Source organism: Microtus oregoni, unplaced genomic scaffold (genome assembly GCF_018167655.1).
Source record: "Microtus oregoni isolate MIOR12 unplaced genomic scaffold, Mior012 000064F_ref0000363, whole genome shotgun sequence".
Lineage (NCBI taxonomy): Eukaryota > Metazoa > Chordata > Mammalia > Rodentia > Cricetidae > Microtus > Microtus oregoni.
In genome coordinates this window covers 6,234,592-6,306,680 of record NW_024543874.1, presented here as the reverse complement: position 1 = coordinate 6,306,680, position 72,089 = coordinate 6,234,592, and positions in this window count along the sequence as shown.

Here is a 72,089-nt window from a genome sequence, read left to right as displayed (position 1 = left end):
TTAGATCCAAATTTCAAAGTCAAGGCATTTTCAAAATATCTATGTTGGATTAGTTCAGAAGCATTTATAAACAAATATCTTTTAGCAGTGTTGCTCCTTCCTCAGCATTCAAACAATTCAAAGAGAGCATAATAGCATACAGTATCAAAATTCTCTGTGTATTTTCCATCTTTGTACGGCTTTATTTTAACTCTATTTTGTTTATTTTTACTTTTATTTTGGTTTTTGAGACAGATTTTTTTGTATATCGTTGACCTGGAATAACTCTGTAGACCAGGCTGTCCTTGAACTCTCAAAGATCCACCTGTCTCTGCCTCCCAGGCATTGGGATTAAAGGTGTATGCTACTACACCTTGAAGTCACAGAGATCTGTTTGTCTCTGCCTTCTAGACACTGGGATTAAAGGCATGTGCTACCACACCTTGAAGTCACAGAAGTCAGTCTCCCTCTGCCTCCCAAGTGTTGGGATTAAAGGTGTGTACTACCACACCCAACTACTCTCTTCTTTTTTTTAAAAGAATTTTAACTTTTACCTTGCATATATTTTTAACACACTGTAAACCATTTAGACATTTTCTTTGTCTTTGAATCTCTCTTTACTATGTATCTCTCTTTTTCTGACTACATGAGCCTTTAAATTACTGAGCAATATGCGTGGGATTAAAGTCGTGGCTTTAGCAGCTAGATCCAGCCCATTCCTTAGCTTTCCAGCCTCATGGCTGAGGTACTGGCTGTAGCCATGTTTACTGCTACAACTCTATGGCATTTCAAGGTCCCTGCCAGCAAGCGAGCTTCAGCAGCCTGTGCTTGCAAACCGCACGAACCGCCTGCGTAAAAGAGTCAGAGTTTGCCCTGACAGGACAGCCCAGAAAGCAGGCATTTTTAAATTGCGCAGCTTTTTTCCTGCTACAGCTGAAAACCGAAAAACATGCGTTCAGCTTTTCGTTTAAGTGTTTCGTAGCAGGACCTCTTAATGAGCTGCAGGGTTTTGCAGCTAAAGCTGAGTCAGGAAGCCTCTCTTAGATGAGAGCATTTGCTTGCCTCTAGCAAGCAGAGCAGACCCAAGAAATTGCTGCTATCAAGAAAACATGCTTTACTCTTTCCCAAGCTTTCTCAGGCTTTCAGTGGATTCAGCTGTCCACAAGTCTGGGCACCAAATTTATAGGTAAACATTAACCTGAGGCAAACACGTCCCCTAAGGGGCGGGACTTATCCCTACATGCCAGAGGTACTTTGCCCATGGGTACTGCATTTGCAACCCTTGGGCACTAGCAAGTTTTGTTATTCCAGCATCCAGGCCCTGAGTCCTGAAGCACCACAGAATGACCATGTCTTGAGAGAAGAGAGAAAAATCACATGATTATCATGACTCAAACGACAACAACTCCATCTTGAGCAATTGTTCAATATACCCTAATTATACACTTATCTGGCCCTCACTCAAGTTAGAGATGAGAAACCATTGTCCCTGCAGAGTTGGGTAAACTAGAGCAGAAAGGCAAAACCATAGCAAGAATCACTAGTGTTCAGAAAATCAGAACAACACACAGCTCCATGGGCATCACTGCCTGCCCAGGTCCCTCTGCAGCTCTGGGCACAGCAGCCAAGGGCCTCTGTGGGTCAACTTTCCTGCACCGTAGTACCCTTCTCCAGAGCAAGGGCACAGCCTTGTCCATCTTTGTACCCCATAACTGCTCATGCAAAGACATCAGCAGCTTCTGAAATGAACTGGATGAGCCCATCAAACACTGGAACTCTGCAACCTTTTCCCAGGCACCAGAACTCGCAAATGCTGGATGGCCACTTTCACTGCCTGGAAGAATTGATTGTATTTTCACATCATCTTAGCTTCCTTTCAGGATCCTGCCATGCCTCTTTCTCTGATCAGCACATTTTTACATTTTATGTAAAGAGGTAAATAAAGATGAAAAATGTCTGTTTTTTAAAAATGTCAAGTGAGGGCTGAAGAGATGCCTCAGTAGTTGAAAGCATAAAACACTCTTGCAGATGATGCAAGGTGCAGCTTACACCTCCTGTCGCTCCAGCTCTAGGACATCCAACTCCCTCTCCTGGCCTCCAAGGGCACCAATACACATGTGCACATAATATTACACAAATACATAATTTTAAAAATTAATACCAAATGAATGGATTTTTTAAAAACAGGCATATTTGGTGCTGGTCTCAATAGCACAGTAGGGTAATAATAGGTTAAAAATAATTTATTGTGTGTTTAAAAATAGCAAAAAGAGAGGATTTTGAATATTCTCAAGAGTATGAAATATCATTCGAGGTGAGCCACATGCTAATTAGTCTGACTTGATCTTTGTCCAATGTTTATATACATTAAAACATCCCTTTTACCCCCTCAAAAAGATCTATAATTATCATGTGTCCACTAATAGTTATAAAACTATTCAAAAATAAACAGATATAATATTTTTATGATGACAGTACAGTCTGCTAGTAACTTAGAAAGCTCAAAGATAACCAGATAAAACTCACTCACCAACTCTGGAGGTAAGGGGTAGGTGAGGTGGTCCAATGGGCATCAGAGAGCAGGGGGCTTTAAGAAAGTCCCTAAGGGACTGCACTATGCTTCCAGGGGTCAGACACCCTTTGGAGACAGCACCATTGCCTCCTTCCCCCAGGTCATGCCATCTTAGCATTGTCTTCCCTGATCACTCCTAAAAAGGAGCAGTACCCCTGCCATTCTGAGCTCTCTCACTTCTCCTTCATCCTCCTCCTTTCTTTTCTGCCTCTCCTCTCACTGAACATAAGTAACATGCGGGTAAAGACTAATTTTGCTCATCCCTAGGTTCCCAGCATGTGAATACGTACCTGTTGCATAGCAGAGGGTTAGTAGGGACTGTAGAAGAATAAGAGTTGTGTAAATAGGCAAATAAACTACCTATGCCTTAAGCAAAAGTTCGGCATCAACAACACTTCAGCTCATCAAGATATCAATTTAAATTAATAGTATTCCTGAAATAAGTGTTCTTTAACATTGAAGTATTACATAAAACAACTTGAGAAAGTAAGTCATTTATTTTCAGAGAAGATAGTATTTGTATCAGAAGCAAGCCTTATGTTCAGCATAATTTCCCCCTCTTTCCTCCTTTAAGAAAGAGAGAGAGAGAGAGAGAGAGAGAGAGAGAGAATGTAGGATAGTTAGATGACTGACCAAATGAGCCAGAAATCAAGACATAGGCTGCTTCTAGAGCCGCAGAATAGAATTGTCTAGTAGTTCCCCCAAAAGCCCTGGCCAAGCTTCCAAGGTCATTGCTCCCTCTCCCTGAAGGACACTCATCAGACACCGGCAAGCATCCACTTGAGATACATCTGCCCTTTCTCTACATAGCCACACACACACACACACACACACACACACACACACACCATGTGGTAACCCACCCTAGTTGCTCACCCACAGTTGCTGTTGCTGTACTAGACATGCCCAGGTACCCAGTTGGACTGAAGCAGACTGTGGTTGGAGAGCAGTCTCTGGGAGACGTGATCACTAACTAACTTCTGCAAATTCAACCCCCTGGGTTCAAACAAGGGGGCAGGCTCAGATGTCACCACCAACCCTTTGCCTGGTAACCAAAGTCTAACGAGCAAGGTGGAGAATCTTAGCAGTGTGCTCACCCTGCACCCTAGAGACTGTACTTCCTCCGACATAAGTGAAAAGTTTTCCACTATTCGAGCTAACCTGAGTTGGAGATTCCTGGAAACTTACAGTGACAGAGGTCAAAATGGTAAGAGTTTTCTCTGTCTTCTCAGACATTTTTGTTGAAGGACCACCCCTGAGGAGAGTGGCTTAAAATGATGCTTCTCTAGACAGAAGCAGCTTACCATAATCATAGACTTTCATGGAAGCCTCATGTTTTAATGAAAAAATTAACAATTTATAGTCTGTGGCAATTAGTATTAAAGACTGGATTTTGTGAAACCTTGAAGGAAACTTGATCCTCCAATAAAGTGTGGCTCTGAGAAGCCCCCCCCCCCCAGCATGCTATCATGTAGCACCCAGCCAGAGAGCAGGTGCCTCCGATGGGGAAGCACAAAGTCAATGGTAGAATGGAGTGGACCTTAGAGCTCTGGCAGGGCTCTTGGGCACCAACCACAGGATGATGGCCCACTGCCAAGAAAGAACGGCAACCCAACTGTGTATCCTAAGCCTAGAACTCTGACACTGGGTTGCCACGTATGTGATATTGCTTTCTTCATTTTGTTCACAAGACCTGTGAAAGACAAACTCATTGTCCCTCATTTTATAGCAAGAACCCAAAGAACTATAGGGGTCTTGATTACGATGATGGCACTACACTCGAGATATGAACCCAGGTCTCAGTCTTCTTACTTCAGAGTTCACACCCTTTACCCCAGAACATGCTGCCTGTCACCGTTTGAGGGCAGGGTAAGGACATCATTGATAAATGGTGAAGCTGAACCTCTGAATCCTGTAAGAATAATTTACCTAAGAGCTTAAAGCGGAGGGTTAGGGTAGATATGATCAAGATGTACAGTATAAAATTCTCAAAGAATTAATAAAAATATTCTATTTTTTGAAGAGCTCAAAACTGGTAAACAGGGAAAGCAGAATTCAAAATCAGGTCTATCTCATTCAGAATCCAACCCTGGATCTGCTACATTTGCAGACCCAAGATCTCATCATAGTGTGGCAAGCAGGTGTTGGGGACCAGGCACCATCAAAACAATTTTCACATCAGTAATTCTGTGAGTTATTGGCATCTTCATCCCTACTTTACAGAAGTGGAAGGCACAAAATAACAAAAGGTTTAGTAGGGAAAAGACTGGTGAGTGTAAGTGCTGAGATCTATATCTGGTGATTCTTCTCTGAAGTCAGAGTTCTCGGCTACTGCCTGCCCCTGTGCAGGAAACAGTCAGAGTTCTCGGCTACTGCATGCCTGTCCCTGTGCAGGAAACAGTCAGAGTTCTCAGCTACTGCATGCCTGCCCCCTGTGCAGGAGTCAGAGTTCTTGGCTACTGCATGGCCTGCCCCTGTGCACGAGACAGAGTTCTTGGCTACTGCGTGGCCTGCCCCTGTGCACGAGACAGAGTTCTTGGATACTGCATGGCCTGCCCCTGTGCAGGAGATAGTCAGAGTTCTCAGCTACAGCATGCCTGCCCCCTGTGCAGGAGTCAGAGTTCTTGGCTACTGCATGGCCAGCCCCTGTGCACGAGACAGAGTTCTTGGCTACTGCATGGCCTGCCCCTGTGCAGGGCAGGCAGAGTGTATGTATACTGATTGACAGCTCAAGACAGGCATTTTGTTTCAGCAGTCCAATCTCTACTGTACTTAAGAAAGGCAGATGAATACATATATGGTAAGTGAATTGTGGATAGGTGATGAGTGAGTGGGTAAGTGGGTGGGTGGGTGGGTGGATGGACGGATGGATGGATGGATGGATGGACAGACGGTGGATAGATGGAATAGTAGGTGGTGGGTATATTAATGGGTAGGTGGAGGATATATAGATGGGTGGATGGATAGATGAATAGTTGGTGGATAGATGGATTAGTAGATGGTGGGTATAGGGATAAGTGGGTAGAAGAATGGGTAGGTCGAGGATATAGATAGGTAGATAGATAGATAGATAGATAGATAGATAGATAGATAGATAGATATGTGATGGATAGGGTAAGAGGTTGGTAGATAAACGAGTGGATAAATGGTGGATAGAGGGATAAATAAGTGGTGGATAGATGGGGAATAGATGGATGGGTGGATAGATGGATGGATGGGTGGATGGATAGATGGATGGATGGATGGATGGATGGATAATAGATGGATGGGTAGATGGATGGATGGAGAATAGATGGATGGGTAGATGGTGGATGGATGGATGGATGGATGGATGGATGGATAATGGATGGGTAGATGGATGGGTAGGTGGTGGATGGATGGATGGAGAATAGATGGATGGAGAATAGATGGATGGGTAGGTGGTGGATAGATAGATGGGTGGATGGAAGGCAGATAGATGGATAAATGGTGAATGGATGAATAAGTGAGCAGTGGAAAGATGACAGCTGGGTAAACAATATACAAATGGGTTACTGAATGGAAAGATGCCTAAAAGCTAGGTAAGTAGCAGAGAGAGTGAGGAAGTAAGAGCAAGATGAGAGAGAAAATAAGTTCATAGGACCTTAAATTCTGCTCTATTGCTGTTTTTCTTTTTTATATTTTAGTTCAGATGACAACTTTGTTGAGGACATGTCTTACTTTCCAGTTGCTGTGACAAAACACCGTGACTAAGGTAACTTACGTAAGAAAGCTCTTAATGGGCCTTACAGTGTCAGAGGTGAGTCTATGACTATCATGGACTAGTATGGCAGGAGGGCAAGCATGTAGGCACCAGGTAGGCAAGCATGTAGGCACCAGGTAGGCAAGCATGCAGGCACCAGGTAGGCGAGCCTGTAGGCACCAGGTAGGTGAGCATGGTGCTGGACCAGTAGCTGAGAGCTTACACTCTTATCCAAAAATAGGAGGCAGAGAGAGAGAGAGAGCTAACTGGTGTGAGTTTTTAAAGCCTCAAAGCCTGCTCCTAGTGACACCTCCTCCAACAAGATGCCCCAAAACAGTTCCACCAACTGGGGACCAAGCTTTCAAATATATGGGCCTCTGGGGGCTGTTCTCAGCCACACTTCTATATGCAGAGTCACCCACTGTTTTTTCCAAGCTGTGCAACCAAGCTAGCTGGCCCATGAACTGGCTGACCCTCCTGTCTCTACCTCCTAACCGCAGGAGTGCTAGATTGCAGACATGAACCACCACACCCAGCTTTATCCCACGTGGGTTCTGAGAACTAAACTCATCCAGCTGTGTGTGTTCAAAATGCTTAGCTCAGATGACAAGGAAACCCTAAGAGAGACATACATGAATCCCCTTGGGAGGGGAAAACAGACAAGACCTCCTGAGAAAATTAAGAGGGGGAAGAAAGGAGGGTGAAAGGAGAGGGGGAAAAGAGAAAGGGAGGGAGGAGGAGAACAAGAGGGAATAGGATGCTCAAGAAAGGGGAAGGATAGTGAGAGAGAGAAAGAAAAGAGATATTTTCATTGAGGGAGCCATTACAGGGTTATCAAGAACCATGGCACTAGGGAAATACCCAGGAGTCCATAAGGATGACCCCAGCTAAGACTCTAAGGAACAGTAGAGAGGACACCTAAACTGGCCTTTCCTGTAATCAAACTGAGGACTACCTTAATCGTCATCATAGAACCTTCATCCAGCAACTGATGGAAGCAGATCCAGAGATCCACAGCAAAGCACTGGGCCGAGCTACCTGAAATCAGCCCAAGAAAGAGAGTAACAATAATATAAATAAAAAGGTCAAGACCACGGTGGTGATGCCCACAGAAACAGCTATCTTCCCATGAAAAGAACATTGTCCTCCCCCCTTTCTAGGCAAAGATACCCTCCCAGTGGCAGGCCTGTCCAGAATCTTAGCTAATGAATACGGGAGCCTGAGTTCTTATCTGAATCTGTCTGGTAAAACTTCACACTGGGCCCTCATCTTCCACTGTCAGACAATGGCAGATGGTGATGCTTTTCCACTGGGCTCAGTGGAAAGTATATCCCACAGAGTGTCCAGCCCCTATTGGTACATCCTCAACACAACTCCTAACCAAAGATTCAGGGAGCACCTCAGAAGAGGGATCAGAGAGAGTGTACCAGTCAGAGGATTGGGATGTCAACTGCCAGACAGTGTCTTTGACATATGACAGGAAGGCTGAACCCAGGAATTCTCAATGACATGGATGCTTAAAAGAAGACTTGAACAACACAAGTTGACATGTCACTGTGGATGGGGGAATTCTCACAGTTAGATGAAGAACTAATTAACCAATGGCTGCTGAGAGTAAGAATCAGTCTGCTTCAGGGATGAGCGTCCTACTATCCAATCCCCAATGATCAGCCCCAAACATAAACGGGCAGCATTAGGTGGATCCAGCAGGTGGTGTTCTAAAAACTATATAGGTCATGAATATCAAAGGAGTGAAGGGGACATGGGATAAGTTGGAGGAGAAAGGGAGAATGATGTAAATATAATATTCACATATGAAATTCTCAAGACCAAATTAAAAACAAAACAAATTAAGTGAACCTCCATATTTGTGAGCATGGGGGTGGTAGGTGTGGCCCCCGTCCCTGCTAGAAAAATAACCATGTACCTTGAGGATTCCCTCTCTCTTGTCCCACTAAATTTTGGCAAAAAAAAAAAAAGCTTTTTTGTGCATTTTTAAACTCTTATCCCCAGAGTTACTAAGGAGATAAAATCCCCTGACTGGGCCGCATGCAACCGCGTCTTCCATCACAGTGCTGTGATTGGGGAGCCACTAGATCCCACCCACCCTTCCCACACAACGCAAGCTGCTCCAGCAGATTTAAAGTTATCCCAATGGGAGGCTACCTGCTTCCTTCAGAGTGTTCCAAACATTATCCTTCCCTGTGTTTCTTACCAAGGTATGCTCTTCCATCAGGGAGGGGGGGTCCCATACATCAGAGCTTCAGTTTGTGGCTTCAGGGGAGTCATAGAATTGTGAAAGCTGAAAAATAAGTCTTTGATTCCAACACACACACACACACACACACACACACACACACGTACACACGCACACGCACAATATTTCTCTAAGTCAGGGCAGTTTAGTGAGGACTCTGAACAGATCCTTAGCAATGACTTCAGCTATCATGGGTCATCAGGAGACAGGCACAGAGAAGGATGGCCTAGGGTTTGACCCTTCCCACTCTCTTTCCAACATAGAGCTGCCTCAGTGGTTCCCACAGCCACCAAAGGCCTCTAAAGGTCCTGGCCTAGTGTTGCAGTGAACTTCCTGCTTCACTCCATGACACAGAACTGAGAATGGCGGCAGCTCAGCTGGCCCACTGAACTCCCCGAGCTCCTGCCCCTCCGATAATTAGAGAAATGAGAACCCAGCTATGAGGCATGAGTCACGGGTGGGTCGCAGGTGGTATTTTGGTGTGTTAGTTACATTTGCCTTGCTGTGTTCATACTTGACAGACACACTTCAGGGACCACACAACTGACCCTTCCCCTTACTCATTGACCTAGGGGTGATAGCTGCTGCCTGCTGCTGCTATGGACCCAAGGCACTACATGGCCCATTTGCTGGTGTGTCTAAACCATATCTTTACTCTGCAATGGTCTCTCCATTAAATTCTACTCAGTTACCCACTATGCACATTATGATGGGTCCCGGGAAGAAAGATTCTCAAAAGAGGATTCTAGGATCACACTAACCACACATTTAGAGAATATGTAGGTCACCTAGGGGAATGTGAGATGCTGGTGTACTATAGATGCTGAAGCCTCAAGACAGGTAGAAAGCAAGGCTCAGTAGGTTGAGTAGACGTAGCAACCAGTCAGTAGATAACTGTGAGCTTAGAGCTGGGATGCGAGGTGGGATGCATGGCTACTGCCATTTCTCCTCTGCCTTCCTACACGTTCACTGCAGCTAGAGACCCACAATGCCACCATCCACATCTGACCCTCAAGTTCTGCACATGTCCCTTACCCCAGGGTACAGTTCTGAGAAACACATCCTTGTTCCTAGAGGAGTAAGTCAGGAAAATACTATCTTAGTTAGAAGTATCCTAGCAAAACTACAGCCTCCTTCTTCAAAGAAATTCAGCTTCCCATTCAGTCTGTTTGGTCTGTCTATAAGATGTGGCACAGACACATCACTTAGGTGAGGAGAGTAGTGACAGACTCCTCATCTCTAACTCTGGGATCTTCCGATCTTTACCCGGTCCCGAAGCCCCGCACACATTCCCCACAGACAGTCCTTTGTCCCATCCCTCTTCACATCCCAGTTTCACTGTGTCACCTCTTTCCCATCAGGATCTGCCCACATGGGACTCACTTTCAGTCTTTACTCTCATTACAAAGTATTTGCTGTCTTTCTCACGAGATATCTATGAGGGGGAGGAAAGGAGGAGAGGATGGAGGGAGAGGGAAGGAGAGAGAATGAATAAATTTGTTTAGAAACCATCCTGATATCTAATGAAGTTAGGAACCAAACCAGAACCTGGACTCAGTCTTAGAAATCTAGAGTGAACTAAGAAGTCACATGTTCAGAAGAGGAACATGTGGTTGGGTGGAGATAGTCACACCGAAGCTGGCCTGGGCAGAGTACAGTTCGTGAAAATGGCTACCGGGCTCTGGCAGCAGGGGAAAGGAGCCTGTGTCTCTACTGGAGGGTTGACAGAGCAGGTGAAATGTGAATAGCTATAATGAAGGGGGGACACTCAGGGAATGCACAGAGAATCTGAGAAAGGGAGACCAGCCGGGCAGAAAAGAGACTGAGGAGAAAGTGGAAGTTTGTGGGAGCAGAAGTCCCTCCACAAATACCACTCTTATCTGGAGCTGCTGAGCCCTGCCAAGTTAAATGTTCCTCCATTGCTGGTGGGAGTGCAAACTTGTACAGCTTCTTTGGAACTCAGTATGACGATTTCTCAGAAAATTAGGAAATAATCTACCTCAATACCCAGCAATACTGCTGTTGGGTATATACCCAAAGGATGCTCAATCATACAACAAGGACATGTGCTCAACTATGTTCATAGCAGCATTGTTTGTCATAGCCAGAACCTGGGAACAGCCTAGATGCTCCTCAACCAAAGAATGGATAAAGAAAATGTGGTACATTACACAATGGAGTACTACACAGCAGTAAAAAAAAATAATGACACCTTAAAATATGCAGGGAAATGGATGGATCTAGAAAATATCATATTGAGTGATGTAACCCAGACCCATAAAGACAAATACAATATATACTCACTCATAAGTGACTTTTAGACATAAAACAAAGAAAACCAAACTACAATTCACAATCCCAGAGAACCTAGATAATGAAGAGGACCCTTCGAGAGACATAAATGAATCCACATAGAAAGGAGAAAAAGACAAGATCTGAGTAAATTGGGAGGGTAGGAGTCATGGGAGAGGGTAGAAGGGGAGAGGTAAGATGGGAGGGGAGCAGAGAAAAATGTATAGCACAATAAAAAAAAGTGCACACATCAAGTATGAGCACAGAGTGTCTTCAAATGCACCTTTTAAAGTGTGCTGGGGGCCAGTATGTATGTGTGAGAGTGTAGTGTGTGTGCATGTGTGTGTGTGCTTGTGTGTGTGTGCGCACGCATGCATGTGTGCATGCATGCAGAGGCCACAGCAAGACATCAGGCATCTTTCCCCATTACTCTCCACATTATTGCTATGATATGGGATCTCTTGCTGGACCAGAAGTCCTTCATCTACAATAGTCTGACTGGCCAGTGAGCTCTTAGAATCCACCCATTTTCATCCCTTAGTGTTGGGACTGTAGACGTACTCAACCAAGCTAATCTTTCTATACGGGCATAGCAAATATTCTTACCCACCGAGTCATCTTCTCAGACCCCCTTCTACTTTTGATGTCCAACCTCTTATATCTTTCAAAGCTTTTCTGAAAACTTTCATTCATGTGGTTTCTCAAGTGAGCTAACGATATGAGGAATTGGTCACTGATGCCCTAGGTGTTCTGAGTTGTTTTTCTATGAAGATGCAATTCATCACAAGGCCTGGAAAGTGGCCCAGGAACACCTATGTGAGTACCACAGTCATCCTCAGTGCAGCTTCACCAAGTCACCTCAGTGACCACAGAGGGAGCGTGGAGACCAGTGGTAATTTCTCTAGCTGTCACAGCTCATGGAAGGAGAGTGGTTGACAAAGCCAGGTGTGTGAAACATGCCAACGGGACAGGAAAACTGACCTTGAGGATGTGAGGCGGGGTCAGGAGGGTCTCAGAGCCTTGATGGACAGCTCTCTGCTAAAAGGCCTGCCCAACTTCCCATTAGCCCACTGTCTTTTAAGCAGTTTCAATCTGCCTTCAACGCTATGGTTCAATCTACTGACAGTCATGGAAGGCATTAATTCACGTGACAGCTCATGGCCAGCATTGGGCATGTCCATGGTTTATTGAAGAGTACAGAAGTGGTTCAAAGGACACATTCTCTCTGCCATAAAGTTCTGACTAAAGTGCACAGAGTCAAGCGACCATAGACTGAACCCTCTGGAACCGTGAGACTCTTACAGTTCCTGCAGTGATCCACTCTCCCGCAAGATGCCTTCCTGTCTCCTGTTCATTCATTGTGTCATTTTGGCCAGAGGAATTCTGCCCAGGTCTTAGAAGTGTCCACTTTTCTTCTTCAGGAACTGGAGTCAGTGGGTACATCACCCTCCAAGAGGTGGTTCCACTTCCAGGCCATCAGAGCAGTGGGGTTGGGGACTGTTCTGATGAAGACACCATTGATGCTTGGGCTTCAGATTTCCCAGCCTAAAGTTAGAACTGTGCTCAAACAATGAAAAACATCTAACACTGTCAGCAACTGAGGCAGCTCCTTGCTCTCCCTTCATCAGGAAAGGTAAGTTTCACACCTGAAGTTCCCAACACCTAGAGAGGCTTGCTGAGTTTCAGCGTCACCCTGGAAAAAGAATCCGGGCCATGACTTGGGACAATGCAGTGAATGACAGACAGGCAGATGGGACACAACAGATGCCTTGCTTCTGTTCCAAGACCTCGAAGGCACTGCAAAGATGCAAGAGGCCTACGATACAGGACCTCCCTGTGGGAATTCTTTTCGGATAGCTGAGAGACACCTCCATTAAGGTTTCAGAGAAAGTCCTAAACAATGGTGGAATAAATCTTGAAACAAAAAAATCATCACCTGACCCTATTCTGGAAAATCCATAAAACATCAAAAACAATACAGAAGCAGGCAGAGCACCTAGGAGGGGGGCGCATTCATTGTTGCATTGCTGAAGCTGGTCTTGGTCACTGCTATTTCATTTGTTCAATTGTCCATGCCCCCAGTGGCATCATTAGCTCTACCAGCCTCGCTCCTGGCCCCATCTTGCAGATGCTTCTTCCCCAGCACCAGCTATTCCCTCCCCCCACTCTCCTGCACTCTCTTTCACGGCTGCTTCACCAGGAGACGATGACGCGGATCTTTCGACATGCCGCTCATGGCTGCGGGATGGCGGCAATGCACATTTATGGGATGTCTTTTATGAGATCACCCCACAGGGCCCTGCTAATGGCTGTTTAATTGTGCAGCAGGCCATGGAGCAGATTTAACTTTTAAAGCAGCTGAAAATATCTATTAATGATTGACCATCATTATTCTTCATCTGAGGTCTCTGGGAATGCCAATAAACCCATCCTACCTATGCCCGTTTCCACCCACGTGTTTCCTCGTGGAATTCAGTCTGATCTTATAGCGTGTAATTAGGCAATCAAAATAATGTTCCGGGGGAAAGAGAACCTACGAAATTACTTCACTAGGAGTCACCGAGCTCAGCCACTTGTCTCCTTACCATCCCTCCTCTATCTCCCTCGTTCAGCTTTGACCCGGAGCAGCCTTTCTCTGCCTACACCACCACAAGGTGACACAGTCTAGGATGTGTGCTCTTGGTAGACAAGGCAGTCAGACAGAGGGCCACTATGTTCATATCTGTCTGTTCATTACGGTCTTTCTGAGTCAAGTCCCCATTCCTGTCTGGTTGAAGTGATGGCTGTCTCCCAGCATGCAATGCCACTGTCCCCACCGTGTCATTGTCACTCAGTTTGGGACTTTATGCTCAGTAGGGGAGGCACCTTGAATAGCCTCCAAACAAGCATCTTCCTTAACAGAGAGCCAGTGCCTATTCTACAGGCCTGGCCTCTCCCTGCCACCGTCATGAGTTCCATGGTGAGCCAGAAACATGACTTGGCAGCTTTGACAGCTACACCCTCTCCTTCCAAATAAGCACAAGAAAGCAGCTGCCTAAGTGCCACCAGCGGCCATCTGTATCCATGAAGCAGACAGATTGAAACATGGACTGGAACTTAGGGCAAAGCTAAGACAGTCCCAGAGAAAGAGACACCAGACTCTCATTAAACCATTCCTAGGTCCCAGCCCAAGTCTATATCTTTTCCTCAGTTACATGGCTCAATAAATCAATTAAATCACTTCAATGAATTTGACTTGGGTGTTCTATTATTTATAACTGAAGATTTATTTGCATCTTTGGTCCCCATGCACAGTGTAACTCCAAGCCTGTGGACGAATATGAGGCATGAGTCATGGAAGGGTGGGGATGACCGTATCGCTGTAGGGAAGAGTTCTCCCCAGAAGTCACTCAGAGTGGTACTAAAGGACTCCGGACAATTCAGGCCCAGCATTGAACCCACGGCTTCAAGCTCAAACACAAAAACAGGCTCGGGCTAATTTAACTGCAGGAACATTTTTGAGGCTTCATAGATGAACTGTCAGACTCTCTGCATGGAGTGCAGGTGCCAAAGCCATCACATCTTGGAGGAGAGGGGGTAAGAAAAGTGCTAGTATCTCAGCCCTGGGGAGGACACAGTCCCATGCAAAAGCTGTGGCCTGCCTTAGTCAGCATTTGCTCAGAATAAAGGAGGCATTGCACCCCCTGCTGGCCAGTACTGGAGATGGCACTAAGCATAATTAGGAAGTGTTCTCTGTAGGGGCACTCAGAGGGCCCCACAGTGTGTGAAGACATAGAAAGCAGCAGAAAGCAAAGTCTGTCCTTGTTGGCGGAGGCCACTCATTCATTTCCCAGCTTCCCAGACAAAATAATCACAAAGAAACTGTTTTAATTGTAATACCATTTGGCCAATAGCTTAAGTGTATTACTACCTAACTCTTTTTTTATTGATTTTTATAGAGCTCTACATTTTTCTCTGCTCCCCTCCCTGCCTCTCCCCTCCACCTTCAACCCTCCCGCAAGGTCCCCATGCTCCCAATTTACTCAGGAGATCTTGTCTTTTTCTACTTTCTACTTCCCATGTAGATTATATCTATATAAGTCTCTCTTAGTGTCCTCATTGTTGTCTAAGTTCTCTGAGATTGTGGTTTGTAGGCTGGGTTCTTTTTTTTTTTTTTTTTTTTTTTTTTGCTTTATGTTTAAAAACCACCTCCGAGTGAGTACATGTGATCATTGTCTTTCTGTGTCTGGGTTACCTCACTCAAAATAATGTTTTCTAGATCCATCCATTTTCCTGCAAAATTCAAGATGTTGTTATTTTTTTCTGCTGTGTAGTACTCCATTGTGTAAATGTACCACATTTTCCTTATCTATTCTTCAGTCGAGGGGCATTTAGGTTGTTTCCAGGTTCTTGCTATGACAAACAAAGCTGCTATGAACATGGTTGAGCACATGTCCTTGTGGCATGATTGAGCATTCCTTGGATATATACCCAAAAGTGGTATTGCTGGGTCTTGAGAAAGGTTGTTTCCTAATTTTCTGAGAAATCACCACACTGACATCCAAAGGGGTTATACCAGCTTGCATTCCCACCAGCAATGCAGAAGTGTTCCCCACAACCTCTCCAGCATAAGTTGTCATGAGTGTTTTTGATTTTGGCTGTTCTTACAGGTGTAAGATGGAATCTCAGAGTTGTTTTGACTTGAATTTCTCTGATAACTAAGGATGTTGAACATTTCCTTAAGTGTCTTTCAGCCATTTTAGATTAGTCTGTTGAGAGTTCTCTGTTAGGTCTGTACTCCATTTTTTATTGGATTATGTGTTCTTTTGGTGTCCACTTTCTTGTTCTTTGTATATTTTGGAGATTAGACCTCTGTCTGATGTGAGTATAGTGAAGATCTTTTCCCATTCTGTAGGCTGTCGTTTTGTCTTGTTGACTATGTCCTTTGCTTTACAGAAGCTTTTCAGTTTCAGGAGGTCCCATTATTAATTGTTTCTCTCAGTATCTGTGCTACTGGGGTTATATTTAGGAAGTGGTCCCCTATGCCGATGTATTTAAGTGTACTTCCCACTTTCTCTTCTATAAGGTTCAGTGTAGCTGGCTTTATGTTGAGGCCTTTGATCCATTTGGACTTGAGTTGCATGGTGATAGATATGGATCTATTTTCATTCTTCTACATGTTGATATCCAGTTATGCCAGCACCACTTGTTAAATATGCTTTCTTCTTTCCATTTGATATTTTTTGCTTCTTTGTCAAAAATCAGGTGTTCGAAGATGTGTGGATTGATAGCCAGGTCTTCTATTTGGTTCCATTGGTTCTCCTGTCTGTTCTTACGCCAATACCAGGCTGTTTTCAGTACTGTACTAGCTAACTCTTACATCTTAAATTAACCCATCTCTAGTACTCTGTGCATCACCACAAGGTCGTGGCCTACTGGCAAGGTTCCTGTTCCCATCTTTCTCCTCCCATGGCTACATGGCGTCTCTTTGACTCTGCCTATTTTCTCCCAGCATTCAGTTTAGTTTTCCCTGTCTAGCTCTACTCTGCCCTATGATAGGCCAAAGCAGCTTCTTTTTTCATTAACCAATAAAAGTAACACATATACAAAAGGACTTCCCACATCATGTCTTTGAGAAACTTATCTTTATATTTTAGTCAAAAGAAAAAATAAAGGGAGCCAGACTGCATAATGCCTTCCTGTAGTACATAACAAAATTAATAAGCAAAGAAAAAATCATAGGTGTGTAATAAAAACCAATTGGAGTGGAGTAGAGTCATATTAGCATATACAAACCCTATTTGATGAAAGGCAAAAACTCAAAGGTAATAAATGGGCACCTACAGTCACATGTGCTCATTCTTACATTGCACACATGCACAGGGTCTGGATATGCCAGTCACATCTGGCAGACCAATAGACTGGGGGAGGGTCCATACTTCATGCCATATGCCTTGAGAAATCATATCTTACAGAGAGAAGAAAGGCGGTGTCCTAAAACACAAAAGAAGATAATCACGCCCTGCTCTGGTAGTCACAGGACTTCACAGTAATGCTAGGTGAACATTGCTCATAAGCAACGCATCAAGAATACAGAAGTCAGCTCACTTGCAACTCTGGGGACCCACAAGGTAGTCCAAGAAGCCGTCACTTCCACAGTTGCTATTGGGTCTCAAGTCAACTCACCAGACTACAAGAGGCCAGAGGAGCCTCTGCCCCATGCCTCCTCTCGCTGTGACATCCTTTCAGGCTGCTAGACCACAACAGATGCGAGTTCCAGCAACACCTACCCTGGATGACCATGCCTGCACCTCCAACCTTCCAAACGCAGAGTTCCCTTCCAGCCATTCCTAACAAAGAGGAAGGAAGCCACAGAAGTGAGGCTCCCCAGTATTTTTCAATGTTTTCTGAATCGCAAGAGTCAAAGTGGCAACATGCCTGAGTAGAACAGCAGACAGAATAAAACAGACTTTGAGTCATATTGCAGACATGGGCAGGAGGTGCCTGAGACAGAAAGGACAGCACAGCAAGCCCTGAGTATCCCTATTGGTGTTAATGATGAGCCTTTCGGACATTTCTGATGTGGGCTGGAGAGATGGCTCGGTGGCTAAGAACACAGACTGCTCTTGTTCATAGAGAGGACCAGAGTTTCCAGCACCAAGCCGAAAAGCTTACAAATCACTGCCTGTAACTCCAGCTCCAGGGGGTCTGATGCCCTCTTCTGACCTCCATAGGCACCTTCACTCACATGTGCACACACACACACACACACACACACACACACATTTCCTTTTTAAAAAAATTAATAAAGAAAGATGCTGGGGGTAGAGAAATTTGGTTCCCTAACTGGCAACGGTGAGCCTCTTCCTTGCCATCCTAGCTGTCTTAATTAAGCAAAAAAAAAAGCCTCATCAGTCAGCAGCCAGTTTCGACTAGTCTTATGCAGGCACTGGCCATTTTTAACACCGCACACATACACTGGGGAAACTGTTTGCTCTGGCTTCTGAAGGCAAAGCCTTATCAGGGCTATCTCAGATGGTTCATACTGGACTTTTTGTTATCATGAACCTTGGTGAACTCTAGACAGTTCTGAAAGCTCTTCTGCCTAGGCCAGTGTGGGAGCCCTGGTGGGCTAGCAGAGGAATGGCAACGATGGGTGCCAATGAGACAGTGCTGTAACTGGTGCAAACCCCAACCTTCACTTGCATGTGAGGTCACCTGTACTGCAAACACCCCATCTCTGATTGTTCCACTCCGGTGACTCAGCGGCAAGATACCCTTTGGGGCTCCCACCCTGGTGTTGCAGCTCAGCCAATAAAGAATTTCTCTGAGTAATCTTTTCTTGCCTACTGTTACAGTATGGGCTGAGCTGGTGACACAAAAGAGGTATTGGGCAATAAAGTATCAATGATGGCAAAGGCAGCAGCAACACCAGAGGATGAGCAACTCAGCTCAAACTGCAACAGTAGCAAAGCAGCCAGCCACCTGCTTGACCAGAGGTCGGTGGGCTGAGCAGTCAGAGGGCTGAGATGCAGATGTGACAAGGTGGCCAGTGCTTTTCGCTGGGGAAGAAGCCACTGGACAGCTTGAGGGAGTGATCAGAGACAGAACAAGAAGGATGGCAGAAATCGAGAGAAGATGGAGAGCTGAGACCCAAAGAGGAGAGGAGACCATTAAGATCCAGGGAAGAGAAGCTGCAGGCCCTGGCTCCTGGAAGAGCCTTTGGGGCTGGGGAACTGAGATACCCAGGAACTGGAACACTGACCGCCATCAGAAGCTGAAGCACTGCAATACCTAGGGCTACACACAAGCTGCAAGGCCAGCTCCTGTCAAGAGCTATGGAACTGTGACTTCCAAGACCTACACCAGAGCTGCAATACCTGCTACAGCAGGCCTAAGGGACCTGGAACTCCTTTGCTACGGGACAGCTGTAACATTAAAGGTGCCACCTGCTGCTGTCCCTCGCTTCCAACCAAGGGGAAGCAAAGGTCACCCAACCAACTGACTGGTAACACATCTAGACTGGTGTGAGAGGTCCTTCTGTCTATGTGTTGCTTTTATTTGTTAATGAATAAAAGGAACTGCTTTGGACCTATAGCAGGACAGAACTTAGGCAAGCGGAGAAGATGGAGCTGAATGCTGGGAGAAAGAAGGTAGAGTCAGGGAGATGCCATGGATCTGCCAGAGTCAGACATGCCAAAACTTTGCTGGTAAGCCACTACCACGTGACGATACACAGATGAATGGAAATGGGTTAAATTCAGATGTAAGAGTTAGCCAATAAGAAGCTAGAACTAATGGGCCAAGTAGTGATTTAATTAATACAGCATGCATGTTGTTATTTCAGGTCTAAGCTAGCTGGGCGGCTGGGAACCAACAAGCAGTTCCTTGCAACAATTGACATAACAGCCTTGCCTGCACTGCTAAATGCCCTTCCCAGGACAGCATATATTCCAGTGATCAATGCATTCCTGTCTGCAGGATGGTTTCATGTGACATGAGCATCAGTCAGAATATGTCCGCTCAGCTTCCTGTCTTCTCTGCAGGCATGTGTCTTGACCTCTCCACAATATCCTCCCAGTCATGATTACATCACCTCACCCCTATACCTACCTGTCCTAGACCTACTTGTCCTTGTGGGTGAGAACCTTTGGGGTCACTGACTAGAGACAATAGGCCACAAGGAATAATCTCTACCCTGGCATGTGATGTGGTCAGTGGAAGGACTATTAGGAAAACAGTATGGGGGTCAGCACGAAGAGAGTAGGCAGAAATGGAGTTTACAGATTTCGGGGTAGGAACACCACCCCCTATTGCCCTCTATCACATGAACACTGCCTCATTGGAGCCCAGCCCAGAGTGAGGACCAGAGATGTAACCAGGGGTCTCCCATCTCCTGGTGAAGCACAGGTTGATAGCCATCTTTTTGGAAAAGGTCTGGGTCTCTATTCCTTGCACTCATGCCCCTCCCCCCCCTCCTGAGCCCCTGCTGTGCCCAATAGCCTGTTGTCTACCCACAGAATTCTACAAACCTACTAGATGTATGTCTGTGTCTCCTGGCAACTCCCAGTCCTGGTGAGGACGGGGGACCCTTGTCCCATTCACACCATTGTGGGGGGGGGGGGGGCTCTTTCTCTGCATATTGTTCCTTGCCTGCCTACTGAAATATCTATCACCTATACGGGTGGACCAAGCTGCCAACAGTTGTGCCCAGACGAGAACCAGATGCTTCTCAGGAAGCTATTGATGTCTGGCCATGCCCTGACTGCCCTCTGCAGGCATCAAAATCAGAAGACTAGTGACTTCAAGGAATTGAGCCCAAGACATGACCTTACCTCTCCAGCAATGAACCTGAGTTACCCAAGTGTGGGAAAAGAGGAGGCAGGACCCAGCTTGGGTCCTAGCTTTACCCCTGACCTGCCATGAACTTTAGCAAAAGGTTTTCTGGGCCTGCAGAAAACTGATTAAGCAATTCTCTGATCTCAAGGGAAGGACTCTGCAGTGCCCCCCCCCCACACACACACACAGCTGCCCCCACCTCAGCCAGGGTCTCACTGGCCCAGCTCTAAGTTTTATAGTGGTCATAAATACAAAAAGAAGAGATTAACACAGCTTGGAGTATTGATCACCGAGGAGCCCTTCTCTGTCACATTTCCACAGTGCCCTTTTGCTTTCTGGCCATTTCGTAATCCTATAACTCTCTCCAGCACAGATCCCTTGGTGCCCTCTGGTAAATGTCAGAAGGCGGCATAAGCACTCTGAAAGCCAGAGCCGAGAACACAGCATCAGGAAGCGCTTGGCTCCTGGGTTCACCTCCCCTCAACACAGTGTCAGGATGTCTCAGCCCCATCTCCAAAGAAGCAGGAGTGTGCTGCTTCAGGCGACAAGGGCACTGGAGTCCACTGTGTTACCTCAGGTCGGCTAGCCTCCCTCTGATTCTCGAGTCTAGAAAAAAAGATTTTGCACTCGGATTACGTCTAAACTCCCGCCCATCTTCCATATTCCACAAATTATGCTTGTAAAGCATCTGGAGACATAATCATTTTTGAGTGATCTTATTAATAAAAATGAAGGACAAGAAGGTGGTGGTTTCAAGAGGGGCAGCCAAGGAGCTGCAGCACCCATATCCCTGGGTGATGAGTTAGATCTTAGGCGGGGAAGGTCCTTACAGCTTAATCCCACTAAAGCCAGCAAGCTGAGCAGAAAGAGCTCTCACCAAAGGTCATGAACTCAGTGAGTTTGAAGGAGGACAGGGAATCGCTCAAGGGTCTCCTGCCTCCCTTCCTGCTGCCTCCCGCAGACACGTGCTCCCACAGCCGGGATCATAGCACACAGCCCCACACCTGTTTTTTTTGTCTGGGTTCTGAGGATCAGACTCCGGTCCTCGTGCTTGTGCAGCAAGCACTGACAAGTGGCATCTCCCCGGCTCTCTGTGGCCTCTTCGGCAAGGCTCTTTTCAAGTCTCCTCTCCATTCCTTCCAACAAGCTGACCTCCTCACCCACACCTGCAGTGCAACACAGGCCATGCTGGAGACGACTCCCAGCGGGGAGCAGAATGCTCTACAAAACAGAAGTGCAGAATCATCGCGGAAGAATCTCCGGGAGACCAAGAGCGCCTGAGTTTATGTGAAAGTCCTAGGAGAGAGGAGAGAGCAATCCCCTTCCCCCTTTGGGAGTGTGACCAAACTTCCACCCTCCTCTACTCATGTACCTGGGTGGGATTGCCAGGCCTGATTACCCTTTTACAAGTCAGGAATTTGCACAAATCACACATCTGATATGCAGTGACCTGAAATTTATGCTTCCCCAAACAATAAGTGAACAAAGCCACAAAACAATTTCTGTTAACGATGCATCCCAGGTTTGGGTGCATCCCCAGGCCTTCCCTCCATCTAGGAGACACCTCTCTCCTGTTACTCAAAGGTCAGAATTCATAACTGCAGGACAGTCTGGACCCACTGCTGCATGAAAGTCGGAACTGAACAGACCACAGTCAGACCTAAAACCAAACGATATGTTCAGAGCTGGACATGACCCAGTCTGGACTCCAGCTGTCCTCCTTCTGCAGAGCCTGTGGTCAGGAAGCCCAATTTCCAAGCAGGTCATGGGAAGGACAGGTGAAAAGCCACTTCTACTCCAACCTCTTAGATTCTGGACCCATGCTTTTCTGCCCCTGGTTAAGAAGCAATCCAACCGGTAACGGTCACATAATGGCCACTCTAATGAGTTAGTACAAACTGTGTCTGGAAACTGGTATCCAGTTTCACAAGGTAACTTATACAAGCAAACCTTTCTGTATTCTATATACAGGCAGCCTTCAGGTGACATGGACAATAGGCTCGTTGGTGCCTGTAGCCATGGCTGGTCACTGGGTCTGCTTTCCTAGTAGGTGAGAGCTTTGATCTGAAACAATGGTATGCATTGTTTGATGCTGTGAGGAAATAAATACTTAAGGACAGAGAGTTTGAGATCGAGTCCACCTTAGCAAGAAGGTATGGAGGCAGGAGTGGATCCAGCTGTGAACAGCAAGAACACAAGGCAGCTGGACAGCTGCTGTCTGGCCTGGAGAGAAATGAATGCTGGCTTAGACTCCTTTCAAATTAACTTGAACTTTTATAAGATAGAGCTTTTGATTGGAGGAAATTCACTCCTAGGGTACCCCTCCTATTGTCAACACAGAAGGCTTCTTTCCCAATATTAATCTTCTTAACAATTGCCATTGCTTTCTCTGCCATCTTGTTCACCTCTGAAATTTCATGGGTTAGGGCCCCATCTCTGTTGGCATATTAGTCTTCCAAACTCCCATTGGGATGGACCATTAACCTCTGTTTATAGAACTCTAGTGTTTCTCTAGCTCTGAAGTCTTCCATATTCCTTAAGCAAACCAGTTCCAAAAGCATAAAAATCACAAGGAAAAGTACATCAACCCCACTTCTGGGACCAATTTTCTGTATTAATAACTTTTTCTATTATTGTAACAAAGTATCTGACAAATGCAACTTAATGAAAGTGAAGGAAAGGTTTGTTTGGGTCCCAGTTTGAGGGTGCAGTCCACCTTGGAGGGGAGGGTGTGGCAGCAGAAGCGTGAGATAGCTTGCCACTCTGTTTCTATAGTCAGAAACAACAGAAAGATATATAGTATCCCCATATAGTATCATTTTCTCCTCTTTATTCAATTTGGGACCCTAGCCTGGAAAATGGTGTCACCAAAATTCAGGGTGAGTCTTCCAACCTTCATGATCTCCCTCGCAGACATGCCCAGAAGGTGTTTTTCTCCAACATATTTCTAGATCCATCAAGTTGACACTTAGTATTGACCATTACAATGAGTAAGATAATCTTGTAAACTCCAAAACTCAGTAAACCCACTACCAGCCAGTCTGAATGGGACCTTGCACATCAACAGTTCCCCATGTCCCCTTACCCTAAACGGAGCTGGGCTGGGGTGACGCATGATGATGTGATGATAATTTGGCTCTACTGGCATTGATATCAACCACACGGATGCCCAAGTATCCTTAGAACACTCTTTCCATTCCCAAAGGCATGTTACCTGCATAGATGCCACCAAGTCTCTCCTTGAAAAACAAGGGACAATCATTATATCCAAATGGTGTATTGCACAAGCCTCCAACCTGTCCTTTAGACACTGGTTCTAATTCCCAAGCTGATCCATCTTTCAAATATGCCTCCTTGGCTTATTTTTGTTGTAGATAGATAGGATAACTCCAAGAGGTGCCCTTAACCCTAGAGATCCTACACTTCTGCTGAATAGCTCTGTAGCTCCTTGTGAATCATCGTGGGCTGCCACTAACTCCGCTGCCGGCTACAATCATTGTTCTCACGTTGCTCCTGCTTAGCATTGCTACCTGCTCTCTAGCTTCAGTCCCGCCAGGGCTATTAAAGAGCTCTTCTGGCATGAGCTCTGGCCTTCAAAGAGCAGCCGCCAATGAGGAAAAACAAGCCAGCATCATCAAGCTGAAATACACGCATGTATGTTTACCTATGCTCACAAAGGAGCTGTGTATGGGAGAGTGTAAATGCCTGTGTTGGTGTTAGAACAGAAATGAGGCTGGTGATGAAAAAAGCAAGTGTTCATTGCTCCACTGTGTTCAACTGTGATTCTCCTGGAACTTGAAGATAAACCAGTGTATAAGACTGGAGAGGTGGTGCCTATCCTTTCATCACCACATTCATTATCAGTTTGGCAAAGGAGAATGAGACCTCATTATCTCTGAAACTTCGCTTAGCGGTCACGTTTTCTGGAGAAACCATTCCTGACCCACTAGCCTGGGTTAGAAGCCTCTCTTGTAAGACACCATGATTTTATGACGCTTGTCACACTGTGCTGTGATTGCTGTGCTCTTGGTCCAACTTCAGGATCAGAACTGTACTATGCAGTCATTACATCTCTGAAATATAAGCCTGCTGGTCTGAGCTACACTGAGGCCATGGCCCTTTCTTGGTGCTCTGAGGGTACACCACCCACCCTTCCTATACTGTTTCTCTCTTCATCGGATTCCAGCTGAATGGCTTGCTGACCTGGTAAATGCTTTTGGGACTATAGGAGTGTTACCAAACAATGTGCTTGCTACTTAGGATTCCTTAAGACAGAGCTAAGGAACACTCCTCCCTGATGCTGTATTTCTGTAAAGAGTGAACTAACAGTACAAACTCTAATGCCACCAGCCCAGGCTCACGCCCACTACTATTGTACTAGTTACATGAGAGGTTACTCTCCTGGAAAAAGAAAGCAGACACATGCTACTGTTCACTTTAACAGAGCAGGAATCATCCAGTTCTTAGACTGACATTTGTCACTGTGAAATGGACATGACAATAGCATCTACTGCATCAACATATGAGGAAAGTTAAAGTAAGTCATGCATTCAACAAAGCTTAATCCAGTGCATGGAAGAGCTCAAACTGTCCGCCATGTTTTACCACAAGGTTAAGCATATTTAAACAGCTCAACGGAGAGGCCTAAATCTGAGCAACCCCAGCCAGAACCCAGGACAGCTTCCCCAGAGGGCAGGGAAGAAGGAGCCTCCATCTTGCATATATATGTGTACATATTCATATGCATCCACTCATACACACATGTATATGTGCACATACATGAATACACATGCATCCCACCAGTTCTGCTTGTGAGGAGAAGCCTGACAAATACAAGCCCCTGTGTTTCTGTTGCTGGTCATATGTTCTCCACTTGCAGATTAGGTTCTATGGTGACATGTCCTGGCTGAGGTAGCAGTTCCCCTGAGGTTCCCTGGGGTTGATGCGAATACAGAATCCTGTTGCTACTTGCATATTAAATACATAAAATGAACACTTGCAGACTGCTAGGAAACCTGATGCCCTTAGCCATCCCCTAGAGACCACATGATTGGTGTGCTAGGTAGCAGACCCCTTCGCTGTCAATCAGCCCCTCATCCCAGGGCCCATATCCAGGCAGCATCAGGTGTAAATACTGCAATCCGGATTTCTTGATGGGCTCAGATCTTCAGACTCCAATGCATTCAAAGCCACTAGGGCACCAAGGCCATGAGAGTGACAGCATTAATGCATGGCCAGCTGCTTGTCCCCTGCGACTCTGCAGAGAGCAGAGAGGTTAAGCGTTCTGCGTGTTCTTCTCCCCAGCGGCCTCAGTCAGCAACGAGATTCATGGCAGCCATTTGGGGCTCTTGTTGCATCGTTCGTCATGAAAATGAGGTATTAGAATTTCAGGGCCTAATATGCCAAGTGAGTTAGCGTGAGTTATGGTAGCGAGTCGAGCTGCTCCTTTGGTATTTCTGATAATATGTAGCTTTGTCAAAGGCTGATGGCAAACGATCAGTCCAAAGTGCCTTGGAAAAGCACAGTCTTCACGTCAAAATGGCTTACATTGTGGAAAAAATTACTATCAGTCAAAATGGCACAATGGGAGAGCGCACAAGCCAGGAGGAAGTGGTTTCAATCCCTAGGAAGCACTTGTAAGTTAGCCTGTACGGGTAGTGGAGGGAGAGTCTCCACAGCCACTGATGGGACAAAAGCTTTTCTATGGCTCCCTGCCTGCAAATTCCCTCAGCCTCCTGTGCCTGAGAACACCAGGCCTGGCCTCCTGAGAGGGAAAGTTCATTGTCTGATAAGCCCTGGGACCATTTCCCACCCATAGCTCTGAGCAGAATGGACGCCACTCTTTAAGGGTGGTCTTGAGATAGATGTACTTAAGAAAAATACATTTCCATTCTCCCAGGAAGAAGCAATACACTTATGAGTGTGCAGGGCTCATGCATAGGGAAAACAAAATCTAATTGTTGAGAGCTCAGGGAGGAAGATTCTAACCCAACCCAAGAACCCCCAAATGGACTAAGTTCTTGGCAAAGACCTCCCTGACCCTGAATGTAGTCCAACAAGGGCCAAGTGGATGGAGAGTTGGGCCAAGTGGACATTAGGGTCCCCACTAATTTAGAAGTTCTAAAATGTTGCTACTAAAAAGAGGAAAAGCAAGACAATCCTCTATTCCTTGGTCAGAAACATATTAATAATGGTAATAGGTTACTGGGAAGGGAAACCTGGGTGTAAGCTTTTGAGCAATCGGTCCCCCACTCCCTTCTGTAATCCATGTCACTCCTATGGAAAGGATAGGCTCGATCTTTAAGGAATCTTACCAAGCTAATGTACCATGATTTCTGATCCTGGGTAAGAAAGTGTTCCAATCACCTCCGAGGGCAGCCATGATGGTGTGCAGCGCCATGATGGACAGGAGGACCAAGTTTACTACCAACTCTGGTCATTTAGCAAGAGGGTTAGAACCCTGGGTCGGAGGGGATCTCAAAGCCAGGTTCAAGGATAACTAGAAGGTACTTGTACAAATAACTAGGAATACCAGACAAAGGAGTCAGAGTGAGGGAAATGTTGAGAACAGTCATGATGATTTACCATCCCCATGTAGATGGCTGAAAATCAGCCTCCGAGACATGGCCAGAAAGAGACATCAGCCACAGGATGTTGTGTGATATTTTTATCCAGAACTCCAGAACTCTGAGTCCACAGGAGAATTGGCTGAAGAAGAAGGAGGGGGAAAAGGAGGAGGAGGAGGAGGAGGAGGAGGAGGAGGAGGAGGAGGAGGAGGAGGAGTGTGTGCAAGGACAACGTGAAAAAGGAAATGTGTGACCCATGACTTTTGGATGCAGTCTCATCCCACTCTCTGCATCATCTGCAAGGTAAGCAGTCTTCCCTCCCTTGCAGGACAAGATGATTCATTTCAAGGTCTAGGTCAAAGACTCAGAGTCAGGACTCTACACAGGATGCTGGCTCCATCCTACAGGAAATGCTGGTGTCCCCAGGCTCTCCTCTCCATTATGACTTCTCAATCAAGGACACAGTTTAATGCATGCCATTGGCACACATCCTTCTGCGCACTTAGATCAAAAGCTTTCCCTCAAAAAGAGAAGCATCAATAAAGGCAGAACAGGGCTTGGATCCCTTGGGAAGTCCACCATGTACTTAATGACAGAAATATCAGTCACCCTCACATAGTCTCATCACTACTAAGCCAAATAAATATTCCTCAAGGCCAGTTAGTTCCCACTAGGGTCCAAAAGGCCCTGCCCACTTCCTTACTCTAGTGTTTCCTTCCTCTTCCAACAAGAACACATTGTTTCCTACAATCACAGAGCAGAACTCAATGAGACATGCTTTTTTTTCTGGGGGATATGCTAAAGGTAAAGCAGTGCCTGTGGCCAGGAGGTGGTGGCACACGCCTTTAATCCCAAGACTCAGGAGGCAATGGCAGGAGGATCTCTGTGAGTTCGAGACCAGCCTGATCTACAAGAGCTTGTTCCAGGACAGGCTCCAAAGCTAAAGAGAAACTCTGTCTTGAAAAAAAAAACCCAAAAAACCAAAAAGCAACAAAAAACACACACACACACAACGCCTTTGTTCTAACAGCAACTCCATCAATTCACAGCCTTGGCCCTAGAAATGGTTTTCTCACACTTGTTCATTAATAATAGCTCATATGCCCTAGAAAGCTTTCTTTGTTGTTTATCACTTTGTTACTCTACACTAACATGATTTTGGCAGGAAAGATTGAAGTCCAGGGCATTTCTTAAGGATTGATGGCCAATTGGCAAGGAGAGCAAGTTTGATATGAAACTGAAAGCAACTATCCACCTAGTGCCATGTTCTTTTTCCTTTCTTCTTCTTTTCTTATCCTTCAGCTTTATTAAGGTATAGTTGAAAATTAAAACTGCATATATTTACAGTGTTCCTGTGGTTTGTTTATTCAAATATATGCATAAATTCCAATGATTAAATCAAGCTAATGAACATGTTCCCCATCTCATCATACTTATTGTATGTGAAAGAGGTGAGACTGTTTAAGGTCGACTCTCCAGAATTTTTTAAATTTTTGTTTACTGTAGATAGAGGCTGTTCATTTGTTTCCCAGCCACCCAGACCCAAAATAATTACACAGAAACTGTATTATTACAACACTGCTTGATCTATTAGCTCATGCTACTTATTGACTAGCTCTTATATCTTAAATTAGCTCATTTCTATTAATCTAGGTATTGCCACATGGTTGTGCCCTACCAGTAAGGTTTCATGCAGCATCCGACATCTTTCTCCTACAGTGACTACATGACTTCTCTTCAACTCCACCTACTCTCTCCTCCTCTATCCACTTGGAATTCCCTCCTTGCCCTATTCTGTACTGCAATAAACCCAAAGCAGATTCTTTATTAACCAATGGTATTCACAGCATATAGAGGGAAATCCCTTATTACCTCCCCTTTTCTGTCAATATAAAAAGGAAGGTTTTTAATTTAATATAGCAAGATTACATACAATAAAACACTTATCAAGTAAGAATTATAGTCAGAATATTTATATCTACTTTATCTTTTATCATAACTAAAGAAAACTGTAATTATAACTAACTACTCTTCAACTTCATCAAAGACCCCAGGAGGATATAATATTACCAAAGTAAATAGGAAGCATATTGTAAGCAACTTCCAAAACTCTAGAATTGGCAGAGACATCTCGCTGCCTGGACAGTCACCCAAACTTCTTTTGTAACATTGGGGCATCCATCTTCAGCTACAGGCCCATAGTGTCTGGCAGGCTTTTCCATGAAGCAGGAAATTTCAAAGACAGTTCTACCTATATTGGCAGTTTGTCAGTCACTTTCTTCTGTGTCCTGCAGAATGTCTGGCAGACTCTTTCAAATGAATCAGGAACCCTAAAGGAACATCTCATCTTTAGGCAAGTTCAGCAGTAATTTTTCTGTGGGTCCTGCACATCCAGTTCATATCAGCATACCATCAAGCAGTCCAGGCAAGAGCAGTTCTTTGCCAAAATGGCTAACCAGCTCCATAAGGAGCCTCTTTGAAGCATATCATCCTCTTGAAGTAGATTGGTGCTGCCGGGAGCAGATGTGTCTCATTATTATGAAAAGTCCTATGTTCTTAAAACATTTTAAATTTCATATTCTGTTAGTCTTAGAAAGGTTTGAAGAATACCTATCTAACTGAAATATATCTCTATATATCTAACTAACCTAACTAATGTGGCTACAAGCTTGACTATTATAGATGACTATTAATTTATACTTCTTAATTATACACTACATTTTTAAATGAGCTGTACAAACACAATGCCTTAATCAAGAACAGAAATATACATATAACAAAATTGACCTTAAATTTGTGCCCATAGATCCATACCAATGCAAAGTATTCATCTCTATAGCATATCCCCCTTTCAATATAAACAAATATTTATAAACAATCATTTAGGGAATTTGGGCATCGTTCTTTCCAAAGTGCTTCCTGCTTTTTGTTGGGCAACGTAATTTTGGGTGGTTTATGGAGACCTTTTGGGGGGGTTTGGTCCATCAAACCACATTATTCTAGAAGGAATCCACAGGTTCTTTTCCTTTGTGGAAACAAAAGCAGAACCTCTTTTTCAAAGCAACATATTCTTAGACCCAAATTTTGAAGTCAAGACACCTTTAAAGTATATTTGTTGCTTTAGCTTAGCATTGTGTACAATGAAATGGCTCTCTGTACTTAGCTCATTCACAGTTAAAAAGTTCAAAGAAAACGCAATAATATACATAGTCCAGACTCTCTGTGTATTTTCCATGTTTACGTGGCTTATTTTTCTTTACTCCTTTAATCTATGACTGTATCTGTCTCTTTAAAGACTATGTTTTATTTTTTAAAACATTTTTTTCTTTTTATATCTCTATACTCCTTTCTTCTCTCTCCCAGTCCTATGTACATTTTTAACACACTGTGTCTTGTTTAGAGGCCTTTGTGTCTGAATCTGTCCTACTGTGTATCTGTAATCCTTTTCTGACCAGTACTGTTTTTTAAAATGCTAAGCGGTGTGGCAAGCACTAAAGCTGCTTTGCCTTTTGGTTCTGCCCAGTTCAACATGGTGGAGATCCATTCAGTGCCAGCTCTATGAGCCATGCTCACAACCCCATTTCCAGGCATACAGTGGGTCTATGTTACCATTAAGCAAATTTCAGCACTCTGCTCACAAACCCCATTCAAGTGCTCAGCCTCCTGAAAAAGCCAGAGTTTGTGCTGGCAGCACAAACCAGGAAGCCCCTATTTCTTAACCATGCAGTTTTTTGCTGCTAACACCCAATCAAGAAGACCTTCCTTAAAGGAGCTGTGGTACTCCTACTCACTGCCAGCAAACAGAGCCTATTAGAAAAAAAGATGTGGCTCCCAAGAAGTTGTACTAAACTCTGTTCTTTTCTGTCTGGAATTTCTTTTCAAGCTCTCTCAGGTCTTATGTGGATACAGTCAGCCCCATTTGGGTACCAATTTGTTGATGGAGGCTGCTCATTTGTTTTCAGCCACCCAGACCCAAGATAATTACACAGAAACTGTATTATTACAATACTACTTGACCTATTAGCTCATGTTTCTTATTGACTAGCTCTTATATCTTAAATTAATCAATTTCTATTCATCTGTCTGTCACCACGTGGTTGTGGCCTACAGGTAAGATTGTGTCTAACCAGCAGCTACATGGCTTCTCTCTAACTCTGTCTATTCTCTCCTCCTCTATCCGCTTTGAATTCCCACCTTGCCCTATTCTGCACTGCAATAGTCCCAAAGCAGATTCTTTATTTACCAGTGATATTCACAGCATATAGAAAGGAATCCCACATCAGTTTACTTTTTAAAAATTTTATACAGGTTTTCACTAGGCAGTTTGGATGCTCGCCTTACTAGACCTGGATGGAGGTGGGTGGTCCTTGGACTTCCCACAGGGCAGGGAACCATGATTGCTCTTCGGGCTGACAAGGGAGGGGGACTTGGTTGGGGGAGGGGGAGGGAAATGGGAGGCGGTGGTGGGGAGGAGGCAGAAATCTTTAATAAATAAATAAATAAATAAATAAATAAATAAATAAATAATAAATAAATAAATAAATAAAAATTTTATACAGGTTTTTAATGTATCTTGATCATATCACCTCTCACCCCACTCCTCCAACTTTCCCAGGGTCCTCTCTATAATTTCTCCCTCATAACTTCATGTCCTCCTTTGCAGTTATTTATTATCTTTAAGCCACTGAGTCCAGTTAGTGTTACCTATATGTACACAGGCATAGGGTGATCCACTGTGGCATGTGGAACATAACCAGTAACTACACTTCTGAAAAAAAGCAACTCTTAATCCTACCAGCAGCCATCCAATGACTAAGAGCTTCTCAACTAGGGGTGGGGCCTTCCCAGTTTGTGCTGGGATTTTTAACTGGTTTGATACTGTGCGGGCCTTCTATAGGTAACCACAGCCACTGTGAGTTCATATGTGCAACAGCCAGACCACAGCATTTCACAGGATCTTCCACATCTTCCAACACCTGCATTCTTTCCTCCCCCTCTTCCATGATACTCTTTGAGCCTTGGTGTTTTGTTGAGAATGTATACAGAAATCCCCTTCGTGCATGAGCATATAGTCTCTTATTCTCATTACCTCTAATAGTACTAAAGTCTCAGTACAATGATATTAGAAATGGCCACTGTAACCACATTAGATCCTTAGAACTCACTCCTCACTGCCTGGGATGTTTTGCCTTTAGCCAATATATTGCCATCTACATCCCATGGGATGGCTTTTAACACTTAGCTCTTTGTCCCTCATCCCTGCTCTGCTACTTGTCACATGTGCACAGAAAGTTCACATTTAGAGTCTTGATGTGTGCAATCGCAATAAGAACAGTTACCATGTCACGGGTTTTCTGAATGAGCCAGTGCTCAGTGAGAGTGTGATATGCTCCCCTCTGTGAGCAAGAGTGGCAGGTGGAGGGATTTAAAATAAGAAATTGCAGCTAATCATTTTCTATTAAACTCTCTTGATACAACCCACTTGTCATAGTGCACTCCTTATGTCCACCTACTCTCTAATGAGGCTGGACAGAAACATCCAAGAGTGGTAGCAAGGAGTAGGTCCGAAGCTTACTCTCTGCCATCCAGACTCAGATCACTTTAAAGATGGAGAGTAAGACATGGCAAGGTGGGATGATGGGTCCAAGGTCACCCAGCTGCTGGTGTAGGGAGGACACTGGACTGGAATCTGTAGACGATGAGTACTGGCTTCTCCTCAGTGCCTCCAGTGTGGTGCCGAGCCATAGGGTTTATGCAACCATGAAGAAAAATGCAGCACTGTGGTGAGTTCAAGTCCTGAAGACCACTAGGGCAAGCTGGCAGCTTCCTGCAACCTCTGAAGACCACTAGGGCAAGCTGGCAGCTTCCTGCAACCTCTGAAGACCACTAGGGCAAGCTGGCAGCTTCCTGCAACCTCTGAAGACCACTGGGGCAAGCTGGCAGCTTCCTGAAACCTCTAAAGACCACTAGGGCAAGCTGGCAGCTTCCTGCAACCTCTGAAGACCACTAGGGTAAGCTGGCAGCTTCCTGCAACCTCTGAAGACCACTGGGGCAAGCTGGCAGCTTCCTGAAACCTCTAAAGACCACTAGGGTAAACTGGAAGCTTCCTGCAACCTCTGAAGACCACTAGGGTAAGCTGGCAGCTTCCTGCAACCTCTGAAGACCACTAGGGCAAGCTGGCAGCTTCCTGCAACCTCTGAAGACTCGCTACAGCATCAAGAGGACTTCTGCCAAACCTGAACAGAAGAGCTTGATTTCTCTTGGACAACTGCCGATGCTGAGCACCCACCTTATTCTCATGACTGCCACCCAGTTTCACCAGTGATGTGCCAGCACTAGTTCTGAGCTGCATCACAGAACCAGAGGTATTTCTCTGGGGTCCTCCATGAGAATGACTTTCTCTCAGCTCATCCTTCTCTGTTTATTAAGGCTTTTCCCCAGAATGGGCCAAGGGGACTGCCCAGAAGCCAGGTAGTAATAGAGAGACACTCAGAGATAATGACCCTTCCAACTGAGGCTTAGGAAATAGCACCACACATCCACATCATTGCCCACCCCACATGACCCCTTAGCCATGCAATGGAGATGCTCTCCCTCGACATGACCCACCCACTTCCTCGCCATAACCCTGAGAGGAGGCCTGTCCCAAAAGACCCTTATGTGTGCTGACATGAAGTCTGCATTCCCATCACTGAAGTTAACCTAACTAGTTGGCCTATGGAGATACATAATTTAGCTGAATGAAAACCTGCTATACCCTGGGAGGAGGAGGAACACACAGGCAAGAAACAGGAACTAATTAAGCTAATTAACTTCTTCATTGTTTGCCTTAGAATATTTTGCATAAAGACGAACTCTGTGTACACAGTTAAAATTACATTCTCTTTTACATCTCGTTATTCTTCCTTCCTCCCAGACCTAATTACCATGATGAATTTGCATGCATCTTTTAGTCCATTTTTCATATTTTTGCATAAATTTTGTGTGATTTTAAAAGATATAAAAAAAATTAGCAGCTATGAATATGGAGACAGTCTGTTCTTAATCCAGGTTCTTGTTTTCCCATCCTTCCAAGAAGGAAGTGAGCAGACAGAAAAGGGAAAACAAACAGAAATTTCTATTTGCCATGCAATAGTAACAAGCCAAATGAGCAAAAAGAAATTAGAATGGGAAAGTAGAAACTCCGAGAGCTTTTGTGACATCAGGATGCCAAACAAGAGGGGATGTGACCGCTACTGGTCTACTCTCTGCATAGAGTAGGTGGGTGCAGGCAAGTAATACAGTTGTAAGCTCTCTGAGCATCTAGGATACCAACCAAACACAGCCCCTGGAAGAGCACATCTCCGGCAATAGGTCTCATCTCCAACAGCTCTGTAAGGCTGGAGAAGTCCCCGTGCTTGCAGATGAAGCAGTGGGGCTCAAAGGCTGAGACTGGAATGCGGGGTCTCAAAGCAAACAGAAGTTTCTGGGTAAGTTCTGGGACACTTGTATTTGGGGGGAGCTAAATACACAGATTAACCAAAGACTGTGTCAGATACATACAAAAAAACATGTAATGGAACAACTTGCAGAGTCATAACAGAAGGGATTTTTTTCTCAAGCCAGTATTTTAATATTTTCCCTTTTATTCTTTTATTATTATTCTTTTCACAAAACAAATAAAGGTATTTTTCTATGCTTGATCTTTATCTCACAGATTGTTTCAGTATGTCCCACTCCTTCCTTCATTGCATGGTGTTGATGCATTTCCTCTAGTCATTTTAAAATAATTTTTAAAAATCAGACAATTGCATTTTCTCCATTCTCAAATAATAGCCTAGCTGAGTATAAAATCTAACTGAAAACACCATGTGATAGCATTATTGCACCTCTCACTGATGGTATGGCTTCTGCTTATAATCTAATTATTCCTCCTTCATATAAAGCTCTTTAATTTTCTTCTTTTCTTGATGATCTATGATTTCACTGTGGTGTGCACAGTTGTGAGTCATCCTTTAGGCTGTACATGTTTCATCCATCCATAGCTCAAATATTCCTTTGAGTATGAAAACTGCTTAGAATTTTTCTTTAATCGGTATAAAGCTTGTTGTTAAATGCTGCCTCTCCCCTATTCTTCCCATCACGCCTTGTTAGTGCTGTTTACATATCCCATCATGCTTTGTTAGTGCTGTTTACATATCCCATCATGCCTTGTTAGTGCTGTTTACATATCCCATCATGCCTTGTTAGTGCTGTTTACACACATGCACTCCACTCCCAGCTACTCATGTGTGCAACATTTTTAAACTATACTTCAGTTTACATATAGAAGCACAATTTGTTTATTAAATAACACTTCATGGGGGGATGGAAAAAGCCTAGAGTCCTTTGGGAAGTAACCACAGTGCCTTGACTGTAACCGCGGCTGCCTGTGAAAGACCTGCCTGGCCTGACCTGCTTTGCACTCCTGTAAATGTGCTTGCTGCTGGCACTTCCTGCTCCTGGTCCTTAGTCACATAGGCTCAGCTCACACTTATGGTCCTCAGTCACATAGTCCGACAGAGAAGTCAGATAGGACCTTGAATGGCCTACAATTATGCAAGAAACTGTGAACCATGGGCTGAGATTTCCAACAGTTCTTCCCGAATTCACCAGTGTGAATAAATACTTTCCATTCCTCCCTGGGCCTCTGCTTCCCTATCCTGAGTGTGTGTCTCTGCCCCATTTCTGGTAACAATAGAATGACTTTATATAGTTTTAAATAGAAGGAAAAAAAGAAAGAAAAACCTCAGTTACAAAATCTCTTTCCAAAAACAATTCTCCTGAGTGAGTCGATGTGACAGATGTGTTCAGTATCTAATTCCTACTGCGATTTGGTCAATGGAATTAAAAAGAAAACCGAGTTTCATGATCACTGCCCCAAAGGAATAACACACAATGGATTCTTTCAGAACCCAAAAAATGGTTCTTGCTACTTCAATACACATCAAGTTGGATCACCTATCTACCAAGAACAGAAAGAAAACTGTAGTGGAGCTGAAACCATTTGCTTTCTCTCTTCTTTCCCATGTTCAGCATTTTTAAATTCGTTCTACGCTGCGGCCAATTTCCCTGGCTCCGTCTTCTAATTTGCAAAGTTCCTCTTGCTATTATTCCTCTTCACTCCCTTGCTCTGCTAAACATTTGTAACATAATGATTAATTTCTAAAATTACATTTTGATTGTTCTTAAGATACGCCTGTTATGGTTTATGGCTTCATGTAGCTCTGTGGTTTGTTTCACTTCCCTTAACATTTTAAGTATGTTTATAAAAATTCTGCTCCCTCCAGTCCCTGGGAAGCAAATTCATCATTTGTTCCTACTGTTTCTCTATTCTTTCTGCAAAACTGTGTTCTCCCCCTCCTTCTCTCTCTGACTCTCTCTTTCTCTGTCTCTCTCTCTGTCTCTCCTTGTCTCTCTCTTTCTCTGTCTCTCTCTGTGTCTCTCTCTCCCTCTCCCTCTCTCTCACATTTTGTTTTGTTGGTTCTTCATATAAGTTTATGACTTTTCCTGACTATAGGGCTGTGGCCCCTTTTTTAAAAATTCTTTCTCCCGGTCACTTGGGGTCGAACTCCTCCCCTGCCAACCAAGGCCTTGTGCACGTGACCTCAGCAAGGAGGGTCTCCGGCGAGCCCTGTGGGGGCCCGCGCCATCCCTAGACCTGAGTGAGAGCCTCCCCAGCATTGGGAGTCTCCCATTATGTCTATTTTTTAAAATTAGGCAAATATCTACCTCAAAACTTAGCAGTACCCTTTTTGGGCCTAAATGCAAAGTTGTTTAACCACAAGAACATGTGCTCAGCCTTGCTTGGAGGCGTGGCTGAGCAGAGCAGCTGGGCTGACCTGATCCAGGCCGGTTGCCCCAGGCTAGGACAGAGGTGCAAGCTGGTGAGCCTCACCAGGGTCCCACTGCACTTCTATGCCCTGAGGCCCCTGCTAGGAGTGGCCTAGCGTTCTAGCCTGTTGGTCCTCAAGGCAGGTCCCTTGTTTGTAGCTTTGCATCTTGGAGCCGCAGCTGTTCACATTCTACAAAATCTGGAGGCCTCGGTAACTCAAACCAGAAGAATATAATTCCCTTCCTTAGCATATCTTGTTTAGCGGCCAGATCTCTATCAAGCCTATCATAGGATGACACATTAAGATTGCCAGAGGCGGCTTTCTCTAGTTCTTCCTCCTCCTCAAACCTATCCAGGCCCGCAAATTCCTCGAGCGCTGGATAGAGGGGACCTCTCCCCTTCTCATTAGCCTCTCTTTTAGAGAGGTTTGTATCAGGATCCTTTTTTTTTACTTTTTTTTTTTAGGCCTTTCCAAGTTTCCTCCCTTTGAATCTGAATCTGAAAAACTGTTCTTGTGTTTAATGCAGGCCTTTCGCCCCTCTTTCGGAACGTCCACGCTGTTTCCCCGCCCTGAGGTTGCGGCCGGACTTATGGCAGTGCAACCAGAGACAGCAGGCCAGTACCAACACCATAAACGCCATGAACACGAGACCAAACACCCAAGAACCCATTCCCGCAAACAGCATACTTGGGGAGACTGAAATTAGCATACTGGGAGAAACTTACCGATGTCGCCACTCAACCCGGGTTTCCGGCACCAGCTGCGGCAGACTTCTCGACCGGCTACGAAGAATGACCACCACACCAGGATTCCACTCAGATCACGCTTTTACTGGAGTGCCCTTGATTGATGGGGAGCATGGGACGAGAGGGTGGGAAAATGAGGGACTGGGATCGGAGGGGCAGGGAGCGAAGGAGAGAGGCAACAGGAAGCCAAGGGACGGGGGCGCTTAGGCAGCCGCTTAAATAGGGAATTGGCACACGGGTCGCCCTGTGATTGGCTGCCACCAACAGCTGACACCAGACCGCATCAGGATAGGCTCAAGGATCCTCATCCACCGCGCATGTGGGAAGCGGGGATGCGCAGCTCTCAAAGCCATAGCCAAATATGGAGTTGTTTATAACCAACAAAACAGGATGTCGGCGCCATCTTGTAATGGCGATCCTGTCCGGCTCACTACAATATTCAATACTAACTTCCCTATAGAGAGAGTGAGCACCCTGGTATGGAGGACCCTATACATAGAAACCTCGGTTTGCTCCTGTGAAAGCTGTGTGGATTCTGCCCACCCAGGACCAATTTTTCATGTGTGAGTGTTCATTAAGATGCCCATGACTGTGAAGTACTGTGACACACAGTTTGTTTTATACTATTAATCTCACAACGCCAGGCTTTCCCCACATCTTTCCAAGTGAGTACCCAAAGGTTTCTAGGGATTCTCTTGCATCAGGGACATTTTTGGTAGACACTGCTTTATGCAGCTGGCTTTCTTCCCATCTCCCCACCCCTATCTGCAGAGGTGAAGCCTATCCCCTCATAAAAATGTCTAACGTATGTTTCCTCTTATTGTCTAGAACCTAAAGCATCTCTTAATGGATGTCAAGCCCCGTATAAGTTTGTTGTTATTTGTTCCTGTGACTTGCCAGGGAGAGACAAACAAATGCCTCTCACTCCAGATTGGGAACTAACAGGCAAAATAAACAGTTCCACCTAAGTCTAGATTAGTTCATCAGGGTTACTCACAAGAGCCTGAGCGACTCAAAGACAGCTATGTCACCCAGTATGGGTGACAACTCAGAATCACCCATCCTGTACCCCAGGGGCTCTCTGCACAACTTAAAGGCAGCTTCACCTGCATCCCCTCTCCCCAGCATTTGTTACTGTCATTATAGGCTTGTAGGGAAGACACTATGGATCCTGTAACTTTCTAAGCTCCTTGAGCCTTATCCATCCTACTTCCCTCTCAGGCTCCTAAGTGCTCACCTTCCTCTCCCCAAGCAGGGAAATGTTTCAGTTCTAAATAAATAAATGCATAAATACATTGCCTGCTGTTAAGGTGTTGCTGCTGCTACTGTTTGATCTGTTTTCTGGGGTTGGGAAGGAAAGAGACATTCTTAAACCCAGCTGCTCTTCCTGGTGACTACCACCACTCCAACAAACTCTCACTACCCACTGATCACCAAATCTGAACTCACCAAATAGCCAGCCTTTTATTAAGCAAGGGTGATAGGAGGGAAAAACACAAATAGAAGTCAGACGAGGATGGGGCCACAAGCATCACCTCCTCAGCCCAGAGACAGGACACAATGTTTCAGGACCTTCACAGTCCTCCCCACAGCTCCACTATCCCTGCCTGCCCCTCAGAGGGGCTGCCAGGTACAATAAAATGTCTCTCTGTACGTAGTTCATTCACAGTCAAAAAATTCAAAGAAAACACAATAAGGTATATAATCCAAACTCTCTGTATATAGTCCATCTTTATGTGGCTTATTTTTCTTTTTACTCCTTTAATATATGACTATTTGTATTATGTCTCTTTAAGGATTTTGTTTTATTTTGTAAAACCATTTACTTTTTCTTTTAACTATTTCTTATCTCACCCAAGCCTAAAGACATTTATCCAACACTGTGGCCCATTTAGAGGTCTTTATTGTGTATCTATAATAATTTTCTGAACAGGAATGATTTTATTTTTATTTATTTATTTTTTAAAAAGAAAACAAACTATATTTTTTCATTATACATACCAAACCAATTTCCCACTCTCTCCCCTCCTCCCATCCTCTCCACATACCTTCCCACACCACCCCCATCCAATCCTCAGAGAGAGTAAGGCACATTGCTTTGGGGAAGGTCCAAGGCCCTCCCTACTATGTCTAGGCTGAGTAAGGTATCAATCCAAAGAGAATAGGTTCCCAAAAAGTCAGTACATGCAGTAGTGATAAATTCTGGTGCCACTGCCAATGGCCCCTCAGTCTGCCCCAGCCATACAACTGTCAACCACAATCAGAGGGACTAGTTTGGTCCTATGCTTGTTCCTTCCCAGTCTGGCAGGAGTTGGTGAGCTCCCATTAGCTCAGGTAGACTGTTTAAATGGGTGAACCCATCATGGTCTTGATCTCTTTGTTCATATTCTTACTCCTCCCACTCTTCAACTGGACTTTGGGAGCTCAGTCCAGTCCTCCGATGTAGGTCTCTGCCTCTGTTTCCATCAGTTGCTGGATGAAGTTTCTATGGTGAGATTTAAGATAATCATCAATCTGACTACAGGGCAAGTCAAGTTCTGGCCCCCTCGCCTCTATTGCTTAGGGTCTTAGCTGGGGTCATCCTTGTGGATTCCTGGGAAATTCTCTAGAGCCAGGTTTTTTGCTAACCCTATAGTGGCTCCATCAGTTGAGATATCTCTTTCCTTGCTCTCATCTCTGTCCTTCCTCCATCTTGAGTTTCCCATTCCCTCAAGTTCTCATCACCCCTTCTCTTCTCCCCTCTTCTTCTCCTTCTACCATTCCTTCTTACCCTTACCCCATGCTCCCAATTTTGTCAGGCCACCTTGTCTATTTCAACTTTCCAGGTGGATCTACGTATGTTTTTCTTAGGGTTCACCTTATTACTTAGCATCTCTAGGATCATGAACTATAGGCTCAATGTCCTTTGTTTATAGCTAGTATCTACTTATGGGTAAGTACATGCCATATTCATCTTTTTGGGTCTGGGTTATCTCATTCAGGATAGTCTTTTCTAATTGCATTCATTTGCATGCAAAATTCAAGATGTCGTTGTTTCTTACCACTGAGTAGTACTCTAATGTATAAATGTGCCACATTTTCTTTATCCATTCTTCGACTGAGGGACATCTAGGTTGTTTCCAGGTTCTGGCTATTACAAATAATGCTGTTATGAACATAGTTGAACAAATGATACTATCATATCATCTGCAAATAACAAAGTTTGACTTCTTTCTTTCCAATTTGAATCCCCTTGATCTCCTTTTGTTGTCTTATTACAATAGCCAGAACATCAAGAACTATGTTGAACAGATATGGAGAGAGAATAAGCCTTGTCTTATTCCTGATTTTAGTGAAATCGTTTTTTTCTCTCCATTTAATTTGGTGTTGGCTGTCAACTTGCTGTATAGTGCTTATTATATTTAGATATGTTCCTGTATCCCTGATCTCTCCAAGACCTTTATCATTAAGGGGTATTAGATTTTGTCGAATGCTTTTTCAGCATCTAATGAAATAATCATATGTTTTTTCTTTCAGTTTATTTATATGATGGATTACATTGATAGATTTTCCTGTGTTGAACCAGCTTCTGAGATTAAACTGATTTGATCATGGTGGATGATTTTTTTTTATGTGTTCTTGGATTCGGTTTGCCAGTATTTTGTTGAGGATTGTTGCATCCATGTTCAAGAGTGAGATTGGTCTATAATTTTCTTTCTTGGTTGAGTCTTTGTGTGGTTTTAGTATCAGGGTAATTATAGCCACATAAAAAGAGTTTGGCAATGTTCCTTCTGTTTCTATTATGCAAAACACTTTGAGGAGTATAGGTATTAGCTTTTCTTGAAAGTTCTGGTAGAATTCTGCACTAAAACTGTTGTGCCCAGATTGTGACCCCCAGGGAGACCACCAAAAACCAGAGAGACTGGACTGCAAATTAACAAGGTTTTATTGCCAGTGTAATACTACTAGTAGCGTAATAATACGAACTAGTTCAGAACTCATCTCCAACACCTCGTTGCAGAGGGGTAGAGAGGAGTTAAAAAGTTCCTTTGTGGGGTTAGTTTTAAAGGTGAAACTACAAGCAAGTCTTTTAGAGCGGCTTTGGCACAGGTGCAAGGTCTTTTGCTCTTTCCCATTCTGCCTCTTCTTTGTTTTCAGAGCAAGGTCACTCTGCCATCTTTATCACCAGGTGGCTGGTTGAGTGTCCTTGTGCTTTGGAATTTATTGGATGGGATGGGAGAAGAAAAGCACTATCTTTCTGGGAGCATGAAGCTAGTCTGTGCTTCTAATTTTAAAACATTCTGCTAGGAAGTTCCTTCTTGTCCCTTTGACAATAGGGGTGAGGGTCCCACAAAAACCATCTGGCCCTGGGCTTTTTTTGGTTGGGAGGTTTTTGATGATAGCTTCTATTTCTGTGAAGTTTATAAGTTTATTTAAATTGCTCACCTGGTCTTGATTTAATTTTGTTATATGGTATCTATCCAGAAAATTGTCCATTTCTTTTATATTTCCAATTTTGTGGACTACAGGTCTTTGTAGTATGACCAAATGATTCTCTGAATTTCCTCAGTGTCTGTTGTTATGTCCCCCTTTTCATTTCTGATTTTGTTAATTTGGATGTTCTCTCTCTGCCTTTTGATTGGTTTGGATGAGGGTTTATCTATCTTGTTGATTTTCTCAAAGAACCAGCTCTTTATTTCATTGATTCTTTGTATTGTTTTCTTTGCTTCTATTTTGTTGATTTCAGCCCTCAATTTGATTATTTCCTGTCTTCTACTCCAGGAGCACTTTTAAAATGGTAAGTAGCTTGGTCTCAGCGGCCCTGGATGGTGGCTCTGCCTCTCCCAGGCTTTCAATATGGCAGAGGTAGTTCACCTCCTCCTTTCTGTGGGAGCCATCCTCACCACCTTAACTCTGGGTATGCAGAGTTTATCTGAGTAAAAGCCGATCTGCCATGCACCACACTGAACAGCCTGTAAATATCACTGTATGGTGGCAGGCATCTGCCATGCTCTCCTGCCTGTGCACACCTAGCAGAGCTCATCTGGCTGCCTGCTTAGGTGGGGAGTGCTGAGCCAGGGGCATGATCTCAGTCACTTTTCTTCTGACCCCAAGTGGGCACATAAGCATCCGGACCTGAAGTTGGTGGCGGGCATCAGCCCCCCAAAAGAACCAGAGCTGTTCCTGTAACTAGCACAAACCAGAAAGCCTTCCCTTAAAGAAATCTTGTAGTTCTTGCCACCAAGGCTGAGTCAGGAAACCTCTTAAAGGAGCCACGTCTCTGCTGGCCACCAGCAAACAGAGCAAGAAGCTGCATTAAACTCTGTTTTGTTTGTTTGTTTTTTGTCTAGAATTCCTTTTCAAGCTCTCTCAGGTTTTTAAGTGGATTTGGTTGGCCACATTGGCAGGGCAGTGGATAAAGTGTGCAGGCATAATTGAGTGTCACCAAAGACACTTCTGTGCACTGCAAGAAGTCCAAGTTCTTCACTCCAGCCCTCTCTCCTCCCAGCCAGCATACCCCCAGCCCCACCCCTGGGCCACCCATACACACGCACACACACACACGCACACACACACACACACACACACGCAGGCACACACTCAGAGCACAGTCGCTGACTCCGAATGGACAGAAGCTGCTTAGGCTGCAACACGAAAGCCTAATTGCAGCCACACAGCAGCTGCTAATCACTCATGCCTTGTTACCAAGCAGCATAATGACCGTGGTGCGTGTAATTTGTTACATGTTTGATTAGCTTGGCTGTAAGTTTCATTTTGTGTCAATATTGAACTGTCCTGTGAGCTCATGTTGACTGTCTGGAGGGCTGGGGTTATGAGGCAGGGGAAGTCCTGAGCGGCAGCCGCCCTTTGCCCTGGGGAACCACCTCCAGAGTAGGGGGGCACACTGAGTGGAACAGACCTACTCGGGGAGCCAAATGAAGTTCTGAAGATGCACAAAGCCAGGAAGACAGAGCCTTAGCGAGTACAGAACAGGTGTGGGAGCCAATGCGAGGTGGACATGCAGGCACCTGGAGATCGCTGTGTGTTGCTGTGTATTTAAGGAGCTGAGCGTGACATTGCATTCACAGGCTAAACATTTCGTTTGGAAAGGTTTGGGTACAGAAGTTACCCCTCGGTGACCAAAATTGGAGGAAACTCACTAATAGCCAGAGTCAGGAAGTAGAAGCAACCAGCTTCCATCGGTGCCGTGGAATCCAACCAAACACTAGAATACAACTCATCTCTTAAAGTTTTTGGCAGATGCTACATATAGATGGACCCTGAGGACATCATGCTGAGATAAACAAGCCAGACCCAGCACAAATATACAGTCTGTTGTCTTCCTAGAGTGATGGTCCCGGTCCAGTACTTTAAGCAATGGGCACCAAAAGTCTGCCCGTTGTCTCACTCACGCTGTAACTGACTGGGGTGTCTGGAGGAGAAGTTGGGTGGAAAGACACAGAGGAGGCTGGGTGGAGATGAGGCAGGTCTCATCCTCCTGCTAGCAGGAATGGCAAGACCCCGCGATCTAGCCTCTGAACACATTCCACATCTCAGCCTCAGCTGAGACCCTGCCCTGGGCAGAACAATGGCAACCATAACCCCTCATTCTACCTTACAGACCTCAACAAACACTGACACCGTTTCAAAGGACTGAAGGCCATATGCCACCACCACCACTACCCCAATGCCATCTCAACAGCGTAAAACTTCCAGGAGAATCGCTTTGATTCCAGCCAACACTGGTCACAGGCAGAGGCCACAAATCCCCCTTCCCCAAAGCGCAACTACTTCAGGAAGCTCTCAGTTAGAAATCCCATCTTCCTTGGAAACATATCCCCCACCCACCCCCCCAAAGAACGCCTTCTCCTGGCTTGAGAGCTATCTGTCTCTTTGCATTGTGGGCACACATGAGTATGTTCGATTGCCCCTCTCAATCCTGTGGCCCCTCACCCACACAACAGACTCTACACCAACACAACAGACACTTTCATCTGCTCGGATAAGCCCCAGGCAACAGCCCACTCAGCCCGCCTCACTTAGGCACACCTCTTCCCTCTGCTCAGCCCACCCACACAGACGGGCTTCCTACCGACACCTGGCCCCGTGTCCAGCTTCATCCACACAGACAGGTCTGAAGGCAGTAATCCTTAAGATTCTGGGTTGGGGTTCAGTTTGTTTCTTTTAACACTGCTCTTTCATTGGTCTGGGACTGGCACCCAGTAGGCTTTTAAAGTTCTCTTGACGACTGAATGCCCTCGGCATTTATTCTACACCCACAGATCAGCGAAGGAAGAGGGAGACAGAAGCGACATGATCTCCAACCACTCCACAGTGTTTCTCCACCCCGGCCCAGACGTGCCACGCTGTGTCCCTGCAGCAGGAAGCTGGCTTTGCAGGCCACAGGACTCCGAGCAGCCCACACAGGATCTGATTCTGTAATGAAGCTCCCTCTGTGTTCCCATTCATCTCTGCCTTGGAGGGGGGCTGCACTTCTACCAGGGAGGATATTAAGTTAACAGAACACATTAAGTGCTGGTGTAAATTAAAAGCCAAATCATTCTATAATCAAATAGTCATTATTCCAAAAGGAATTGCTCACTGGGAACACTTTCATCGGTATTTATTGCCCTATTATATTAGAGTGGGCTATCAAATAATAAAAAAATACATTATATTGATTAGAACCTAGCGCTGGATTCAGACAAAACTGCAGAGGTCCAGTGTATATTTTCATTCATCTGTAATTTATTCCTCTCCCCTCTACTTTGGCTTTGCCCTGATCTGCAGCAACAGTTAAGGACACGTAGATATATTGCCTTTGGCAGGAAGTAACACACAGAGGCTCAGTGAGTCAAATTTGCAATGGGCATTCTTCTTTGCCACACACACGGAAATGAACTATTACTGTGTAAGGATGTCCCCACTGGACTGGAGTTGGGAACACGTGGCCTCCAGCTATGGCCCAATAGGGAGAAAAGCATGAGCAGGTCACTGGGAGAGAGTGGCTATGAGAAGTGAGGGTGGGAAAGGAAACATGGGAGGATACCAAGGAAGAAAACAGAAAATGTGGAAGGAGGGGAGAGGAGGGGGAGAGGGGAGGGGAAGAGAGGGGAGGAGGAGAGAGAATGGAAGAGGAAATAAAATTTCTGGATCTTATTTTTTTAAAAATCCTAAGGTCTATAGAGATGGCTCAGTCAGTAAAGTGCTTGCCATGTGGGCCTGAGTTTGATCTTCGACACCCAGGTAAAAAACTGGGCATGGTGGCAAGTCCATGTAATCCCAGCAGTGAAGATGCAGAGACAGGAGGGTCTCTGGAGCTTGTTAGCCAGCTACCATAACCTACGCGGCAATCACCAGGTCTCAGTGAGAGACCCTGTATCAAGCTAAAAAGGTGGACAGCTCCTGAGGAACGACACCTCAGGCTGACCTCTGGCCTCCACATACATCAGCACACGTACATACGCGCATGCTCTTATGCACACAAGCACATCTGCATGCACACACACACGCACGCACGCACGCACAGAGAGAGAGAGAGAGAGAGAGAGAGAGAGAGAGAGACATACAAAATAATTGCTCTTAATCCCCCTCATTGCTATTAGTCAACAGAATCCCAGGTTTACCTTTGCAAGTCAGAGAGAAACCTGAGCATTTATCACTTTTCCACTGTAACTGGAGTCCTGGACCAGAGGTCTGACTCCAGCCACCCACCCCAAAGTGAGGAAGCAAAAGTCAGCAATGAAAGACAGGGAGGCTTTGCATCCGCACAACTACGATAGAAAGACAACAGTTAGATAGAAAGAGTGTCAGCCCATGTTGGAGGTGTGGTTTGTCCATCATTTCCTCTGTTATGATCTACAGAGCCCCTATTGAATGGGGGGACAAGCTGGTTCCCATGAGAGCGCTGCTCTGGCTTGTGGGGTGGACACATGATGGAGCGATACTTGGAAAGCTGCTTTGCCTAAAGTCCAGGGTGACTGTTGGTTTGAGACAGTGACTCTAGACTCTGCTCCATTAGGGACATCTAGGAAAGCCCTGAACGCTGGCAATCAGATGTCTCAGTATTTTCTTGGTACCTTTCTCCTCGAAGGGGAATGAGACGAGTTAGGTGCTGCCTCTCTTTATAAAAAACACTCCTGGTGGGGCGGGGGGGGGGAGGGCAAGAGTATGATGGGGAAAACCACAGAGACAGCTGACCCGAGCTAGTGGGAGCTCGCAGTCTCTAGACGGACGCCTGGGGATCCTGCATGGGTCCCAACTAGACCCTCTGAATGTGGGTGACAGTTATGTGGCTTGATCTGTTGCAGGGAAGGGGGAGAGCCTGGCAATGGAAACAGGACTTATCCCAGGTGCATGAACTGGGTTTTTGGAGCCCATTTCCTATGGTGGGATACCTTGCTCAGCCTTGATACTGGGGGAAGGGGCTTGATCCTGCCTCAACTTGGTATGCCAGACTTTGTTGACTCCCCAAGGGAAGCCTTACCACCTCTGAGGAATGAATGGGGGTGGGATGGGGGAAGTGGGTAAGTAGGAGAAGGGAAGGGGAACTGTGGTTGGTATGTAAAATGAGAAAAATAAATAAATAAAAAATATAACAGGAAAAACACTCCTTGGGGGTGGGTAGAATGATGGCTCAACAGTTACGAGCACTTGGTGCTCTGGAATAGGACCTGTGTTCAGTTTCCAACATCCACACAGTGGCTTACAACTGTCCTTAACTCCATTTCAGGGGATCCAACATCCTCTTCTGCAGGCATCAGGTATGCAAGTCATGCATATGCATACAGGCAGGTACATGCAGGCAAAATACTCAAGCATATAAAATAAATGTGAGTGAATCTCTAAATCACCTGTTAGATGATTAGCATACCCATGAGCAGAGTTAAGAGGGAGTCTCATCCAAAGTTTCAAGACAACGGAGACATGCAAAAGCAAGGCTGCGGTACCAGTTTTGCATCCTGATCTTCTGTCTTGAGGGCCCATGTTAGAATCTTCTTCCAGCCAAGGCAGCTTCAAAGTGAGGGCGACAGTATGAGCCGACCTCTAATTTCACAGGGTTGTAAACATCTGAATTTTAATCACTTGTCACTAAACACAATTACTTCTCCTAAGGAAGTCCAATGACCCCCAGGTGGACTCACCAGAAAAGTCCCTAGTATAATTATACTTTAGCCAAAGGGAGTGCAGCCAAGATTTTTTTTTCTGCCTACTCTCAAGTTTTACAATATCTTTTCTAAATATTGTTCCTAGTTGAAAATTAGTATTCTGCCAAGTATCCAAACCCGGTTCTCAGGGCACAATCCAAGGACACAATTTCCAAAAGAATCCACATCCAACCTTACACAATCCTTCCCATAGACTTCATTTTACCCAAAGAGAGATCAGGCTAGTCTCTCCACTCCTGTGAGGAGCCTCCAAGGCCTTTGAGTATCGTAGCAACAGAAGTGTTGGTCATAGTGGAACCCCGGGAGCACAAGGGACAGTGGATGCTAACTGGGAGGGTCCAGGCTAGGTCAGCCACATCACTGGTCTTAGACAGAAAATACCAATCTGCAGCACCGATTCACTTAGCTCTTGTTTCAAGGCCCAAAGAACTGTGAAAATGACAGGCCTGGGTGTAACTGTCCTGGGAGGACTGAGGACGTCCAAGCGAGAACTTGTGCCCTCCATGTGACTGACTATTGGAAACGCAGCCCAAGAAATGGAAATTTCCCTAAGAGTTTTCACGGGAGAAGGAAACGCTTGAAGCCTGGTGCCATCCAGGAAAAGAGATTCCACACATTTCCAGGCAATTTGTCAGGACAGGCAAAGCCCAGACTATGATGATGGGCAGGACCACATGATGACCAGAAACTGCTTAGTTCTGCATATCTCTTGCCCTGTATTTGAACCTAAAACTCAGGTCAGGTAAGCACCTGGAAGACAAATTTGGGGACTCACTGGGCCTCTTTATTTCTCTTCTTAGTGTGGCCACATTGAAAGAATATCTCTCTCTCTCTCTTCTCTCTCTCTCTCTCTCTCTCTCTCTCTCTCTCTCTCTCTCTCTCTCGGTTGTATAATTGGCCTACTAAAGATAGGTGGCCGAACCTAACTTCTTAGGGCTGTCAGGGCAGGCTCTGGGCATCTCCAGTAACACGGACCAGCCTTCACCGTCAGGCCCCTGCTCTTATAATCACGTGGTATAGGTTCTGAGAAAACAAAGATTACCTGTGCACAGCTCCCCTTAAAGATCTCAAAATACAGACTCCACACCCAGAGACAGTGTGCAGACAGATGAGGGTAAGTAGCAAGATTGGGGTTAGGAAGAGAATATTCACAGCAGTGTGTAAGATGGTGACGGCAATTTTGTCTTTTGGAATTGCTGGGGCCTCGGGTTCCTGTGATCAAGTCAAATCCGTAAAGTTCCAGAAGCCAGAGGCCTGCCCTAGGAAGCTAGCTGGTGGCAAGAGCCAGTGTCTCCCTGTTTCGTATTCCCCTGGGTGCAGGAATTGCTGAAGAAGCCTGAGGAGCAGAGACTTTCTCCTTCCTGTCACCATCCATGGCATCACTGCCCCCTGATGCAGAGTCTATGCAGAGATGATGTCTCCTAGAACAGGCATTTTGAGAGAACAGCAGTGACTCAGGACCAGATTGACCATTGGGAGACAGTCTGTCCACCCCTTTCTCCAAGGCTGACTCTGATAATAAAATTATTGGAAAAGTCACAGAGCCCCAACCCCTTGTCATACAGATGAAGGAGTGGCTTAGACAGGAATCCTTTGCCCATGAGTCACCAGACCTCACACAGAAACCCATCCCATGCTCCAGGCTCCCAGCCAAGCCTCACGCCCTGTGGACACGATGTGGACATGTCACCCACCTTCACCTTGACCTGGGCTCCTCCACCATCTGCGTTCACATCACATTTTCTGGGAGCCTCAGATGCACCCCTCCACCACTTCTGGGGAGAAACCACCACAGCTGCTGCCCAGAAAACCACCACCTTTCACAACACTCCCGTTGCTCTGTACTGTGCAGTGCCCCCATCACCCTCAGAATGTGGACAGCCATAATCACCTCCGGCCTTCCATTCTCTGAAGCCTGCCAAACCCCACCCATGCTTGCTCAACTGCAGGGGAAGGAGGGCTACCACTTCTGTCACCGCTCTAGAGGTGGGGGACCTGGGAGAACAGACCCATTAGATAAGGCAATCCAAAGATTCACGCAGTAACCGACTTTCTTCAGAGCCTCAGACAATTTATACTCTGAGGGTTCCCAAAGGTCATGTGAGAAAAGGCCTCATGGATGAATTAAAGCTGTATACAATCAAACAGCAAACCACATTTGGCAATCAATCAATCAATAAAATTCCATAGAAGCACCTGAAGGATGGTTTAAACATTTAATTGAGTAACAGCCGTAAGCAATAATGAGTAACCTGGGAGGAGCATGAGCACACAGTCCGAGAACAAGTCTATGTTTTGAAGAAACTGAGGTCACAAGATTCGTGTTTACTCTCAGTGTCCTCACAAGCACTCTGAATTGTCCCCACTGACTCCACTCCTGGACCACTTTCTAAGATGCTTCCATTTTCCATCTGGTCTTCCCTCCCCTCTGTTTCTGTGCCCTAACTAGTCTTCCACATAGGATGAAGCTAATTTTAACAGATATATATATATAATCTTTGGATGTTTAAAATGAGATAAAAATATTTGAGTCACATCCTACTAGAACACAGTTCTTTTTGCGAGCAAAATGAACAGATACCACAAATAACTTTCCTAGTGTTCTTTTTGTTGTCTGTGTATGTGCGTGTGTGTTTCGTGTGCCTGCACATGTATGTGCTTACATATGGAGGCCAGGTATTGCGCCTTGGGTGCCTACATCTTGCTTATTTTTAAAAGATTTAATTTGTGTTTAAGCGTGTGTGGTTTTGTGTGTCTGTGTGAGCATGCCTGGTGTGTGTGGTTTTGCCAACAGTGGCCAGAAGAGGATACTGCCTCCCCTAGAGCTGGAGCTAGAGGCAATTGTAACCCACAGTTTGGGTGCTGAGAACCAAACTGGTCCTCTGCACGAGAAGTAAGTACTCTTAATCCCTGAACCATCTCTCCAACCCTCCCTTGGGTTTTGTTGTTGTTGTTGTTGTTGTTTATTTTAAAGATTTTTGTGTTTATGTGTGTAAGTGTTTTACCTACATACACATCTGTGCATCATATGTGTATGAGTCCACAAGGCCGGCAGAAGGTGTCAGATCCCCTAGAACTGGAGGAGTTACAGATTGCTGTGAGCCTCCATGTGGGTGCTGCAAATTGAACCCAGGTCCTTTGGAAGAGCAGCCATATTTTTCTTTGCTGAGCCATCTCTCTACTCAACTCCACTTTTTTTTTTAAACAGTTTTTATCAGTGGCCCAGAGCTCACCCATTAAGCTAGGCTGGCTGTGGGTTTTTATGTGGGTGTGGGTCTCCCAAACCTTCTTGCTTGCAGGGCAAGTACCTTACTGATTAAGCCATCTCAGCCCCTGTTCTTAGTGTTCTTAATAAACCACCCTCTGACAAAAAGGAAGTTCCAAACAACCACTGAAAGTCAGCCCTCAGCAGCATACAGTGGAGTGTGACTGTATGCTGTATACACCTTCCAGAACTGTTCCAGCCACAGGACTATGTCCATCCAACTGTTCAGACCAAAGCTTGTCGGGAAACCTTTGCTCCTGTGGCAGCAGAAAAGAATCGAGAAAGCTCAAGTCACCAAGAAAGTCTGGTTCACATAACGGCAACTCTTGCAACATAATTGTCCAAGTTAACCTAAACTGTCAAGTTCACACAGTCTAGAGTATGTGAGAAAAGAGTCTCTCATTTCCCAGAACAGACGGCCTGGTGGACACACTGGAGAAGGACTGCCTTGGTGGGCAGAAAGGCTCAGTCCACTGTGGGTGTCGCCTCTCCTAGGCAGATGGTCTAAACAGTGTAAGAAAGCTGGCCAAGCAAAACCTGTGAGCGAGCCAGAAGCAGCCTTCCTCCATGGTTTCTGTTTCAGCTTAGTTCTTGATTTTCTTCCCTGACTTCCTCAAGTGATGGACGGTAGCCTGTGGCCTGCAGTAAACCCTGTCCTCCCTTAAGTTGCTTTTGTCACAGCAGAAAGGAAACTCTGCTGGAAGAGAGAGGCTTAACAGAAAAGTAACCTTCCCTTGCATGGGCACACAGCCCTGAGAGGTGGACCAGCATCTCACAGACACTGCTTTAAAAAAAAAAAAAACTCTTCTGAACCATCTCTATGAAGGAAAACCACCAAGCAGAAATGTAGGGACTCAGGCAAGAGGAAGGTGACAAGGCCAGGGGGAAGCATCAGTGGAAAGACTTGAGACTACGTTAAAGGAGAAAGTAAAGGCACTGTACAGACAGAGCTGAGCCTGGAATGAGAACAGGTAACACATCAGTCTGCTAAGACACCCTAGGATAAAAGTCACACAAGCAGGGGCAGGGGAGATGGCTCAGAGACTAAGAACATATACTGCTCTTGCAGAGGATCCAGGTTTGGTGCCCAGCACCCACATCAGGGAGCTCACTTCCACCTGTGACGCTAGAGAACCTGATACTCTCTTCTGCCCTCCTCAGGCCCCTGCACTCATATACACAAACCCACATACAGATACGCACAGATGCACATATACATGATTTACAAATAAATAAAAATAAAGCTTTTTTAATTACACAAGTAAATATAATGAAAACAGACTGAAAAACTTAAGACAGACCTAGTAGAAAGGGGGGAAGCAAGCTCTTGAATGCATTATTGGATATTTTAAAGAAAATAGAAACGATAGAACAAATTTAATTTATAATCTAAGAACTCTTTCTTTGAAATGAGAATTTCCATAATACACACTTATAAGAAATCCAATTACCATAAAAAAAACTAGCCTGGAATTATTGACCCTATAACATAGGCTATTAAAGTTATTGAACCCAAATATACAAAAAAAAAAAAAGATTCTTGAAGCCAGACAAAGAGATAAAGTCACCTGACAGGAAGAAGTCAGGCTTGCCTCATCAGACACCAACACTAGAAGACAACACCATGATGTCCTCAAAGTCCTTGAGTAAAGAGTGAAGCAGGGGTTTCAGATCTGGCCAAATGGTGCTTTATCCACAGAGAACACAACAGATGCTTTCACAGAAAATCTAAACAACACTATTCCTGAGGGCCTTCCTTGGATAAACTTCTAGCGTTTGAATTTCAGCTCATCTTAGGACTGGGAAGGAAAGCTAAACCAAACCAACCAAGGTGGAGTTTTGTCTGTATTTTTCTGTAGAATGAAGTTTAAATCAGATAAAAGGATTAGTGAGCTTGTTAAATATAAAAGCTATGTGTCTGACTCAAGAGATGAACAGCAAATATAAAAAATGGAGGAAAAGGGATGGAAGGTGGAACTGCATGCTGCTGCTTTATTTATAGCAGCTATGGTATCCGGCCAGGGATGGTGGCTCTACAATCCCAGCACTCAGAAATCTGAGGCAGGAGGATGGCCATGAGTTCAAGAGCAACCTGGGCTATATAGTGAGTTATAGGACACCCAGTGCTAAAGATTGGGATTCTGTAGATAGATAGATAGATAGATAGATAGATAGATAGATAGATGTTAATTAAATATAAAAATAACTGTGATATAAATAACATGAATACAGCAGGTCCCAAAAGAAACAGAATACTAAGAACATAATTGTGACAGTCTGAATAAAAACGGCCCCTTAGACTCGGGGAATGGCATTATGGGAGGTGTGGCTTTGTTGGAGTAGTTGTGGCCTTGTTGGAGGCCATATGTCACTATGGGGTGGGCTTTGAGGTTTCAGAAGCTCAAGCGAGGCCTTAGTGGCTCACTGTTTCTTCCTGCTGTCAGTGGATCCAGATGCAGAGTTCTCAGCTACCTCTCCAGCACCGTGTCTGTCTGTGTGCTTCCTGCCATGCTGCTAATGGACTCAACCTCTGAACTACAAGCCAACCCCAGTTAAATGCTTTCCTTTATAAAAGTTGCTGTGGTCATGGTGTCTCTTCACAGCAATAAAATCCTACTCAAGATAACAACAATATCACTTGAAATCTTATAGAAAGGGAGTTGAGGTGGAATAAGAAAGAAAAGAAATGAAATAAATGGCAGGGGATTTGGGACTGGAGAGATGGCTCAATGGATAAAACACAGCCACATACGCACAAAACCCTCAGGAAAGGCACACAGCGGGAAAACGTCTGTAACCCAGAGTTCCTACAGCCAGGGGGAGAATCTGTGGAAGCTCACTAGCCATCTCTCTTAGTGTACACAGCAGAAAACAGTAAGAGACCCTGCCTCAGACAGAGTAGAAATTGAGGGTGACAACTGAGGATGTCCTTTGATCTGCACATGCGTGCTGTGGTACAACACCCATAATCACATGCAAGAGCATACATACATACACACACCTACACATATACACACATAATCACACACACACATACACACCTACACATATACACACATAATCACATACACACATACACACCTACACATATACACACATAATCACACACACATACACACCTACACATATACACACATAATAATCACACACATACATACATACAAACATAATCACATGCAAGAGCATACATACCTACATACACCAAAACAGTTATTTTATGAACTTATTATAAACATAGCTATGTAAACAAAAACATTATCTGAACAACTTTACAAAACAAAAACCTAGAGCCTAGAGAGATGTCTCTGGGTTAAGAATGGGTAACACTGTTGTAGAGGACCTGAGTTTGGTTCCCAGCATCCACACTGAACAGTGCACAACCCCTATAACTCTAGCCAAACGGATCTGATGCCCTCTTCTGACATCCATAGGCATCTGTATTCACTTGCATATACCCACACAGAGACACATACAAACACATAATTACAAATAAAATAAATATTTTTAAAAAAATGAAAAGTGTATATACAACATAGTAAAAGACATGAAAGTAAATCACAGAAATGGAGAAGCATCAGACAAACTGCAGCAGATCCTCACGATGCAGCAGGTCCTCAGAGTGCAGAGATCCTCACGGTGCAGAGATCCTCACATTGCAGAGATCTTCATGGTGCAGAGATCCTCAGAGTGGAGCAGGTCCTCACAGTGCAGCAGATCCTCACGGTGCAGCAGGTCCTCACGGTGCAGCAGATCCTCACGGTACAGCAGGTCCTCACGGTGCAGCAGATCCTCACGGTGCAGCAGATCCTCACGGTGCAGCAGGTCCTCACGGTACAGCAGGTCCTCACAGTGCAGCAGGTCCTCACGGTACAGCAGGTCCTCACAGTGCAGCAGGTCCTCACGGTTCAGAGATCCTCACAATGCAGCAGATCCTCATGGTGCAGCAGGCCCTAACGGTGCAGCAGATCCTCACGGCGCAGCAGGTCCTCACAGTACATCAGAGCATACTGTAAAGGGTGAAATACCAAGCAGAAAAATGGCCAACCCTGATGTCATATACAGCAAAGAAGTCACACTCAGAAGAGGTCACACTGCACCAGTGTATGATCTGCTACTTCAGGTGCATTCTAAAGTGTAGAAGACACAGACAACAGTTCTCTACTGGGAGAAGTGGGAAAACTCAAACCTGAAGCACATGTGACTGATGCATATGCAGGAAACTGCAAGCCTACTTTCCAGTGCTCCTTGCATGATGTAAGGATGCTCTCCAACATGGTCACCCTGCCGAATTGTCACCCACAAATACTTGTTTTCTATAAAAGAACAGTGTTCAGTTCAATGCACCATGCAAAGAGGCACAGCGCCTACCTGCGGGTCTCACTCTGTAGCTCAGACCAGTTTGAATTCATGATGTAGTGCAGGCTGTCTCAAAGTCACATTAATCCTCCTGCCTCAGTCTTCTTTCTAAGTGCCAGGAAAACAAATGTGAGCCACCATGCATCCCAGAGTCCTAAACTCTTGCTATGGTTTGCATCTGAAAAATTCCCCCACAGGCTCTTGTTTTGAATGCTTGTTCCCTAAATGGGAGAACTATTCTGGAAGGCTGTGGAATCTTTAAGAGATGGGATGTGACTAATGGAAGTGAGTCAATAAGAGCAGAGTTTTGAAAGTTATACTTGGGCCCTAATCCTGGTCCCTTGCTAGCTCTGCCTCCTGGTCCATTGTGATGTGAACAGCCTCTGACAAACATTCCCACTGCCCTGAGCTCAGCTGCTCTGTAGCTTTTTTGACACAGTGGACTGAAACACTCAGCCAAGACAAGTCCTCCTTCAATTAGCTGCATCAGTTGGGCATTCTGTTACAGCAACATGAAGGTAACCAACACAGAAAACCGGTGCCATACAAGTGAGGTCATTGCCATGACGAAACCTGATTTTGTAGTCTCTAGATTTTGGGAACTGATTTGAAAGAGGAACGTGGAACAATTTGGGGATGTTGGCTAGAGAACCCCTAGAGAGCTACAAATGGAGACTAACAGGTGGTTCTGGTGGACATTAAGAAGATCAAAATACCAATAGGAGCATGGGCAGTAAAGATGGGCACAGGATTCTATCGCAAACAGGACTAGAGGCTATTCTCATTACACTCTAGCTAAGAATATGTCCATTTTGCCCATGTCCTGAAATTTTGAATAGATCTGAATTCACAAGCAATAGACTAATTAATTTTGCCAAGGAAATGTCAAGACACTATACCATTAAGGATGCAGCATGGTTATTGCTGGCTGTCTTTAGCCAGGTTTATAGTGAAAATCCGGAACAAAAAGCAGAGCAGACAGATTTGAAGAACACAGTTTGGTCAGAAAACAAGTATATACAAGCTGCAGATAAAGGGGCAGTGGCTAAAAAAAAGTCAATGCTACTAAAAAGAAGCCAAATGTGAACCCTGTGAGCTACAATGACAACCAGCCTGGCAATGGGTATTCACTGGTGCAACAGTGGCATAAATGCTATGGGGTAACCAACTACTTTCTGGTTGGGTTTAAGGCCTGTTCCACAGGGGAGAACTCATGCAATATACTGTGAACATAACCAAGAATCTATAGCTGGGAAGGGCACAGGCCCTAGGAAAAAACATACTATTATTTACTAAATGAATATGATATAAAGCTGCCTTCTAAATATTTATCTTTTTCTAGAATTATTTTCATTAAATGTATGGAGTAGGAGGGTCATCTGTCTATGTGCTACTTTCATTGATTAATAAAGAAACTGCCTTGGCTTTTTGATAGGGCAGAATTTAGATAGGTGGGGTAATTAATTAGATGTTTTGTCTGCATATACATGCATATTTTCATTGAATTCAGAAGAGAGTATGAGATCCCCCGAAACTGGAGTTAGAGGTCTTTATGAGCCACCATGCATATGCTGGAAACCAAACTCAGGTCCTTCACAGGTCAATGCAGCTCAGCCTCATCAGAGAAGCAGTGGGCAGCAGCTAATCCAGAGACTCACAACTGGCCAAAGTGCAAAGAATAAGAGACCACAGAGTTCTCAATCCTAGATGAAACCTGTATCACAGTCCTCCTCCCCTGAGGGTTGGGGAACACCAAGAGTGGGCAACAGAGTTAAAGAGCTAGAGGAGGAGAAGGACTGAGGTGGACAGCATCCTCTGGGCACAGTAATGCCCTCATGAGCTAACTCAGCCATGACTGCCTGCACAGGGATTAGAACTTTTCTTTATGGAAGTGGGGGAGAGTGCTCAGGAAGCCCCACCCCTCCCTAAGGGAACATGTGTTACAAGATTTGACTTGTTTAATTTGGGTCTTTCTCTTGTCCAGACTCTCCATTCAACTCTCCTGTTACTTTCTTTGGGGATAAAAATGTTCACCACAACCCCTTGTAGACTACAAATACATAACTGTTCTTGTCTTACAGACCTCACAGTTAAGAATTTGTCTTGAACCTCAGAAGAGTTCTTGAGTCTTGAGCTTTTGGATAATGTTGGAATGGTTAAGAGACTACGGGGACTGAAGTTAGGCCGAGGATATTTTTAATTATAAGATAGTCATGAGGCTCTGGAGCCAATAGAAGACTGCTATGACTTGAATTTGAATATCTTTCCTGGGATCCTGATTGGTCGATTCCTTTGTTTCTGTTTATTTTGAGACAGCCTCACTAAGCATCCCTGGCTGACCTGGAGTTTGCTATGTAAACTAGATTGTCCATCTGCTTCTACCTCCCGCTCAACAGCTGCGTAGGGCCCTGGTTTTATACATGCTCCTAGATGGCGTCACAATCTGGGGAGACTATGGACTCTCTGAAGTGGAAGGTAGCCAGTCAGCCAGTCACTAGGAGCAATCCTTAGATGCTTATATGAGCCTGAGGCTCTGATTTTATTCTTCGTCTTCTGATCCATCACAATGCGAACAACTTCCGGCATATGGTCTCATTGCCTCCCTGACATGGTAGACTGAAACCATGACCCAAGTAAATGTTTCCTCCATGAAGTTGTGATTTAATCACAAAAATGTGACCATAATAAGCACATCCGTCATCTGCACACCTCATCTCTGTGGCTCCTAGCCAAGATCGAAATTCTCGGGAGTATGAATGTGATTGTCCTGATATAAAGATGGTGCTGTCCCCAAGTGGTGGACAGTGGGTAAGTGGACAGACAGAAGAATGCTGAGAAACCATGAGTCTCTCTAATGGATTGGGCTGAACTCCAAAGGGTACGTCCTTGCTGGCAGTTGAGGTGGGCTCAGCCTGTGCAAGGGCTCAGCTGAAGTCTTGCCTTCTGTGTAGGATCATTTATCAGTTATATTTTCTGCAGAACATTACTACGGCCATAGTGATGGTTCTAAGGGGCTGACCTGCACACATGGGGTACATATGGAATCAGCACTAAATTCCTTTTCCTGTAGGCTCTCCAGTGGAATTCTGGGAACAGCTCAACACCCATGAACCCAGAGGGTCCTATGACTTTCCACAGCCACCCAGGACACAATCTCATCCCTGGTCCCTTTATTTAAGCTGGTGAAGGCTGTCTCAGCTCCAGTGAATCGCTTGGCCAGCTATAGATCTAATTAGATTTGTTCAGAGCTCAGAGACGTGCTAGTTCCCAAGGCCCAGGGCCATCACCGTCCAGTTCGCCATCTCCAGCAGAAGAGGCCAGAGCATTTCCAGTACTTTTTCACTCTGTACTTGAATCATTTCCAGTAAGTCATAAAAGAATAATAAAAAAAACCTTTGCAAAATGCCTAAGGAAATACTAAGAAATAGCTATTCTCTGAGTAAGACAGCAGGCAGGGGAGGGGGCAACAAAGAAAGAAAGAGAAATATAAAGTTCAAGAGTATGTGTTCACAAAGAATTGTGTATTATCCCATGCTATGGCAGAGAAAATGTCCCAAGAGCACAGAGTAAGACAGAAGCAATGAAATGCCCTCTCCCGGATTGTCTACAGTTCTTCCCCTAGGCCAGCTGCCTCTTCAGATTCAAGACCTCTCTACAACCACTTCCCTACTTGTGTCCTGCTTCCCTCTCCCTCAGACTGTGTTCTGTCCCCTGCACTCCTCACTGAAGATGAGATGAAGCCCTGGAGCATAATGCTGGGGTCTGGTACCCTCTTTGTACAGGTCCAACTGAGGCTTCCCCTTTCCCTTCCCCACTATCTGTGAGAGTCTCCCTGTCCTCGTTGTCCTCGAACATTGTCCACAAGGACCTCAACACTCTCCTACCGAGTTCTGTGTGGCAGACCAACTTAAAGATAGGTTTCCTCTTCTCTTAAAGCCAGAGACCCAATAAGGAAAGCAGCAATCCCCTGGACCACTCGTGTTGACAGAAAAATGGACCCACATGTAATTTCCAAGAGCTTTCCCCTTCAAAAGCAAATAGCCTATAAAAGTAGATTTATCTTGCCTCCCACAATAACAGATACTGGGCTTCAGCAGTTCGTCAGAATGATGCTATTTTCTTATGACATGGTTCAAGACCCTGTTAGATTGGCGGCGAGTCCACGGATCTTAGAGTGCCAAGCTTTAGCACTGCCCTGACTGCTGCTGTCAGCACGATGATTGCTTTGCCTACGTTGTCCCCCCTCAGCAACTGTGAAGGAAGGACAATACTAATCTGGCACCCAAAGCAGAGAAGGTGAGCTGCGTTGAGGAGACCCACCTGCCTTTGATGTCGCTTCCTTCAAGTGGTCAGCCCCGGAGCCACTGTGATGGAGACATGCGAATCTAGCACCTGACTCCAGCAGATGAGCTGAGATGAGGAGACCCACCTGCCTTTGTCCATCCCCTTGGGTCTTTCTGGGTTCTTTGCCTGTTCATCTTCTCAATAGAATCGTCTACGGATGTGTCTGAATCATGCAATATCAACATCAGATCCTGGAAGGGGCCATGAAGAGCTCCTACAACCTGGTCACCATCAAAATGTTCTGCTCTTTGTCATGACAAGGAACATGTCTTCTGCCACACCATCTCCAAGCACCACATTTTACATAACATTGAAAACTTGTTATGATTTCAGGAAAATTCCAAAATTAAGAGATTGATTTGAACCAAACCACTATCACCATCTTTGACCTTGTCCCTTAACTTCAGTGGATTGAAACAAAAGCAGAAAACTTTAAAAAAAAAGAAAAAGAAATATATATGTAAAATATTATAAGTACATTGGTTTGCTATTAATCTGTCCAAACATTTTAACATTTTTTATTTCCTTGAGAATTTTATATGATATATTTTGATATGTGATATATTTTGATCATATTCATTCTTCTCAGATCCATCCCACCCAATTTCATGTCCTCTTTTTTGTTTTTTAATAATCTACCAAATCCAATTTGAGCTACCCATACACTCCCAAGGATGGAGCCATTCACCAGATCAAAGTTGACCTACCAGGAGCCATACCCCTGAAGGTAACAGACTCTCTCTCCCCCAGAAGCCATCAACTGTCAAAAGATCCTCAGCTAGGGATGGGAGCCTTGGAGCTCCCCACCATCAATGCTGGAATAGTGGTTGGCTTGGTCTTCTGTAGGCACCAAAAGATGGTCAGTTTATGAGTATAGTGTCCTGTCCTATTCAGGAGACCCTGCTTCACCCTGACCCTCCCTGACGTCTGACTCTCTGCCCCATCTTCCTGAATGGAGCCTGCGCCTTGAGGGGAGAGGTTACTCTATAAATGTTTATTTGGTGGCTGAGCATTCCACGGACATTTCTCCTCTGTGCTCCAGTAGGTCATGGGCTTCTGTTTTAAACCCTCTACTGCACAAAGAAACCTCCCTGGTGCAGTCTGAGAGCTGCACTCACCTACGGGTATAGGGGTACAAATTTAGAATTTCCTTTCAGCAAGAGCACCCCATCCTGGACCAGTTTCTCGGGTAAGGTTTTCAGGGAACAAGATACTTGTCAAGCATCAGTCAAAGCCGCAGTCAATATTGTTCCCTTGATGGCCAGGTGACGCTGGACCAGTTTCTCGGGTAAGGTTTTCAGGGAACAAGATACTTGTCAAGCATCAGTCAAAGCCGCAGTCAATATTGTTCCCTTGATGGCCAGGTGACGCCGCTTCTGTTGTGCCAGGAAACCCTAGCATTGAAGACGTCTGTGGAAAAGTGGCCCAGGATAAATCTGAGAGCCTTACATACAGAGAGGTTTTACAGCTTCTAAGGTGGCTCTCGTGGTTACACCTTCCACAGCAACAGTTAGAAAAAAAATATCCAAGATCCAACGAACAGACTCTACAAAATACAGTAAGGTACCTACTTAGTTCCAAGTGACTTGTGGGAATGGTCCTCAGTAACATGATGGCATCCTAAAGCCACCGGTGCTCCACCAGTGATGTGGCATCTCTGTGACTAGAATGACTTAAGCAGCTACACTCAAGATGTCTAGACAGATGGCAGGACATAGCTCCAACACCTTGAATGCACATTGGCAGCATTTAATCCCATTAGCTCTACTAACAAAGCTAGTCTTATAAAAACACAGAGTCCTGTCCGTTCCCCCCACCCAGCCCCATGACACACTCCCTCCAAGAAGGCCACACCTCCTAATCCTACCACAAAGTTCTACCAACTGGGAAGTCTTAATACTAAATATTAAGTAAATGAGCCCGCGGAGGCCATCCTCATTCAAACCACCATGGTCTCCTTGCTTTTGCCACTCAGAATCAAAAGTACATGGACAAGAGACTCTGGATCTACGAAAGCAGAGCAGCGAGGACCTCAAGCTTGTCCACCAGACTGTGGGCTCCAAGGAGCACGCCTCCCTTCTGGGCCAGGGCAAATGAGGATCTTCATGTCCTACTCTGTGACAAGGCAGGTCAGAGAGTCTCCTTATGGTGACTCTCACACACAGAAAGTCAGGGACAGAGTGAGAGTCAATTTTTAGTTTCTGAGCTCTGCCATAGGGAAGGGAAATTCCATATTCTTTGACCCACATCGAGAGAGAAAGAGCAGCAGGAGTCGGGAGGGAAGCAGGGCCAGGAAGATGCAGCTCACAAGGTGGCCATTGTTCTTCAGTTCCCAGTACTCGGCCTGACAGAAGACCCCAAGTAAGTCTGCTTGATCAGGGGCTAGCTCTACTTTTAATTTTCTGAAATGGCTCTAGACTATCTTCCATCATGGCTGCCTCAAGATATATTCTCACAGAGTATGCTAGGATTTCTTTTACTCCATTTCTGAACCCCATTTGTTAGGTTTTATCTGTAATGACAGCCATCCTAATAGGTTTGAGGTAGCACCTCTTTGTCGCCGTGACTGGCATCCTCTTAACCAATTGTAATACCAAAAATCTTTTTTTTATTATTTTTATTAAAAATTTCCACCTCCTCCCATTTCCCTCCCCCTCCCCCACTCTCCCCTCCCTTTCCCTCTCCAGTCCAAAGAGCAGTCAGGGTTCCCTGCCCTGTGGGAAGTCCAAGGTCCTCCCCGCTCCATCCAGTTCTGGGAAGGTGAGCATACAAACAGACTAGGCTCCCACAAAGCCAGTACATGCAGTAGAATCAAAACCCAGTGCCATTGTCCTTAGCTTCTCAGTCAGCCCTCATTGTCAGCCACATTCAGAAAGTCTGGTTTGATCACATGCTCCATCAATCCCAGACCAGCTGGCCTTGGTGAGCTCCCATTAGATCAGCCCCACCTACTCAGTGGATAAGCGCACTCCTCGCGGTCCTGACTTCCTTGCTCATGTTCTCCCTCCTTCTGTTCCTCATTTGGACCTTGGGAGCTCAGTCTAGTGCTCCAATGTGGGTCTCTGTCTCTATCTCCATCCATCGCCAGATGAAGGTTCTATGGTGATATACAAGATATTCATCAGTGTTGCTTTAGGATAGGGCCAGTTCAGGCACCCTCTCCTCAGCTGCCCAAGGAACAAGCTGGGGACTCTCCTTGGACACCTGGGAACCCCTCTAGAGTCAAGTCTCTTGCCAACCCTAAAATGGCTCCCTTAATTAAGATATCTACTTCCCTGCTCCCATATCCACCCTTCCTCCATCCCAACCATCCCATTCCCCCAAGCTCTCCCCATCCTCCCCTTCTCTCTTCTCTCTCCCCCTCTCCCCTTACCCCCACCCCACGCCCACCACCAAGCTCCCAATTTTTGCCTGGCAATCTTGTCTACTTCCAGTATCCAGGAGGATAACTATATGTTTTTCTTTGGGTTCACCTTCTTATTTAGCTTCTCTAGGATCCTGAATTATAGGCTCAATGTCCTTTATTTATGGCTAGAATCCACTTATTGTAGTAATTGGAGTGGTGGGGCTACATCCCCAGCACCCCAGCTGCCTGGCTAGCTTATGCCCAAAATAACAACACACAAACTGTATTCATTTAATCACTGCTTGGCCCATTTCTATCTAGCCTCTTCTAGGCTAAATCTCACATATTAATTTAGCCCATTTCTAATCATCTGTGTAGCGCCCCTAGGTGTGCTTACCGGGAAGATTCTAGCCTATGTCCATCCTGGGTCGGAGCCTCATTGCGTGCATCTGCCTGGGAGCTGGAAGCATGGTGTCTCTCTGAGGCGTCTGCTCCTGAGAGGAGAGCTGTGGAGTCTGAGCTCACTTCCTCTTCCTCCCAGCATTCTGTTCTGTTTACTCCTCCCACCTATCTTCTAACCAATGAGGGCCAAGCAGTTTCTTTTTATTTAACCAATGACCTTCCTCCATCAACTTATGAGTGAGTACATACCATATTCATCTTTTTGGGTCTGGGTTACCTCACTCAGGATAGTGTTTTCTATTTCCATCCATTTGCATGAAAATTCAAGATGTCATTGTTTTTTTTTTTACCACTGAGTAGTACTCTAATGTGTATATACCAAAAATCTTTTTAAACATCTGTTAGCCACTTTATTTTCTTTGAGAGAAAATGTTTATTCAAGTCACCTGCCCATTTCTTCTTTGGGTTATGCAGGGGAAAGTATGTGGGTGAGTGTGTGCATGTGTGTGTGTATGTGTGTGTGTATGTGTGCATGTGTGTGTGCGCATGTGTGTACATGCATGTGTGTGTGCATGTGTGTGTGTATGTATACATTGTATGCACATGTAGGCACACCCTTGTGAAAATCAAAAATTACCCCTGGTATTATTCCTCCATAGGTGCTCTCTGCTTTGTTTTTGAGGCAGGGTCTCTCTTCGGGCTGGAGCTCACTGATTGAGCTAGCTGGCTTGGATCTGCCTGTTTTTACCTCCCCAGCATCAAGATTACAAGTGCATGCCACCATGTCCAGTTTTTCACGTGGGTTCTGGGAGAACAAACCCCACATCCTTACATAGAAAGCACTTTACTGACTGAGCTATTTCCCCTTCCATATTTTTTTGTACACACACACACACACACAGACAACAAAGAAAAAACTCACAATGAAATAACATCAAAAACAAACAGCAGCCTGGAGGATGAAAAACATCTGTGAACCTGGGGAAGGGTTCATAGGCAAGAAATACAAGAAATTCCCACAAGAGGCACAAGCCATCCTGGTGAACTAGTTGTCCTGGAATACAGAGTGAACCAAAGGGGAATGGCTGACTAATACTTCACATTAAGGAGACAAGGCTTAGTGTGGGATTCAGAGGAACCCTGGACTTTGTGTATTTCATTTTGCTTCAGTGAGAACTCACCCAAGAAAACCATCATTCAAACAGGATTTTTCCCAGCACCCCTGGATACCCACACCTTAGTACAGCCGATTCTTTTTCTTTACTGTTCTATATTGCTTTTAGTACATTAAGGGTATTACTTTCCAAGCGCTACAGGGAGATGCTCTTTATAGACCCCGTAAATCACAGGATAAGAACTAATTGAAACTTGCTGGCTGTACCTTTGTGGGCTGAGTCTGGCAACAGGAAAGCAATCAGGCAGCAATTAAAATGCTAATACAGGGCTCACCCCAGTTGGGTGCTCTTGCCAAAATGCAATGGGCTGCTCCGGCAGAATTCATAACAGCCAGCCCGGACGGCACTTCATTTAGAAGCCATCGATTTGTCAGAACCGCAAGTAACGTCTTAGGAGATGTTTTCCCAATGGAAAATAACAACAGCTGCCGCAGCAGTAATGAAAGGCTGTTATGATAAGGACCAGATTATTCTGAGGGATCCCGGGGTCAGATCCTCTCTTTAGGGTTTAGTGTAGACTGGCAGCTTGGCTTCAGGCTCCGAAGGCTTGCTTTCCTGGGGGCTTCCACCCAGAGGCAAACTGCAGATGCCACAGACAGAGAACAGGAGTTCAGAAAGGCATGTACTGCAGACCAAAGCGGGTGTGTCTCATGTACTTCACTCAGATGCTGACTCTGCTGGTAACCAGCTGTTACAGTTTGAGTCTGAGGTGTCTTCCACAGGCTTATGTGTTTGAACACGTGGTCACCAATAGGCCATATTGTTTAGGATGGTTGTGGAATCTTCAAGAGGTGGAGCCTCCCTTGAGGAAGTGGATCACTGGAGGGGAGGCAGGCCTCAGGGTTAGACAGCTCCACTTCCTGTTCCCTCCCTGCTTTCTGACTGTAGACAGAACTAACACAGTCCTGCTGCTGTTCTTAACACCATGGCGGACTGTGCCTCTTCAAACTGAGAGCCAAAACGAAACACAATCACACACCCTTTCTCCCTGTATTGTCTATTTTTCTGATTAGTGAGACAAAATACCTGTCAAAAGCAACTTGAAGAAATGTTTATTTTGGTACAAAGTTCAAGGAGATATAGTCTATTGTGGTGGGGCGGGGGGAGTCACGGAAGCAAGACATTGAAGCAGTTGGTCACAGTGACAGTGATCCATGATCAGGAAAAAAGACAACATTGGTGCTCAGCTAGCTGTCTCCTTTCTAATTCAGTCCAGGGCCCCAGTCAATGGGATGGTGCTGTGCTTATTGAGGGCAGTCCTTGGCAGCTTCCAGCACCTAGAAGAATCCTGAAAGAATCTTTCCTTCCCTTGCACCTTCCAAGAGAGCCAGTCCTTTTTATTCCTGCACCTTGGACTTTTGGTGCTAAGAGTTAGAGGACTCACACCCATCACCAGTTAGGAACTAGGACCACATTTTTTTTTATCTTTTTTCTGAGCTTTCTTTCTATGAAGTCAATCTGTAATTATGGCCAATCTATGTTTGAGCTTCTACAAAAGCCAAGCAGTGGGACAGTTTCCATTCTACCACTTATATAGACGTATTCCCATTGACTCTGGAGGAAATGGAACTGAAGTCCACCCAGAGAAGAGTAAGTCAGGGCTTGTCCTGTAAGATAGAAAGTTCTGTGTGACTTCCCACACACACTTGCTCTGACTTCTCTGCAATTTCTCCCATTTCTCTGCCTAAGTCACCAGCTTCAAGCTTCCTCTTTTGGGAGACCAAAAGGGCCCTTACATTCCAGTCAGTGTGATGGTAGGAAGGAGAGCCAGAGTGGGGGGGAGCCAACGGCAAAGACCTCTGCAAAGCAGTGGGGAAACACAATGCCAACCCCCTCCTCTTTTCTGCTTCCTGATCTTCATGTTTCCCTATTCCCAGACACACGTCCTAATATTCTAAATAAAGTACCACATAAGCTGTTACTTTTGGCTGATCCATCAGCAGTGAGTAGATCAGGCTCATACTACACTCTTGACTTCTGAATGGCTAAATTCTCTGTTCTATCTTCACCTGGATTTTGTGGGAGGTGATGTCCACTCTCCTCTTCCTAATCAGAAGGTGTCTGTCAGGTCTCTTGCACAGAAGTGGATGGGAGGTGACCCCAGGATGCACAAGCTTTAGAGGCAGATGTGCCACAGTACCTAGCCAGCCCTCACACCTGATGCTGAGGCAGCCAGAGCCCTCCGAATCCATCTGTAAAGCTGGGTTTTAGAAACACAGACACAGAAGTTCATACTTGGTTCTTGTTGCATTTTATTTTGGTCAGAATAGCTAGTCATTCACCTCCAGGAAACTTTAAATCACCCAAAATATTTCATCAGCAATATTTTATCAATGTCTGTACCCAAGTTACCATTGAGACAAAAGAAAGCACCCTTCTGATTTATAAGGACACCAGGCAATGTTGGTATAGCTCCATTAAACAGTGCTTAGTATTTGGGACTGGAAAATTTTCTGAGTAGTTAAGAGCATTGACTGCTCTTCCCAAGGACCCAGGTTCAATTCCCAGCACCCACATGGTTGCTCACAATTGTCTGTTCTTCAGTCCCAGGGGATCTGATGCCCTATTCTCGACCCCCTGGGTAAAAGGAGCACACAAAGACATGTATGCAGGCAAAACACATACACATAAAACAAAATAATAATTAAACAGAACTTAGATGTTTGTAACATCATGCCGAGTGCTACTGTAATCAAGCAAATATGGAATACGTGGTTCTGGACATAATGAGTTTCTACAAACGTTCAGGAGAGGTTGGGAAGTTGTAGATAGGGATTTGGAGAATGAAAATGGATGGAGACAGGGAATCTCAACTCCCCCCTTGTGTGTGTTTTCAACATAAAAATATCAGTATTGGGTGAAGACATGAGAAAGAACATCGTCAAACAGAGAAAGATAAACATCAGGAAAGCAATGGTGGACTCTGCATTAAGATATAGACAGGAAGAAGATGCCCACGCTGCTGTAATCTGCCTTCCTGAGGATACTGTCTCCACATTGCTGTAATCCGCCTTCCTGATGTTACTGTCCCACGTTGCTGCTGTAATCCACCTTCCTGATGTTGCCCCCAGAGCATTTTAAAAGCATCTTGATTTATGGCTTTGTTCTGTTACTATAAAAAATAAAACTTCATAAAACAGAAAATAAAAATAAAAAAATCTTCATAAAACTGTCAACACATTGGAACACTGAATTTGGGGTAACCAGGACATGAGTTTCCAAGCAACAATTGGTCCTATTTGGCTCTAAAATGAAACCTCTCTCATCCCTTGAGGTGACAGCTGTGTTTTTCCATCATCGCTTGAGATTTCTCCATCTTAGCTATGGACAACACGGTGATCAGTCTCACTGGAGAAACAGTCTCCTGAGACAAGACGCCGCCTAGTCTAAATACTATTTATTTCTGTGCTTCCCAGTGATTGGTGTGGCTTCTGCGGGAGCCAGACAAGGTGAGGGATGGGGGACTCAAGCATAGACAGGGAAGCAAGCAAGACATTACCAGGAGACCTTAGCTGAACTGTTCTTGGAGCCAAGCTAATAAACTCTCCTTCCAACACAATTCCCACTTCCCACTTCCAGAAGAGAACATGGAGACATTAGTAATCCAACAAATGACCTCGAGCTAATTAAATCAATAGTCCCTGCACATTAGGTTTTTAAATGAAAGTGTTTTAAAGCCCTTAAAAAAAAAAACTTGGATTCATTCCTATGGGGGATAACATTTGAGATAAATTAGCAAGGAGGAGAAAGAAAAGGAAAGAAACAAACTTGTCTTCAATTGTCTAAATAGTGGGCTGCCATTTGGAGACGCTAGCTGAGTATGTAGCCGCTCTCCTCTCTTCCACCGAAGCCTCAGAAACGCTTTCTTGGTGGCAGCACCAACCTTGAGGGGATAGATGTAGAAGGCAGGAATAGAATTTGGTTTTGATACTAAATGTGCATTCTCAGAAATCATTGCAAAGAGCAAGCTCAGGAGCATCCCTTTGCAACAAAGGGGAAGAAAATCCAATGACTGTTCTGTTGGCTCTGGACCAAGGGTCAATGGCGTTGAATGTGCTGACCTTAAGCAAGACCCTTACCCTTCCTGAGCTGCAATCTCATGGTGAGCCCACAAGTATTATACTGTGACGGTACCGCTGGCAAGCCTGTCGGCCCGTCCAGGGAAAGTGTAGACGGACACTCCACCTGGAGAACCTGTTTTTGCAGAGCTACAGAAACATCCATCCTTTGGATATGTCCCTGTCAGTTCTGTAGAAATCTTGGGAAATCATGGCATTTCTTCCTTCTATAGTATCCCAGCAGTAAATAAGCCTGACTTTTCCTGAAGGGCAACTGGATACTCCCCCCCCCACCACACACACACACACACACACACACACACACACACACACCGTGAAGCCCTGGTGAGAAAAGGACTCAGACAAACCTTTGTGCTCATAGCCAAAATCTACATAAAAATAGTCCCCCACAGACTTTCTTCATTGGCAGTAGTCACTGATAAGAAAGGAGCCTCAAACAGGAGGTGATAAGTCTGCTCTGCCAGACTCAGGAAGTGTAATCTCTGGTCTTCTGCTCTGACTTAACAGGCTACTAATATTCCGTATTTACCCTTCACCTTGGTTTCAACTAACACAGGAAATTACCTGTTTATACAGGGAAAAGGCCTGAGTTGCTAAAACTAGCTTCAGAGGAAACAATTCTCACCTGGACACCCTGCTGGAATCAAAAGCAAGGTCCCAAGAAGAGAGTTCTTTTTTAACTCAGCTAGCTAAATTCTAATGCAAATCCAGCCCGTAGGTTAGTGTAGCTACCAAGGCTGTGTTCCCAGTCCAGGGGAACTTCACAGCCACAGGCCCCTTGAGACATAAGGTGCCTCCTTGACAGAGCCAACAGTTTCTTGTGACTCTGTGAAAATGCATGCTTAATACTATTGTTACTGTCTAACGAGATTGTTAACTTGCCTATATGTCTATATAAACTGAAAGCTTTGTGGAGATCACACCTTATCCTTACTTAGCCTTATGCCCTTCTGTGGTTTTTCTTCTCCTCCCTTTTTTAAAATCTTTCCCCACAGAATAAAGAAACATGCAGGGAAAATGTGCCTAAGTCAGTCAGTTTGTTCTACCCCTCAGATCCCGTTCCCAAGCCAGTGTTCGCTAGTTATAGAAGCCCTGTTCTGAACCCCGAGAGAGTGCTGAGTTCTGAACCCCGAGAGAGCACTGAGGCTGGTGCTCAATAGCTCCCGATATAATTTGTTCATGAGTGTGTGAGTGTGTGTGTGTGTGTGTGTGTGTGTGCGCACATGCACGCATGCATGCATGTGTGTACAGTAGCATAATAGGCACCCTGTGGCGGTTAGTTTTTGTCAATTTGTCCAACTGGAGTCACCTGGGGAAGGGGAAGCTCAGTGAAGAAATGTCTGCAGGGCAATCTCTTGATTAATGACTGACAGAAGACCAGCACTTTCACCAGACCCAGCTGCTTCCTCAATCTGGGACCTCTCCACCAGCAGACGGGTGAGAAATAGAACTCTGTTATCTATGAATCGCCCTGCCTTAGCTATGAAACAACCCCAACAGACTGAACGAGATGGCCACAGCCCAGCTGCCACCGGGGCTTGTGTCTGTACAAACTCCCTGTTAACTACGCCCCTTGCCTTCAGCCCCTGCTAAATCCCATAAAAGATCCTCCTTCTCACTTTGCATCTTAATTATTATTTAAGATGTCTTCAAAGATCAAGATAAGGAGGAATAAAGATACTTCAAAATGCTTTGTGCTCTGCTCAATCATTCTGAATTGTACAGCACTCACGGGTCAGGGAGAAGGATCTGATCTGCATATTTTTGAGGACCAGGACCACCAGCCATGTGCTTCACTGTATTTGCAGGAAGCTGGTACCATGCTTGGTTAAACAACAACAAAACAACAACAGGAACAAACAAGATAGCCAGCAAGGAAGCTGCAGTCTGAATGAAATGGCAGAACTGACCCACCCACACTGCTCACTGCTCAAGATCAGGTGGTCACTTCCAAGCCAGTGTGCGTCCATTTCTCACGCAGACGCAAGGCTTGCTGTACACAGTGCACTGCACTTTAAAGGCTGTTGCTGGGGCACTGGCTCTTCTCCTTCAGACTCTGACTTCCAGAGGTTCAAGGACGGCGGCTTATTTTTTTCATTTCCATCTATCTTTTTGGTTTTCTTTTTATTCAACCTATAAATTTCCTTGGAACACGTGGCCCAGGGTCACCAAGCCCTGGTGGAGAGTTTCTGTCCCCACATGTGGCTTCACCAATCGCCGCTATCCTGTGTCATATTTCAGTTGCTAGCTGTTTAATCATCCCTTCTGTCGGGAACCTTTGGCTCATAGGTAAATCAAAGCGGCTTCACAGGAAGTCAGGGACAGTCTTGCTTCCTGGGAGAACTTCACTTTGCTGATTCATGGCTGCCTCAGTCATAAACAAGGTCACAGGCAGTGCCTTTCACCTCGATGAGAAATTCAAAATTTCTTAGGGAAAAGTAGCCCTGTAGGCAAAGAAATCTTATCTCTTCTCCTGGGACCCCCCAAAAAATTTCCCCATCATAAATTTATCTTGGTTAACCCAAGGAGCCTGTGGTTTTTGATTTGTGTGACCAAACATCTTAAATCTCACTGCTAACTACAGGTTCCTAAATCAACTGTTTTTGCTGACAAGAGCCAAAATTCTGGAAGGCCCAGACTGGGAGGTAATTTTTTCCTTAGCTTTGCCGTTTCCCACCAGGGCTATGGCGTGGATGTTTCACTTCTGATCACTCGTTTGTTTGCACACAAGGGTGTGGAAATGGACAGCTTGTACCCCATTTACCTTGAGCATCTGAGCAGGCAGCAAGAACCTGGAGGCCAAGGGCAGGGGTGGGGCTTGAGGGCCTTCTGGAGACTACAAACACACGGAGCCAAATGTGTGCTCCAGAAACACTTGCAGCACACTTCCAGGGCTCTTTACCCCTCACTCCAAGGAGCCCTGTCTATTTGCCTTGAACCTGGGAGCAGCTAGTGACTGCCTCCATAGAGAGACTCTGGAAATGTTGCCAAGTCACTTCCAGGGCTACTGGAGTCTGCTTTTACTGTAACAATGTACCCAGGGTGGGCTACTTTACAGATACGAAGCTTATTCAACTCAAGGGTCTAAAGATCCATCCCAGCAGCAGTTCAGTCTGGTGAGGATGTCTTACGGAATTGCATGAGGAAGGACCAAGAGAGAGATGTGGGGCTTTAAAGCAACCCTAGAACTTGGGGCTCCCATGAGGGTCCCTTAACCATCTCCACCTTCCATACTAACGATGAAGCTGCCAACACACAAACCTTTAGGAAGCTCGAGGTATATCCAACTCGCAGCAAGGACTATGTTTTTTTCTTTCTCAAACACAAGTCATGGAGGCTCTGGAAAGCCAGCTGCCACACTGCCTTAAAGGCCAGACCCAGGAAGTGAGTTCCAGTCCAGAGTCCCAGATGAAATTTCAGAAACATCCAGCATCAACCACCAGAGCAAGCAAGAGAGCAGATGAGAGGATGAGCAAGGCAGTGAGTGAATGACCTGACTTGAGAGGTCCCATCCCTGGCCTCTGAGCTTCCCCCACCCCAGAAGATGCTGACTGAGGTGCACATGGCAACCCTGTGCATACCAAATCCTGTGTAACTGCAGATTCATGAGCAATATTAGGAGTCGGGTTTTAGCCAATAAATTGGGTGGCTTGTTTGCACAGACGAAGC